At 44.3% G+C, this 72,089-nt stretch overlaps 1 protein-coding gene, 1 long non-coding RNA gene and 1 pseudogene across 2 annotated transcripts; 2 read left to right on the forward strand and 1 right to left on the reverse strand.

The window, feature by feature from the left end:
- Nucleotides 1-14,032: 14,032 nt before the first annotated feature.
- LOC147457994 (uncharacterized) lies at nt 14,033-52,452 on the reverse strand. Its single transcript, XR_015188176.1, has 2 exons — nt 51,670-52,452; nt 14,033-14,492 (listed from the first exon to the last, which is right to left on the reverse strand). It is a non-coding gene; the product is annotated as an uncharacterized LOC147457994 (long non-coding RNA).
- LOC147457995 (uncharacterized) lies at nt 42,226-46,068 on the forward strand (annotated as a pseudogene).
- A 15,026-nt stretch (nt 52,453-67,478) lies between the features above and the next one.
- On the forward strand, nt 67,479-70,721 carry LOC147457996 (uncharacterized). The gene has a single exon (XM_086511741.1). The coding sequence runs from the start codon at nt 68,740-68,742 to the stop codon at nt 70,501-70,503; it is 1,764 nt and encodes a 587-aa protein (XP_086367867.1). The 5' UTR covers nt 67,479-68,739; the 3' UTR covers nt 70,504-70,721.
- The last annotated feature ends 1,368 nt before the right edge of the window (nt 70,722-72,089 follow it).

A 72,089-nucleotide genomic window follows, 5' to 3' on the forward strand; every position in this document is an offset into this window, starting at 1 on the left:
CTGTGTGTAGATGCGACCGTGTCGTATGTGACACGCCTCCAAGAACTGTGAACCGTCCTTCGATGTGTAGAAGGCCACAAATCAACACTCTAGGAGTGTCGATATCCTCAGCACCTACAGTCGTAGGCCGAAAACCCCAAATTTGCAAAGTCGGATCTGCACCCGCCGAGACCACGTAGTCGAAAAATGGCCTGCGCAGACCTTTGTCGAAGCCGAACGGTGGCCGAGATGACCTCAGAATGAAATTCTGACAACACCTAGTCCTTCGCACTATCCCACGAGATTTGGAGCCATGTCTTCGCCTGTCGAATTTCACTCCAATCTGAGTTGGTGACTCTAGCCTCCTGCAATGCTGCCCCGAGCCTCGATCTGAGCTCTAATACCAGTTGAAGGAGTACGAGCGGAAGTGCGACGCGAGAGAGAGTGCGAGAAGAAGAGCACGATGATATGGTGAACTCGCTCTACTGTAATGTGTAGAGCATAGTGAGTTCTTATTAGGTTTTTACAAAAGAATATGTGTACATACCTAGCGGCCCGTCTACTTACCTGGACGACCACATTGGGATTTATACCCCAACAGCTTGCCCCTACTCCACTCCTTCCATGCAGTGATTGGCGGTGCTTCACTCCCACACGCCATGCAGTCCTTCCTCCCCTCGAACCTCAAGTTGGCACTATCTTTTTCTTCTGGAGTTGACGCCGCCATGCAAATCTCCACTCAGCTCGTCAATTAAGTCCAAGTTAATCAACCTTTGAAATCGTTACTATAAAAAAAACACCTCTAAAATTGTAATTAAAAACCTCCACCTTGGGTGCCTTTCCCACCCTCATAATGCTGAGCACCAGTCCATTGAAAAAAAAAAACCTCCTTCTTGTAGCTTCCTTTCTCATCTTTGTTGCTGCGACCCTTTAATGAGCGGTCATTCTTTGACCATGCTTATGAACGTCACCCTTCTTCCTCAATATGCTTTCCAATGGACTATAATTGATATATCCACCAAATTATTACTTAGCATAGAATGTTTCTCTTTTAACCTTCGATTGGCACTTCTGCAATCAAGACATTGAACCCGAGAACACACCTCTTTTGTGTGTAGGATTGGAAGAGAGGATTTTCTATGTAGAGATCTCTTTCGGGGAATTGCTTTTTCGAGAACCGAGTTGTGTTACGAGCGTCGCAACTTTAAAGGTAGAATTTTCATGTTATGATCTCTAAGTATTTGATTGCAGGTGTACTTCCTCTTCGTGAGGGAGTAGAAGCAGAGGAAGGCATGAGCCTCTACAGGAGACAAGCGCTCTGAGGAACTAGAGCCAGATCAGCCCAAGGGTTTTGTACCCAAGTTTGGGAAGCAGATCCGCGGATAAAGAGAGGTAGACTCTCGAGATGTGATCCGGAAGTTGAAATTCCCAAGGGAAGGACTTCGTGTCCAGGACAGCGGAGTTAATCTGCAGGAAGAGGACTTTGGAAACAGAGTTAAAAAAGAGTTGCAGGGATGTCATGCCCTGAGTCTGGAAGGTGAGATCCAGAGGCGAGAACCTTGATTCTCGAGGATTTGGAATAAGGAACGGAAGTTCCTTGATAGGGTTTTGCCCTAGGAATAGGAAACCGAGGCTTCCAGGAACCTTCAAGTCTTATTCTAGAATGAACGTGGTAATACGTTCGGTTCAAGTGCTTGTATAGACTTCTCCTCAGTAATAAAGATACTGACGAGAGCAAAGCGAACCCCGAGCCCCGACGGCCTCTAAAACGCCGGGGACCGATTGGCGCGCCTCGAGCCTGCCACGGGAAAGCGAATAGGGGGCACCACCTAGCTTTGAGCGGCTAGGATGCAAACCACGATGATATGAACACCGCGATCTTACACACCGAGAGAGAGAGAGAGAGAGAGAGAGAGAGAGAGAGAGAGAGAGAGATTTGCAAATGATGAAAAACCCTCGGGGGTGTAAGGGAGAATTATTTCTGCAGTATTTACAAATGGCACGCCGTGGGGGTAGAGAGATAGGGGGGAGGAGGTGGTGCAAACTATGTGGTGCATTCTCTAAGACGACTCAATGATTGTGAAGCTTGCTACCAAGAGCATGTATACATGTGTGCATCGACCATTGGAGTCGAGAGATGGATGTGGTTCCCTTCGCATGGTGCAATTCCCAAGGCAAACCCAACACACAAGCCCCCTCCCCGTGATGGTGATAGTGTCAATTCTTCCCACTATACTCTACCAAATGCTAACTCCTCATGGACTGCGCCCCCCCCCCCCCCCCCCCCGATAGTGACCTCTCAGTGCCAATTTATAGATGTTGGCTGCTTGGATTATGGTAATCCAAGTGTGATTAGGGTAAGCTTAATCGGGGAGACAAAGCAAGTGGTGGGCCCGGTGTGGTTGACCCTTGCTTTGTTTTGGGAGGTTATTTAAAAGATGAGAATCTCTAAGTGGGCCTTTGTGCCTATCACTTAGAGAGAGGAAATTTACAAATTGGGATTTTTTACAACAGTTTGGTGAAAACTGAAGAAATGATGAAAATACCTTATAATTTACTAAAGATGGCATCGTGGTTGCGTGTTGCCGGCAAATGGTGTGTCGTCGGTGCGTCGGTGTAGAGCGTACTTCTTTTCGGGGTCGGCCGGGACATGCCTTCGGCGCATTTCTCTTTTTTGTTGTTGGCGACGCGTGCTTTGGGTTCCTTCCTTCTTTTGTCGATGTAGTCGTAGACTTTTGTTTTCTTTTTGTATTTGTGGTGCGGTGCGTATATGCGTGTGTGTACGTATTTGTATGTGTGCAGAGGTGTGTATATATGTATATGTGTGCGTATTGACGTGCGGTGGGAATGGCTTGTATGCAATATATATTTTTTTTTTTTCTTTTCTTTTTTCGATTTCAGGCACTGCAGACGACGCAGGAAATGGAGGAGGGTGAGGATGGTGAAAAAAGTGTGTGTGTGTGTGTGTGTGTGTGTGTGTGTGTGTGTGTGTGTGTGTGTGGGCGCGTAGGTGCGTAGCGAGTGTGTGTGTGTGTGTGTGTGTGTGTAGGTGCGTGCGGTTGCAGCAGTGGCAGGGGCGCAGCTTGCGGTGCTGTGGAGCCCGACAGGGCGCGGACGAGACAAGGCGCGAGAGGGAGTGAGAGTGGGGGAGAGGAGGGAGATGGTGGGGGGGGGGGGGGGGGGGGGGGGGGGGGGGAATGAGGATAGGGTTGGAGTGTTGCAGAACCGTGCACAGCAGGAGGGGAGGAGCGCAAGGCCCGGGGGGGGTAGCGAACAGCGGGCGCGACAAGGAGGAAAGAGGGGGGGGGGGGTTAGTCAACGAGAGGAGAGAGAGAGTAGGTGGGGGGGGGGGGGGGGGCGAGAGGTGGTTCCCACCAAGGGAGGGAAGGGAGAGAGAGTGAGGGGGTTGGGAGGAGATAGGGTAGAGAGAGAGGATATGATGGGGTTAGAGGGGAGAGAGAAGAGGGGTGAGAGAGATTGAGGGAGGGTGAGGTGATAGTTGCCCTAAGGCCCGCCGTGGTTATTTCCAAGAGAGAGGGGGGGGGAAGAGGGGGGGGCTAAGTGTAGATAAGTGGGGGGGGTGTTTTCGGCTAATGGTCCGCCAAAAGGAGGGGGGGGGGGAAGAAAACAGAGGGGGGAGGGTGTGAGTACGAGCGGAGGTGGGGGGTACGGCCCGCCGTGGTTGGAGGGCGGACACACACAGAGAGAGAGAGAGAGAGAGAGAGAGAGAGAGAGAGAGAGAGAGAGAGAGAGAGAATATTTGGGAGAGAGAGGGAGGATACTATCATTGGCGGCCCGCCAAGCTGAAGTGTGGCAGAGATACCAACAGTGCCTACCGGCCGAATGATGCAGCACGTGTGTAGGAGAGACGGAATATAGGCGGGGCTGGGCAGTGAGAGAGAGATCGTCTTGTGGTGATATTGGAGGGGTGAGGCCAACTTGGCGGCGCCATACTAGTAGTTAACTTTGGGAAAGGGGTATGGTAAGTGGCGAGGGCCTTTTCTTTGTTTTGTTTTTTTTTCTCGATAACAAAACCCCTCCCTTCCTTAGGGTGTGGTTCTCACGGGCATGGTTTCGAAAGCCGGCCATCAATACTATTAGGGGGGGGACCAACCCATCTTCTGGTCCCCATTACTGTGTCGATCTTCTCACTCTATCTCTCTATATATCCTTTGGCTTTAGTATTAAGTGATAAATTCTATTTATCCGAGTATATTTTATATTGTTATGTGCTCCCGTTTGTGACAGTGGTATCAAAGCATGGTCTCCTCTCTTTCTCTGTAAAGGAGGACGACTCAGGGAAGATACGGGAAGAAGCCATGAGAAGCCAAGAGAGAAGTAAGCAGGCGGAAACCTAAGTCCTGCAGGAAAAGCTCGCAGAGTTGGAAAAAAAAATTCTCTCTGTAAGAAGTCGACACAAGACTTGGGATTCTCTGAGAAGGCGACAAGAGCATGATGCTCAAGAAACTAGAGAATCCAGGGAGCGGAATGCTCAAGATCCTTCAGAATCCAAAAAATATCCATGAACGTCAATCTAGAACTATAGCCATGAAATCCCGTCGTTCTGAGAAGGATATGAAGAAGGTCTCTAGATCTCAAAACACTCCGGTCAAGTTCGATAATTTTGACGGAACGGAAGATGCTCCGAAAGCTACCGCTTTCATTCGACAGTTTGAAGTTGCCTTTGCAAACGGAAATTTCTGAGAAGCTTCGAAGGTGAGGGGCATGTGACCAAACACCTCAAGGGGATTGCAAGTACTTGGTGGTATACCAAAGCTCTGCAACGAACTCACAACAACAATTCAAGGCTGAATTTTCCGACAAATTTTTTTCCTCTACGCTTTGAGGAAGGCATTCAAGAAGATTGGGATTGGTTTGCCCAATAGGAACACGAGCGAGTCAAAGCAAGTAGTGGTTCACTCTTGCCAAGGTAGTTGATCCTCTTTGAGGAAGGAAAGACGAACAAATTTACTGAAGGACTTTTGCCCAAAACGCATCTGCAAGATACTTTGCAGCAGATGGTGGAGTCAGCAATAAAAGATGAAAGTGTACACCTTAGTGTACATAGAATACAATCCCCCCAGTGGGACAAGAACCATTGAGTACAGAAACAACGAATTTTTGTTACCTCTCCTCGAAGGATACATTGCTATTCGGAGAAAGTTTGGAGTAAGGGAATTCAATCTAACTCTTGAGTTTTTGAATAGAAGACCCTCAAACTTTAAGTGAGAGGGCAGGTCTTTGATCAAAGTTAAACCTTTGAGGAACTCATCAACTACGTATTGCTTTTATGCACGAGATATGCATGTGTCTAACCAGGACAATCACTCTCAAGTGTTTATGAGAGTAAGGTTGAGTCAGAACATTGTTTTATACAATGAATTGCTTTGCTTAACCATCCAAAAGGTCCATGATTGATCTGGTATCCGGTAGTTCTCCAACAAATTACCTGCTATTGTGGATAGGAAATTATGAAGGACCATTCTGAGCTTTCAAGCAAAGAAAAGCTTTCATGAAGCTTAAGTACTCTTTAAGCCCACACCCCCTACCCGGTAAGGGAAGATATGGTAGTTCTTTTTTCACAAGTGAAGGAATACTCTCTTTACAAGGGAAGGAACAAGCGACGACTACGCCATGTGATCGAGGAATCCAAGGATTAAAATCCTAGTTTATTTTGATGAGCGGGTTTTGCTCTAAGATTGAGCCAAGAGATCGACAGGTCGAGCGTCTTCGCTCTAAGGATCTTACGAAGGGAAGGTAATTTCCCAAGCTCACTAATACTTATGTACACCTTTGGGTACATAGATAACACACGAAGATGCAGACCTATGATAAGGTGGATCATCTACCAATCGAATTTTTTTCTGCTGAACAGAACGAGATAAACCAACTTTCTTTTCAGGATCTCGACGAGAGTTTGTTGGAGCTTCATTGTTATAACCTCCGAGTTATACACTCGGGTCTTCTTAAATAAACAAGAATATGTGATGAATATTATGATTGTGTGTGTGTGTGTGTGTGTGTGTGTGTGTGTGTGTGTGAGAGAGAGAGAGAGAGATGAAATGATTGAGAGGGAGACAAAGAAGAGAGATTGACACAGTACTAGGGATTGATAAATGGGCCAATCCCCCCCCGTTAAAGTTTCGGCATCTCAAGTGAACTGTCCAATGTGATCCCATTATTTAGTTTGGCGTTTAGGTATTTATGTTACTTATTTGTCAAATCTTGGGTAGGACAATTAACTGGGTTTGCTATATAGGCAACCCCTTGCCTCCATTGTATACACATTCAGTTATTCATTGCCAAGGTTGATTGGTTCAGGAGACTCTCTCTCGTGCTCACTCTCCTTGGTCTCTACGCTTTCGCATCGCCGACCTTGACATGGTATCAGAGCATCTCGGTGATCCTTGAAGGCTTTGGTGTGGAGGAGCAAAGAAGAGAAGAGCGGCGTTGACTCCCTTTCCTTGCTCGCGTTCTAAAACGCTAGCCGTTTGCAAGTTCTTCAAGCCGGCGCCGATCTCCCCCATAGTGCTCCTGCAAGCGTTTCTAAATGCTCTGCCATCAACCCCTAGTGTCCCCTCTCCTGCGTCTTCATAAGCGCAACAGCTCGGACGGTTCTCCTCTCCCCTGCGTTTTGAGACGTTGCGCTCAGCAGCGCCGCGCCTCCCCTGTCCCCAACGTATCAAAACACTACCGTAAGCAATGCCTTGCCCCCTGCGACCCTCTGCCGTATTTACTCCCGCGCCTCATGCGAGCGTTTCAAAACGCATAGTCTATAAGCACCCCGACCCACTTGGTGGCAGCGTTTTAAAACGCTAGTGGCCGGTTTGCTTTGAAGAGTAGCTTTGGCCAAGGAGAGAGGGTGTGGAGCGAATTGGAGAGCGACCGGGATGTAGCTTAAGGCGCTAGAAATTGGAGTGCAGTGCAAAGGCGCGAATGCGGCAAGTGCAGAGGAGGTGTGAGGCTTTGAGGTGGCCGTGTTACTGTAAAGAGGGAAGTTGTGGAGCGGCTTGGCAGAGGCGAGGAAATTGGGGATTTTTTCGGCTTTCTTTGTGCGGCCAACTTTGGAGTGCGAGAAGGTTCCCAGAGTTCCAGATCTTGCAACTTCACCATGGCCCCACCTTGCTCAAGCGCCAGCGACAAATTGAACGGGAATAACTACGCTCATTGGAATTTGATTATGTAACTCTAGTTCTCACAGAAAGGTTTATGGGATGTTGTCGACGGCTCGGAGCCTCATCCCACACGGGATTCCCACAAGAAGTACACCCGCCTTCAAGATGACGAATTTCTCAAATCGTGTCGATTGGGATGCGGCTGAATGCGGAGGCAATGTCGGCCATTGCGGAATCTCTTACAAAGGACCTTTCTCCAGCTATTCAGACCTTGAAGACTGCCAACAAAATGTGGTCCAAGCTCGTAAGTATGTTTGATCGAGATTCTACGATGCTAGCAGTCACCCTGCTTGGATAGTTGTTTTCCATCCACTTTCCCTGAGGAAGTTCCATGCAATCATTTCTTATGAAGACTAAAGTTATTCATGATCAACTATAAGCTATGAAGAGTGCACTAACGAGTACCCAGTTAGCTGCTTTGGTTCTCAAGAAGTTGCCTCAAGAGTATGAAACAGTGGCCAGGACACTATCACGTGCACATCTAACCCTATGTGTACGTGGACAAGCTATTTCATGACAAGGGTTCAGATAGCCTAGCCTAAGAATTGTTCTGGCACTTTTGTGAGTCTGTTCCCAAACCGTGCATGACCACGCACTTACAGTAGATGCATATCCTCTGGTTGCACACGGCATGATCATCAGAATTACCATCACATTCCATCAAGAGCATTTTACAATGCAAAAACTTATTTTCCCTATTTTAGTCATTTTTCACTTATTATTTTTACGTGACTTTTGTTGGGAAACTGGGTAGGGCGATTTAGCTAAGCCTGTATATAAGAAACCTAGCGCTAGTGTATTCCGGCAGAAGAAGAAAGGAGTGCACAGGCAACTACTTGCAGCAGGCATCTCTAGCAACCTTCTCAAGCAAGAACCCCTGCAAGCCCTGGCATTTTTCATCACATTAGGGCCAAAAACGACTCAAAAAGGGCTGTTTGTTAATCTAAGGATTAAGAAATAGTCCAATAGTTATTTGACACGTATACAAAAGTATGGCACTCTTGTCTCCTCTATTGTGGGTTTTGGTGGTCCTATTTTGACGGAGAACCGCTAAATGTCTTGATCACAAGGTTGAAACTGCTATATTTAGGTGCTTTAGAGTGATTTGCGGCGAGAATGAAGATCCTATTTAAAAATTTGTCGGCTCAAAGAGCAATGATATATCACCTACTTTTTTCAAACGTATACCTTTCTCGCTCTCTAGTTTGTGAGAGGTTTTAGTTTCTCTAGTTTCCGTCTATACTTTCTTTCTTCTCTAATCTCTGAGTTTCCATGGCATCTTTTGCACGTCGCCCTTCACATAACATAACTTCTTGTGACTTTCATAACGTTAGAGAGGATGTTCTTTGGAAGTCCATATCTTTTCGTGTGAATGACTGGGTAACAATGCTTCCTTCATGCAAAGGTGTACACAGAGTGAAGAGAACTAAACGCGATAAAGTAAAAAACCATTGGAAAGGTCGTGTTCTTGCTTTCAAAGTGACCGACAATGGCTGGCTAGCTAAGGTTCAACATGTGTACATGGCCAAGGATATGGTGTTAGACTGGGAAGAACATCCCACACTGCATTCTTACTGTAAGTACAAAAAAAAAAAAATTGATACAGTGAATTTTTTTCATTATCCCATTGTTTTTCTCATTTTTTTATTCCATTCCAGATATATTTCCTTCAACAGCTGTGGAATGGCAGCCTGTGGAGAGTCTGAGTGGGACGTTCAAAGCAATGCATAAAGGGATTACAGATGCTATGTGTGCTGACAAGCCACCTTCCTTTTACAAAACAATGGATTTGTTTGTCTATTTTGCAGAATACAAAGTTCCATCACGAGAAGGTGCATATGGAGAACTACATCAGTTACCCGTTCCCACCATAAGTTCACTTGATTGGGAAGCTCCTGATGCATGTACTATATCAAGCTTCAAATCCAAGATCAAAGAAGACATCCTTAAAGCTATGTCTCCGAGCAGGATATCAAGAAGGATTAAAGTTCAATGGTTCTTGTCTATACATGTCTTTGTGGCATGTTTCAAAACAATGGATTTGTAGAGGACAAAGACGATGTGGCTTAATAGAAGACTTTCTATGACTGAACTTGATAATGTTCTTGGAGACGGATGGAGCACCAAAGAAACTTTCCATATTGGTGACAATATTAGTTGTAGAGTAAGCCCAAATTCTATGTCTATCTCATATCAACTATGTCGTCAATCATTAGTTCTGGGCTACGACTATAGGAGATGGAGAAGCAAATTAGGTAGCTGGGTTCCTCTCGACTCTGAGGAAAATTGTCCAGAGTTTGAACTAAAGGTCACAGTACATCCACACACCGAGTATAGAAGCCTGATAGTAACAACAAATTGGAGACTAAATGATGTTAGAGAATCTCTTGAGTTTCTTGATGAAACATCTCCCGAGTATAGATTCAAAGTGGATGAAATTGTGGTGAGCACAAGGATAGAGAATTCAAGTCGTCGGCTCGCCGTCGCCATCGTCACCAACCTAGGATCTCACTGCATCATAGCATCAAGAACATTGCATCAGCACCTTTGTACCAAATTTGTGCAATCAATAGTAGACCGCTCTCGCCATAGAGAGTGGGGCCTTCGAAGGAGGGTTTGACAACTCTTCTGGTGTCGTATTCTCTTCTCTCTCTATCTCTCAGTCTCAGCACCTTCATTCACACTGTTTATCCACTTTGTTTGTGACTACTTGCACTCTCTCACTAAAGGAACGGAAGGCTCCCCCTTCCGTAAGTAAAAGGAACCTTGAGCACAGTTCGAAGCACTCATCTTGAGCAAAGTTCAACTCACTTCCGTTGAACCTTACATTGGTATATCAGAGCTTTGGCAATGTTTCTATATCACTCAAGGAAAGAACCACAGAAGGTTTTTTTGCTTGTTGCGGTCGCACGTAACCCAAGTCTCTTGGGCGTGTTGATTCCTTATCGTGTTTTTGAAGAGTGACAGGAAACCCAAGAAAGAAGGGCTTGTCCAGCCTCCCCTTGTTTCTCTTTTCACTCATTGAGAGCGGACCGTGCACTTAGCGGCCGGTCAATCGACGTGAGGTGGAAAAAAGTAACCTTGGTGTGAGCAGGTAAGAGAAGATCCTTCTCTAACACAGATTGCAAGCTAAAGAAGACCCTCACGAACCTCAAGAACCTCAAGAAACCAAGACCCACAAGAATCCAAGTTCCTCGTGAACTTAAGAACCCAAGACTTCACTGTATGGTAATCACCCGAAGTGGAATGGATACTTTGCACGAAGGTGATGAGCATGAGGGTGGTGAAGAAGAATTTTCCCCACCAGGAGGTTTTTCCGACCCTCCCCCTTCCCCATCTACGCCACGGTTTGCACCAAATCTTATGGAGGCTTTGGTCAAGTCGATGATGGAGATGATGTCACAACCAGAAGCGAATCGCGTTGCCTTGGAGCACGAGCGCAAAGCGCGCAAAGAAAGAAAGACAATCTTGAATCGCAAGCGCGAAGAAAAGAGCAACCTTGGAGTTAGACCGTGATGTGCTAAGAGACCAACGCATGCAACAGTTGGTCCAACAGGTACTTACCTCGAAGTCCAAGCCGGTCAAAGAAGTTGATAGTTCTTTAAGTAGCACAAGCAGAGATTCGGACTCCAACAACCCCGTCACAGAGAAGCTGACATTCAGTAAGTATGATGGTAAGATGGATGCTACTATTATTCATTCTTGGTTGCATCAATTTAGTACTTACTTTGCGACAACTAAGAAGACAGGAATTTAATACTTACTTTGGGATCACATTTTTGGCATGCACTTGTTGAAAGGATTGACACTTCATCCTATTTTTCATCTGCATTCCATCCACATTCATTTAGCAAGCATTGTCCTTTTCAAGTGACCCGAAAACTAAAAGATGTGTCTATGAAATCGTGGTTGAAGTTGTTTCAGGGAGATTCCCCAAAGGAGATTCTTGAAGAGGATGAACCCAAGATCATAGACAAAGTTGAAGACATGGAGCTGTAGAAGATTTCCTACATCGCTTTCGACGCAATCTAAAGAAGCAAGATTTGCAGTCCTTTTTGAAGTTCAAGTATCCCGGCACCCAGGCAGCAGAGTAGGCCAACAAAGATTTCTTCGCAGATTCCCCGGAGTTGTTGGTGGACTACATGGAGCCATGCAGCTCGGTACCAGTACCTCACCTTGAAAAGGGGGGGGATGTCACGTGCACATCTAGCCCTATGTGCGTGTGGACAAGCTGTAACTGCCATTAATAGGGTTTAGGACAGCCTAGAAAGTATTCTGGCACCCTTGTGAGCATGTACGTAGAACCAACATGTCCACGCACTTTAGATTAGTTGCATACCTTCTGATTGCACATGAGCATAGCCAGTGTTTGTTATGAGTAGGATTGGATACAATTGCATTAGTACCCAACCTAGGTATTTATCTGCATGTGAATCACCTCTTATTAGTAGTTTATCAACTTATTAATAAGTAACATTTTTGCATCGTTTTAGAATCGTGGGGATTTTTAAGTGGCATTGTCCGACCCATCTTTTATCCCATATACAAGTGACCCTAGGGGTCCCTTCTCAACAATAAGTCAGTACTTGTAGTACAAGTACCAGTACCCGCAGTACCTCAGCCATAGTCACAGAGGACGCCCATTTTTGGGCTTCCTGTCCCCACTTGCTGTCCCACCCTCTTTTTTACATTAAAAATCCATTTGAGCTCCGTGCCTCGTTCCCCGTCCCCTGACGCGTCCCTTGTGACTATGACCTCAGCACCTCCCTCGCATTTTTGCACCAAATCAGCTAGAGCTTCTAGAATTCAGCCCATCGTACCAGATCAACCAGCGTTTTCATATTTCTGCATTAGATCAGCCAGCATTTTCATAATTCAGCCCATCGTACCAGATCAGCCATCATCGACATCGGCGATAGCAAATCAACCCATAGCCTTGTCGCAATTGCGGATCCCAGCCAAAATCCTTAGCATTTTTGCATTCCAACCTTTAGCCTCGCAGATCCAAGCATTTACCGCAAATCTAGGACCATTGTATCAACATTTGTGCAATCTAAAGAAAATACCTCTCTACCGATAGAGAGGGAGGCCCTTGGAGGGGGGTTTGGGACTCCATCTGGTGTTAGTCCTCTCTCTCTCTCTCTCTCTCTCTCTCTCTCTCAACCTTCACTCATAGTATCATTCTCTCTTTTCTCTCTAGTCTTTGCACATCTCTCATGAAGTAAAAGGAACTCTCTCATTCAATAAAAGGAACCTTGACTACGCACTGAGCACTCGTCTTGAGCATAGACCATCAATCACTTCCACTGCACATTACAAGTATATCTTTGTAGAGCTTTTCAAAGATGAGTGCAAAGCACATGTGCAAAATATACACTTCCGGCACTTCCCTCTTGGATCACTCTTTGTATATGAGATGTATGTCATATTTATGCACCATTTTGACCATGCACGAGTAATGTATGTCAATATATATGCTAATGCATGAGCACCTATTATGAGAGGGCTAGACACTGTTGTCATTATGACTGTAAGACCTTCCTCATGGGCCAAACCATTGTGCACATGTGATATGTATGCTATGCCTACACAAGAATTACTCATGTTACACAACGCACTAATGATTAGGCAAATACACACATCAACAAACAAACAACATCTAGCAATCAAAGAACCACAAGAATAACATCAAAAACCTCAATCAACAACATGGCAAGAACAACAACAAAATACAACCATCAATTGTAGATTTATGTGGGGAAAAAAGTCCTCCAAACGAACAGCAAAACTAAAGCCATATGTATATGTGTAGCATCAATTTGTGTCTCCATACCGTCTTTTGAGTTAGGGAAGCTTGTGTGCCTCACCTTGTGTTTGGGAGACGTGTGCTTATCCGTGTGTGTGTGTGTGTGTGTGTGTGTGTGTGTGTGTGTGTGTGTGTGTGTGTGTGTGTGTGTGTGTGTGTGTGTAGGGGAGAATTGTATGTGTCATCACCTACTTGTGTGGAGGAGTTTGTATTCCTACATCCTATGTGTCAAGGGGAGAAACATTTGTATATCTTCATCCTCGTCTGTGTTTGAGGGGAGGCAGTTTGTGTGATTGCTATATCCATTACGTGTTATGTGCAACAATACCCACAAGGCGAGGATTGTCGGGGTGCGGGCATTGTAGCACCTCAAGAATGTGAAACCCCTCTCCATGTAAGCATCCTACGTGTCAAGCCATGCGTGCTATCGTATGTGAATATGATGTGGACAATCCTAATCAGCGGCCTATGTGGAGGATAGGGCATCTAGTAATGTCACCCATGGTGTGTGTGTGTGTGTGTGTTTGGGGGGGGATTTACCTCTCTAGCTCTTCTTAAGAGCACACAATGTACACACTCATCATCATGCATTAACCCGAGTCTGCTTTGCATCAACTCACTCTCTCTCTCTCTCTCTCTCTCTCTCTCTCTCTCTCTCTCTCTCTCTCTCACACACACACACACACACACACAATCAATCAATCAATTGCTAATTCGATTACTGTTGCTAATTACATGTATTAGCCATGAATAGCTCTCTAGCTAATCCACCCTAAATCTACAGCAGTCAGAATAAGATAGTGTACGGTCTTGGACTTATTAAAGTCTCTCAGATAGACAGAGTGAGTGGAAAAATTATCTTCCACTAGCAAAGTTTTCATACAACAACAATATTCACTCTACTACAACAAAGCAACTTTTGAAATTATCTATGGTAACCACATCTTCCACCCATTCTCCTTACCAAAGACAAGATTTTTGCAGCAGATGAATTCGTTAGAGATATTGATACAGCTTACAGATAAGTTAGAGCTATTATTCAAAGGTCTCAAGCAAAACAGAAACGTGAAACTGAGAAGCATCATCGTAAGATTGATTTATAGTTGGGACAATATGTTCTTCTTAAGTTTGAAAGGGCCCAATTGAAGAAACAAAGGGGACAAATATGGAAAGTAGTTAAGCAATCCAACAGATATTATGTTCCTTTCAAGATAACAGGTATAATTAATGACATCACTTTTTGACTGGATCTTAATCTAATTGGAACATTCACAATGCTTTTTCCATATAAGCTTACTTAGACCATAAACCGGAACCCCTTCAACAGAGCCCATAAAAGAAGACCTTCCTGATGTAGAAGAGACAGAAGAATTCCTTATACCTGAACAAATTTTGTAGCATGAAGAAATGACTTTATGCTCAGGCAAAGCAAACCAAAAGTATTTGGTACACTGTAAGAATTACTCTTATTCAGATGCCCAATGGATGTCCAAACAAGAACTTCAATGTTATCCAGACTTCTTGAAAACACCCTACAATTGAGGTCAATTGTTTAGAAGTCGGAGGGATATTGCTAAATTGACTACTTTTACCTTTATTTAAATTCATTAAAAATGTGTTTGTTAAGTAATAGTACAAGTGTAAATTGTTGGCTAGACCATTAATGAACAAGTGTGTCTGATGCTTCACTAGAATCGGGTATTGGGGCATTGTGACCGGAACACTATAAGTGGCAGTACAAGATAAGTTAGACTGCTTTTGCACACCAAGTCAGCTTGCTGGAATCAGCAATGATGAGTTAGACTGCTTTCCATAGCTCAAGTTAGTCTGCCGGGAACAAGATAAGTGAAATACCAAGCACATGATTGAAGATGGGCTCTAAGTACGGGAAACCGATGTCGCTCTAAGTGCATAAGTGCATGTCATTTATGATTGTTTGAATTCCGAGGATGCCTGGGTTAATGATTCGCATGTGTCATGTAGTGTGGATAGTCTTGTTCTCCTAGGAAGGCTAAATTAATTAGGAAACCACATTCTCTCTCCAAGAATGTCAGTAAGTAGGTCTCTCTCTAAGTAAATATGCTAGGGGGACCCTACAAGGGTGTTAGTGTATGCGGAGTGGAGTATATTTCTTGTAAATGATGATACCGGATTTGGAATCTCCACCGGAGCTTGTTTGTGCGGTCGGTGTAGCACCAACTAGCATTCTTGGTAATTCTGCCTGACCAACAACTGTTGGTGGTGACCCCTACCTATTCCCGACATGGACCTCTCATCATCCAACTCCACCTACCACAATGCAGAATCACGGGTTTAAGTACAACAAATATTATGAGAAGTCTAGTGAGGATCCTGACTCGCATGACTGATCTTAGGGATCGATTAGAAAATAAAGCATAGGAAGGGGGGCATTATCCCCCCATCCGCCTATGCAGAGTACCCAAGTACCAGGGTACAACCTCACCAAGGAACTTCGCCACAGACACATGCCCTGCGGTTCCATCCCTCGAGTGCGGATCACGACGTACCCAGAAGGGCAGCCGCTTCCCGCGAGCCTCCCCACCAAGGAGAAAAACAGTCCTTACTTCAAGGTCCAGCGGCGGGTCGATGTCGTTAAAGGTGGAGTTGAATCGGTTTAGCCAGTGCCCCCTAGAATCACCAATCGCTGAACAAGACACCAGCAAATGCGAAAGCGAACAACCCTCTAACTAGGAGCACAGCGAGCAAATACTGTGTCCGCGCCTCCAACTATCAGCCAGATTGAGTCCGCCTACCCTCGCAAGAGCCAGCACTCTCTCTTCTTTCCTATTCACGATAGTGCTCCTATTGAGCTGCAGCACGTATCCATGTGTTTGTTCAAAGCCGGTCATCTTATAGGGCTCCAACGCCAGGCACGAATGCATCTCGTCCCACTTGTCCCGACTCCCATGCGTGGTAGCGAACTGAGCTATAGTCAGCCGCTAGGATATACTTATTCATCCAATTTTGGGTTCATGTAGTCCAAGTCCACTTCTTGAACGGCTGGTTCTTAGGCTTCTTGTTTACCAAGGAGCCTATCCAGGTGGATGAAACCGAGCGGTACTTGTCAAAAGCCCTTACTCCTTGTCCCCCACAAAAGGCAGGTACGGGTGGATGTTAAACTCGTGGTGGAGAGTTGCCGTCCCCATAGAGGTCGACCTTGCTCCCTTCCCGAGTAACATTCGCATCCCGGTGGCGACGAGGCGCTGCAAAGAGTGAAGGAACGCTAATCGTGGGCCCCCGTAATTTCCGCGCCATAACAAATCACTGGATACCCGCACGCCTTAAAAACAATCAATCAAGACTAGATTGGGATGGCTCGGTTTGCCAGCAGGTGCTGACATGCGAATAGGATTTTCCTACCCTTGTCCGCTCGTTCCTTGACGATACGTTCAATGGAAAAAGGTCGAGTCTACATCGATGCCAAGGTACTTGTACGTTTCACCTACTGCAACCATCTCACCACCCAGAAGAAAGGTCCTCATAGAGAGATCCTGAATCAACTCTATTGTGATATATGCCAAATGATGAACCATACTACAGCCCAGTGTAGATTCAATGCCCACAACCTGCAAAATTGGTCTCAGCCAACTTATCACCACAGATAATCTTTGAATACAACTCCTGCTGCACATTCAACTTGGGCAAGTCAAGGCTTGGCAATCATAGTCACAAGGGACGTGTACCGAGGAGTGGGGACAGGGGATGGGAGACGGGGCTCAAATGGATTTTTAGTGTAAAAAAGAGGGTGGGACGGCAAGTGGGGACGGGAAGCCCAAAAATGGGCGTCCCCTGTGACTATGCTGGCAATGCGTCCAGTGAGCCCTCCGCAATCGGCCACTCAACAATATCAACAAACTTCTGAGTCGCAACAGCAGCAGTATCAGAAACCACAGTACTTGCAACCTTAGTATCCGCAACAACAGTATGGTCCACCACAATATCCAAACCCGCACTATCCAAACCCCCATCCACCAGTCGCAAAAAAGTCCTAGAATGACTCCGGCAAAGTGAATGTGGATGGCACTATGGTGGAAGAGGATAGTACATAATACATAAGCAATTCGAAGGAATTGCTACTGCAACACGTGTCACAAACTGGTGACGTGGCTGCCCAGTACACACACACACACTCCCCCGTAGCAATGGACCCCTGGAAAATGCGTTGAATGCTGACGTGTCACTGCCGTACGGACCTGGCGTAGCTTTTGACTTTCCTTTATTTGACACAATGTAGAAAGAGAGAGGGCTTGAGTTAACTTGCTTTATTTTGTGAAAATTGCAAGAGAATGAGAGAGAGAGAGAGAGCTTTTAAAAGCCCTAGCTTTTTAATGGACAGCTTTTGCGGCTCTGCTTTGGGCATCCCTTGTATTTAAATAAGTGGGCAGGCCTCCCACTTCTCAGAGAATCTGGATTTAGAGTCTAAGAGTGAGAGCCTCCCACTCGCTTGTACTTTGAGTTGTAGATTAATACAAAAAGAAATACCGAAAGGGGCGCCAGTCTTTGGGGCCAACATCTCACGGAACTCCACCGGGCCAGTGTCGAATCAATTGTGAACTGTGAACTGTTTGAAGTGATTTCTTGTGGTGTCGTGGTAGATTCTCGACTTAAGAGTGTCCAAGTCAGTTACAGTGGTATCAAAGCGTGGCCGATTTCTCTGCTACCAAGATTCCGATCCTTTTTACGCGGCACTTATGGCTTCAGACAAAGACCATTTGACTCGCTCTGCATCTGGAGATGCGGGAGGAGATCACAAAGAAGATTCACGCGAGTACGGCCCGCCTCGGCCTACTCCGGCGGAGCTTGTAGAGATGGAGCGTCGACGACTGATCGACGACGTAGGAAAGATGATGCTAAATTTTGCGAAGGACCCAAAATTTGCAAAATTTATGACTCAGACCTCCTTCGACCAGGTGTATGCATAGTGGCAGCAGACCACAGAACCACCCCCCGAACCAGTACTCAAGAAACCTCCTCCTACCCCAAGGATGTTTACTGAGCAGGAATTAGAAGAGGTGGTTGATGCACGGATTTCTTAACTTTTTGATGCGCAGAACAAAGCAGAAAAGCACGACAAAAAGCAGAAGAAAGTAGCTGACTTCTAGGGTTATTTGGGTCGTCGGACTACTTTTGCCTCTACCAAAAAGCAGAAGAAGCGTGTGCGGTTTGAAGGATTACCTAGTTCTTCTTCTTCTTCTTCTTCTTCGAGTTCTTCTAGCTCTTCCGATTCGAGCGAAGAAGACAAAAAAGGTAAAAAGCGAAGCAAAAAGAAAAAGGGCAAGAAAAAGGCAAAGAAGTCTAAATCTCGCCCAGTTTCGGACAGTTCTATAGAAGACTCGTCTTCAGATAGTTCGGACTTCGACGGCCGCAGATTCTATGCAAAGAAGAAGAAGTTTTACAAAAGCCAACCAGTATGACTTTCTGGAAGATAAAAGCAAGAAACTCTGAGAGTTCAAAGAAGGTGGACAGTCAGTTAAATTTAACACGTTTTCTGGTTTTCAAGATGCTTCAAAGGCTTTGGCCTTCATACAACAATTTGACATAGCTTTCTCTGGAGGGCGTTACTCAGAGCACTCCAAGATTCGGAGGTACGCTACTTCTTGTCACAGAAGCAGTTTTCGGAAAACCAGATGCGGTGGGCGAACATCTTGTCACAGTTTCCCTTCCAGATTGTCCATGTGCAGGGACAGAAGAATTTGGTGGCAGATGCTTTTTCTCGGAAGCCGTCGGCTCTGCCTATTTCCGCGATACATCATAGGAGCTTCGAGGATATGCTCGATTAGTATGCCACGGATACAGATTTTGCAGACATTTTCACACGAATACGGGATGGGAGACAGTAGCTGGATATTCCATTCGAGATGGCTACTTGATGAAGAAAACCATGTTGTGCGTTACACAACAGTTGAGGGAAAAGGTTATGACCCAATGCCACAGTCCACCTTTTACGGGTCACCGCGGCATTGCTACCACCTTGAAAGGGGTAGAGAGATACTTCTTTTAGCCGACACTCAAGAAGGATGTGGACGAGTTTGTGCGCAGTTGCTTGGTATGCTAGAAGGTCAAGTTTGATAGGCATAAAGCACAGGGATTGTTACAGCCTTTGCCCATACCCACCCGCCCTTGGGAAAGTATTGCAATGTTTCATTTTTTATCTCCCGAGAACACAAAGTGGTCACTATGGTATCTGGACGGTTATTGACAGATTTAGCAAGCAAGCTCATTTCATTCCAGTGAAGAAAACAGTCAAGCCGGATTACTTAGCGAGACTATTTGTGGCCCATATCTTCAAATTACCTGGCATGCCCGAGACGATTGTCTCCGACAGGGACCCCAGATTTACGAGTTTGTTTTGGAAGGCAATTTGGGAGAACATTGGCACGCGGTTGCAGTTCTCGTCATCTTTCCACCCGCAGACTGACAGGCAATCTAAGTGTCACATGACGGGCACAACGTGCCAATAGAAAAGAATAGACTGAACAGGCTTTTAGCACTTCAATAATAGCTGAACTAAAAGAGAGAGACGACACGTGACACGGAGTGGCGGAATTCCACCCCAGAGAGTATTGGCCCCAAACCTTGGCGCCCCTTTCGGTATTTCTTTATATTGCATCAACACAGTACAAGCTGGTACTCCAGACTCTGCACCTTCTTCAAGAAGCATGTCAGAGAATGAGCCCTAACCTCATATTTAAAGGCCCTTGGCCTAAAAAGCAATTACAGTGAAAAGCCTTCTAACTTAAAAGCATCTCGTCCAAAAGCAAAGCCAAAAAGCTATCAACGTAAATCACGGAAATTTGTACAGCTGCCACGTCATCAACCAGCGCAAAACGCGAAAATCCATACAGCCTGCCACGTCATCATGCCAGCGCAATTTTCAGAAATCTACCACGTCATCAGTTTTTGCGTGTGTGTCCATAAGTTGGGAGGACTTCTTCTGCTACTTGTTCTTCTTAGGGTTTAGGCCCCTCGGCCGGCATCTGTAAGTTGGCTCCATTCTTTAGGCTTTGACACGTCAGCAGTTTGTTACACCTCCCCTTCTTGAAAGAGAGTAATCGTCTGCGATTACAGCATATCTGCAAAACAACTCAAGTTAGCTCTAAAATTTCCGAGGGACATTCTGAGAAACAATCAGTTTGCTCTTTTTATTAAGGAGTTAGCTTCTCCTTTCTGCTCTTTTGATCAAGGAGTTAGCTTCTCCTTTCGGCTGTTTTGATCAAGGAGTTAGCTTCTCCTTCTGTCCAGATCGGAACTCTTGATATTCCGGCGTAGTAAAATTAGCCATCACACCCAGACCGTACTAATCTTCCACAGGTGTCTTGATGCATTAAAATTACATACCCAGGCAATCTCATCCAATTAAGAATATTCAATAGTTGGCACATCACAATGCAACACAAATGCTTACATATGCATGTTACAAGACATAGAAACATAAAGTCGCCGATGAACACTCCTCCCGCATAACCTAACAAGGTCCGGGCCGGGAGATATTCAACGACTCCCTCATCACTCCTCCCGCATAACCTAAAAAGGTCCGGGCCGGGAGATATAGAGGCCTTTTACAACCAAACGCCCCCCAGACCACAGCCTGCATCGTTTGGAGGTGCTAAGAGTAACCATTGCTCAGACTTCTTAATACTCCTCCTGCATAACCATCTAGGTCCGGGCCGGGAGTCAAAAACAACAATACTCCCCCCGTAAATAACCACAAAGGGTCCGGGCCATGAGTAAAACCAACACTTTTCAATCATTCAATACTCCCCCCGCAAATAACCACAAGGGTCCAAGCCATGAGTAAAAACAACACTTTTCAATCATTCAATACTCCCCCCGCAAATAACCACAAGGGTCCGGGCCATGAGTATGAACAAGCATTCTCAAACATCATTTCTCACTACTCCACCCGGGAGTAAAATCACCAATCAATGAAACCAGTATTAAAACCAGAGTCAAATATTTCAAATCGGCACCAAAACGGGTTCAAAACAGATACCATCCATTTCAAACAAATTTCAAACAGGATCACCAAACAAGTTCTCAAACAGATTTCAAACTTAAAAAGCAATCTCAACATCAGTCGAGCTCGAAAAGTCGACTGACTTTCCATCCTGAAACCTGCACCAAAAATTAGGGTTAGGTTCATTCCATAAGGTCGTAGCCGAGCACAGCATGGTCCATCAGCTCTTGGACAGACAGTGTTTCTTTGGCGGCGATGGTAGTCCCAAGAGATAGCAATCACACCGAACCTCCAAGGTTATCAACTCGAGAAGAGACATCTACTGAGAGACGTCCAAGATATAATCTGCTAGGGTTTCCATGGCAAGCATTTCAGGATACCCCATTCTGCCAGAAGTTACATTCCAAAGGAAGATGTCAAAAACCATATAACTTCGGGCAAAATTTTTTCTTGAAAGCTTGCCAAGTCCTTGGAAGTGTACGGCTTGGTAGCTATAGACATCTGCATGGTACTGTGTCTGAGAAAAACAGTAGCTCGAAACAAACCTTGGATCCTTCTCTTGCAAGTGATCTTAATGGCTTAGGCCCTATAAGACATGAGCGGTGAAGACGGGAGCGCGCCCGATGAGCGATGAAGTAAGGGTGGGAGTGGCTAATAAGTCCGGGTTGGAGAGCGAAGATACCTCAAATAAAGCTCTGTCTGCTCTTTTGTGGGACCGGTATGCTTTCAAAAAAGCATACGCCTGATGCACTGATACCACTGTCACAAGACGAGCACAACGTGCCGATAGAAAAGAACAGACTAAACAAACTTTTAGCACTTCAATAACAGCTGAATTGAAAGAGAGAGACGACACGCGACACGGTCTGGCGGAATTCCACCCCAGAGAGTATTGGCCCCAAACCTTGGCGCCCCTTTCAGTATTTCTTTATATTGCATCAACACAGTACAAGCTCGTACTCCAAACTCTGCACCTTCTCCAAGAAGCATGTCAGAGAATGAGCCCTAACCTCATATTTAAAGGCCCTTGGCCTAAAAAGCAATTACAGTGAAAAGCCTTCGAACTCAAAAGCATCTGGTCCAAAAGCAAAGCCAAAAAGCTGTCAACGTAAATCACGGAAATTTGTACAGCTGCCACGTCATCAACAGTACAAAACGCGGAAATCCGTATAGCTTGCCACGTCATCATGCCAGCGCAAGTTTCAGAAATCTACCACGTCATCAGTTTTTGCGTGTGTGCGGGTCCTGCTTTATTTAATCCTTTATGTCACTAGGGGCCCCATCGGACGGGGCCCCCATAAGTTGGGAAGAATTCTTCTGTTACTTGTTCTTCTTAGGGTTTAGGCCCCTCGGCCAGCATCTGTAAGTTGGCTCCATTCTTTAGTCTTTGACACGTCAGCAGTTTGTTACACTAAGATTGCCAATTCAGTGGTCTAAGATTTATCGAAGTCTTATATCTCGAATCAAAAGACTCAATGGGAAAAGTATTTACCTTTGGTGGAATTTGCCTACAATAACACGATACACTCTTCGATGGGGAAGGCGCCATTTGAGATTATTGAAGGTGCTGCGAAGGATCCACCCTTCCTAAGCACGAAAGATAATATTTTTGAAGTCAATGAGTACACGCGAGACTTGGACACGGCTTTTGCCAAGGTCCGCAAGGCTTTGCAGAAATCTCAAGACAGAAAAAGGCAGCAGATCGCCATCGTCGCGATGAAATTGAAGGAAAACGATTGGGTGCTCTTACGTTTTGAGAAGGCACGCTTGAGAAAGAAAAAGGGAAAGGAGAGGCTTTTTCCAAAGCTTAGTATGCGATACTACAGACCTTTCCAGATCTATGTCTCCTTCCGACTGAAGCTGCCCGAAACTTAGAGGATTTACAATGCTTTTCATGTGAGTTCCTTGAGGCCTTTTAAAGGCGATGTGCCCGAAGATGGGAAGCCTTATCAACAACCCGAAGTGGAAGAAAACGAGGAGATCCTTGTTCCAGAACAGATATTGGCACATAAAGACAGAAAGATTAAGGGTAAAGTGATAAGGCGGTTCTTGGTTAAATTCAAGAACTATCTTGCATTGGATACGAAGTGGATGGAGGAGGAGGACCTAGCAGAAACTCCTCAAATTGTGAAACTTTACCTTGAAACTTTTGGTTTAGCATGTCTATTCCAATTGGAACCCTGAATTCCGCTTGGCCGGAAATCTGGTGCAGTGGGTATACACAAGAGTGGAGTTACTCCGCTCCTTTGTCAACAGATGCCTCGATTTTTTATACTAGAGTCACTGATGTCTCTTTGAGATTCAGGGATACTAAGAGCTGACACTGGAGAGTATTCTGTTGTATGACTTTATGAAATGGAATTCCGGATAATATGAAACTGATTTGTTCTTGACTTGTTTAAGTGCAGGAACTGATAGACGAAATGACTGCAGCATTTTGGTCTGAATGATCTCGATAGACATGGTTGCAATAGGGGTTAGTCAATCAGGCATCTTTGGGGTCTTGAGTGGATCTAGATGCGATTGCTAATTGCATTGCCGATAAATCATGGTCTAAGATCCGAATGAATGTTCACTGTGATTTGTCATGTGATGTCCAGTGATGTCGTGTGATGTGACTGTCGATTGGTAATTGTGCTAGATGTTTGTTCCTAGTGCGTCGGTACTGACAGTCATTTGTCATGTGATGTCGTGTGATGTGACTGTCAATTGGTACTTGTGCTAGATGTTTGTTCCTAGTGCATCGGTACTAACAGTCAGTGTCTGCTAAGACAGTTTATGGCTTCTGTTTTGTTTTGCAGGCGTTATCGAGGGCGATTACAATGCTTTCAAGAGGGGGGTATGTCACAAACTGGTGACGTGGCTGCCCAGTTGGTGGCGTGGCTGCCCAGTATACACACACACACACCCGTAGCAATGGACCCCCGGAAAATGCGTTGAATGCTGACGTGTCACTGCCGACGGACCTCCGTGATTTCCGACGCGTTTTGCGGCGCTGTTTACGGTAGCCTGGCGTAGCTTTTGACTTTGCTTTATTTTACGCAATGTAGAAAGAGAGAGAGGGCTTGAGTTGACTTGCTTATTTTGTGAAAATTGCAAGAGAATGAGAGAGAGAGAGGGAGAGAGCTTTTAAAGCCCTAGCTTTTTATGGACAGCTTTTGGGGCTCTGCTTTTGGCATCCCTTGTAAACCTTTAAATAAGTGGGCAGGCCTCCCACTTCTCAAAGCATCTGGACGTAGAGTCTAAGAGTGAGAGCCTCCCACTCGCTTGTACTTTGAGTTGCAGATTAATACAAAAAGAAATACCGAAAGGCGCCAATCTTTGGGGCCAACATCTCTAGGCATGGAACTCCGCCGAGCGAGTGTCGAATCAATTGTGAACTGTGAATTGTTTGAAGTGATTTCTTGTGGTGTCGTGGTAGTTCTCGACTTGGAGTGTCCAAGTCTGTTACAACACGAGTAGGAATTTGAAAAGCAAATGAGTTAGGTTATCAGAGTACAAGAAGATGCAAGGCAAACTATCAACCTAGGGGATGTGGAGAAGCCATAGTTACCCGGAACGGGAACGGGAACGGGAAACAAGAACGGGAGGGGTCCGGAATGGGACGGGAACGAAGAGGAGGAAGGGGGGGCAGAACGGGAACAGGGCCCCCAAATCTGCCCCCAAACCTACCCCAAACAGCCCCAAACCCCAAATGCCTACTTTTTTGCCGCCAAATGCCTACTATTGCCCATTCCCCCCGTTCCAAAACAATGTTTCGTTCCCGACTCCGTTTCGGGAACGGGACTCGTCCAGAACGCCGTTTCGGAATGTTTGGGCTGCGCTCCGTGTCACCAGGAGGTGTATTTTTCCTGTTGCCTTCCGTAAATAAGTATTAGATATATTTATTTTATTTTTACTTGTTTGTCCCGGAACCCTTGAAAAGGTGCAAGTGGACATTGCATGGCCAGTGTGAAACGGCTGCAGCCAAATGGGTTTCTCACATCGGGGATCTAGGTGGGTCAGACAGGGACTGCCCGGGCCAGTTAGCACTGAATTCTGATGAGTATGGAAGCTCGTGTGCGCCAAACTGGAATTTGGGCCACTCATCAAGTCACTGCAACTTTATAAGTTGAAAGGGGCCAGTAAATTAACCCACATTGTAGATGTTGGTCAAATGGTAGTCTTCAATGATGGTCAGGAGACCGATAGGGACGCCATGGAAGCATCTCCTAAAATTTAGGGAACTGCTATTTTTGACCGGAAAATGTGTTCGCGTCATTAGCTCTGGAATGACAAGGGGAACATTTTATTGCTCTGCTGCCAAGTCAACTGACGCACCAGTTGAGATATTTTTAGCAGGGAAAGCCCAAACTCGGAAACTGGGCGACGTGTCAGCCTGTGAGCGATTCTGCCACTCTGGGAGGCAAAAACGAGCTGCATATAAACAAAGGGGGCGCCATTTTCAGCCTCAGGTGGATTGTAGCAGGTACAGAAGCTATGGAATGCTTACCTTGCCCTCTATGCACAGTATGGTGACGAGAGTGATGCCCCGCACGCTACATACTGCTCTCTTTCTCCCCTACGTACAGTATGTTATGCCCCACTAGTGGGCTTCTCATTTGACCTATGTACAGCTGTGGGGAAATATGCTTTCGTGCCGAGGCAAGAGTCTCTTTGCACAGGAACCAGTGTAGCTGGCTACTGCACCAAAGCAGGTATACAAGAGGGTGATAACTTCTCGATTGCGCAGTAAATTCAGCATTGTACGCTTGCTGTTTTTACTCTATTTTGGGGCTGTTTTGAGCCCAAAATGTTTCCAGAATCAAGGGGCACTTAGCCCAAGGTGCAGGGAACACTGCAGGGACAGTCATGTGCCCAAATCAGGTCAAAAACAGGGCTGAACCAGAAATTACAGCAACCTGCAATTTACTGTTTTGTGCTCCCGACTGAGGGAATATGTCCATGGAACAAAGGGCCTACCTTAGAAACTGATTCGGATTGATTTCGGTACCGTTATGCTGCCGAAATTTTGCCGAATCTGGAGCGTACTAGCTGGATGCAGGTGTTGTCTTACAGGGGCTCTTTTTGTAATTCTCTCTCTCTAAATTAAAGAAATACCGAAAGGGGCGCCAGTCTTTGGGGCCTACAGGGTGTCGGTCTCGTGTGCGCAGTGACATTCTAGTCGCTGGACGCAACTGTGTTCTCTTCCCTTCTCAGTGCTTTGTGTAAAGTTTACAGGTAATTGAAATAGTACCGCCCTCTACGTTGTACGGGCCGGTTATATGGTTCCATCGACGGGATAGTCACTTTTTCTTCAAAAAGTGCAGCGTGGATTGTTATGGGTGAAAGCAACACAGAGCTTGTCGATATGGCAGAGAAGAGAGACCAAGTACCTGAAGAGGGATCTTCCTCACATGGTACAGAGAAAATTCCTTCAACTCTTCAAGAAGAGGATAGGTTGTTTAGAACTCAGCTGCGTTGTTGCATGGACATGTTTCAGCAGTTGGCTAACAACCCAAGGATGCAGGAATTCTTACAGGCTCCGACACAGGGTTTTCAGCCTCCTACACAGGGCATGACTGAGCCGTTGCAGGAAAAGGAGATTTCCAATGCGCAGAGGACTCATGATGCTCGAGGGAAAGCCCATGTGGTTGAGCAACTAGCGGTGTCCAATGATCCAAAGCAACTTGCTTTAGCTGGACAGGAACCGTTTGTGAATGGTCAAGGAAGCAATGAACAGGCTATGCGTCGGACCCTTCCATTACCTAATACTTATCCTGGTTATTTTGGAGGTGGTTCAGTGTTTCAAGCTATGGCTGGACCTTCCACAGGTTATATGCCAGGGAATGTGTTCGGGACAATGCAAACAGGCATGGGTAACCCTATGTACGCGAACATGGGTGTCCAACCAGGTTTTCAAGGTGCCTATGGCCAGTTTCGAGTGCCTGGAACACAATTTGGTATGGCTGGTTTTTCGCAGCCATACGTACAAAATGCAGATATGACAGGGAAAACAGTTGATGCGAGTGCTGGAATGAACACTCATGAAGCACCACTGTTACAGGCACCTGTTTATGATAATGTGGCTCCTTTGAGTCAGCCTAAGGATTACAAGGAAGGTGGGTAGGGAGTGAAGTTTGAAACTTTCAGAGGAACTGAGGACCAATTAAAGGCTTTGACCTTCATACAGCAGTTCGATGCAGCTTATGTAGGAGGCAACTTCACGGAATCTTCAAAGATACGCAAGGCTGCCACTTTCTTGAAAGGGAATGCACTTCAATGGTGGACCGCATTGTTGAACCAAGGTCAAGCCCCAACAACGTGGGTCCAATTCAAACAGCTTTTTGCGCCTGCATGGTTGACAAACACTTTTGAAGTGGATGTGATGACAGAATGGCACGAGTTGAATGCTAAACAGTGTGCGAACTTGGAAGAGTACAATAAACAGTTTTGGGCCGCACTGTTGCCAGTCACCTCTTACACGTTTGTGCCGTTGTCAGAACAGATTGAGAAGTACTGTTGCGGATTGCCCAAGAAAATCAGGGACTACTGCACAAAGACTACTGTCATGAATATGTTTCAGTTGATAGAGAATGCAAGAGTGGCCAGCAATCTGTCGAAGGGAGATTCCAATGGATTTAATAGCCACAAGAAAGGGTCCCAGGGCAAACAGTTTTCAGCCAAGGGCAATGTTGCAGCAAAGCCTTCTGAGCCTCCTTCAAAGAAGCCCTCCACTGAAGAAGGTGATACGTCCAAGAAGCAGTCTAAGTCTTCTTCGAGACGAGGACAAGGACAAAAGAGGCATTTTTCTGGCAAAACTTTTCAAGAAAGGAAAGCTCTTAGGGAGGCCAAGAAATGCTACATTTGTGAACAGGAAGGACACTTTGCAAATGACTGCCCACAGAAGAAGTCACAGGATAAGGATGACAAGTCGGACCATAAAGGGAAGAAGCCAAAGCCGAGTGCAGGACTTGTTCCAAATTTGGTTGGAGATCAGCCAAACACAGATGCCACGGAGCTGTGCAGAGCTTGGGGCAAAGTTAGAGACCAAACAGTGCTGGTTTTCTTTGATCCAGGAGCCCGTGCAAATTTCATATCACCAGAATTGGCATCAAAGTTGGGCATTCATGCAGAGGAGATGGGTATGACAGGCGAAGCAGGTTTGGCATGCCCAAGACATTCAGAGCCTGTTACTCCCATTCTGGGAAAGCTTCGTCTGCACATTCAGAGCTATGTGGATGCGGAAGAATTTCATATTATGCCGCTTGAGGGCTGTGATGTGTTATTGGGTATCCCATGGTGTTACAGGTTGCATGCTATGGTGGATACTTACAACAAAAAGATTACCCTTGTACATAGAGGAAAGACTCATGTCCTTGATGTAAAGCTTAAAGGCGAGTCTGTTCCAGTTGTTTCTGTTTCTGCTATTTCATCTGTAATAAAGAATCATCTTTCTGCGTACTTGATCTTTGCAAAAGAAGTACCTCAAGTTGTATCTAATTTGTCTACCTTAGATAAAGACAGGTCAACTTTTTTGAGTGGTTTCAGTGATTGTTTTTCGGACTCTTTGCCAGGGGAGTTACCCCCTGAGAGACCTGAGGATCATACTATAGATCTTGTGTCAGGTTCTAGTCCACCGAATAGACCACCATACAGGGTTAGTGCAGCCCAGCAGAAAGAGATTATGGGTCAGGTCAACGAGCTTTTAGAGAAGGGGCTGATTCAGCCCAGTTCATCCCCTTTTTGTTCGCCTGTACTCTTAGTGCAGAAGAAGGATGGTTCATGGCGCATGTGCATTGACTATCGCGCCTTGAATAAGAATACCATCAAGAACAGGTTCCCCATACCGAGGATAGATGACATTCTTGATCGGCTTGAGGGAGCGTCATTGTTTACAAGAATAGACCTAAAGAGCGGGTATCATCAGATACGCATTAGACCAGAAGATGTCCATAAGACTACGTTCAGGACCAAGGTGGAAAGGTACGTAAGGTACGGTACGTGTTCGGTACGTACTGTACGTAGTACCGAATGGATTGAGTGGTAAAGTACGTAAAATTCGTAAGGTTTTTTTCGAAAACGTCAAAAACCTACAATACGGTCCGTACTTGATAATAAATTCATAAGTATCACTTCTAGGATATTAGCTCACTGTTCTACTATCCAAGGCTGTCATAAATAGACAATCCAAGGCGAGTCATGACCACTTTCTCGACATTCAATATTCACAAACAAATACAATTCAAAGCTTCAGTTCTCTCTCAAATATACTTCAACAAACTTCAAACTTCAAACTACAGAGAACTTCATATTCATCATGATTTGCACACTGTATAGTATTCGACAAACGAGACTTGAAACTTGAGAGGCAATACAAGTCATAAAGTAGTGAAATGACACAGAATCATAGATGGTAGACCGTAATCTCATCAAAATACCAAGATGAATCATGATAGAATCCATACAAAAAAAATGACATCTAATAAACCATAATCCACAAAGAAAGCCACAAGTCCCGACTCAACAAAACTACGAAGCATGCTAGCAGTTGCACTGCTGCAAAGTACATACTACTAACTGAATGAGAATCAAAAATCCACATCAGACTCTGAAGATGAGGAGTCCATGTTTCCATATGTCAAGACATTGCCCTCCTCATCAAACTCTGGCTCAGTAGTGGTGGGATCTCCTGAAGCACCCGGCTCCAGCTCAAGTGGGTCGTCCTCCTCTGAAGTCTGAATGAGACGCACTGCCTCATTTGCTCGAACACGGCTACTACGCACAGGCAGCCTCCCACGCGTGTCTCTTGATCTGTATCCTCATCTACATCTTGAGAACAACGAGCCCTTTTCCTGCTAGTGTCCTTTTCTTGCTGTGTCCCTGTATCTGACAAATCTGTAAACAATGCATCCTGCAAGGCATCCTGTGTTGCCTAATTTGCTTTCTTACCCTTGGACGAGGGAAGACCCCCTCTCGGGAAGTGCTCCAACCTCAAAGCATCCTTTATCGCTGGCGGAATAAGCTTGCACCCTCCGCACTGGCCAGTAGTGCCAATGCCAGTAAGGTGCCTCAACACACGCGTCATCGGACTTGTCTTCTGTTTTCCACAATATTTGCAGGCCCAAGTACGTGTTCCTGATCCTGCTTGCCCTCCTACATTTACAACCGCAATGACAGTGGTGTGTGCGCTTCAGACTGGGTTGGGTTTGCGAGGCATGGTGTACCTACAGATTGGTGAACAAAAACATTGATGCTATCGCGAGAAACACACAAGGTATGCGCGAGGGAGACGGGAGAGACTCACGAGGACGAGCACTTACCTTTACCGCGCACAAGGTTGCTCTGCAGGTGGGTTTGTAGAGCTCTGTCTGCAATAAACAGGCGCCCAAACTCTCTCTGTAGTACTCTGCAGTCAATAGTTTGCAATAAACAGGCGCCCAAACTCACTCTGTCTCAATAACCAGGCGGCCAAACCCCCAAAACAGAGGCAAAATTAAATCCGAAAACACGAAGGGGAAATTCGTTTTTTTTTTTTTTTTTTTTTTTTTGGGTACAATACGGACCTGTACGTACATATGGATCCTGCCTTGTTCAGGACAACATTTGGTCTCTATGAGTTTCTTGTCATGCCATTTGGTCTCACAAATACTCCTGCCACATTCAATAGAATGATGGACAGAATTTTTAGACCACATAGAAACTTCGTGGGTACCTTCTTTGATGGCATGATTGTCTACTCAAAGTCTGAAGAGGAGCATAGGGATCACTTGACCGCAGTTTTCAATGAGCTCGTAATTGGGATTTGCCCAAAACTGCATATGATGTGTATTCTTTTCTTGGTTTATGTCAAGCATATAGTTCGCACATAGAGAATTTTGCACGCAGTGCCGCACCCATGATTGATTGTCACGTGACACATCCAACCCTATGTGTCCGTGGACAAGCTACAGCACGACAAGGGTTCAGTCAGTCCAATCACTTTAGATTTAGAAGTGATATGGCACTTTTGTGAGTTTGTTTGCAGACCGTGCATGTCCAGACACTTAGTGTAGATGCATATCCTCTGGTTGCACACAGCATGATCATAAGCATTCCATCAGAATCCTTCAGGGGAATTTTCCAGTGCATTTAGCCTATTTTCCCTATTTTTGACATTTTTCACTTATTATTTTTAAGTGACTTTTGTTGGAAAGTAGGTAGGGCAAACTGAGTAAGTTTGTATATAAGCAAATGTCACAAGGCGGGCACCACGTGCCAATAGAAAAGAACAGACTGAACAAACTCTTCGCACTTCAATAACAACTGAACCGAGAGAGAGAGAGAGAGAGAGAGACGACACGCGACACAGAGTGGCGGAATTCCACCCCAGAGAGTATTGGCCCCAAACCTTGGCGCCCCTTTCGGTATTTCTTTATATTGCATCATCAAAGGACAAGCCGGTACTCCAGACTCTGCACCTTCTCCAGGAAGCATGCCAGAGAATGAGCCCTAGCCTCATATTTAAAGGCCCTTGGCCTGAAAAGCAGTTTATATGAAAAGCTTTCAACTCAAAAGCTTCTCGTCCAAAAAACATAAAAAGTTTTCAAAAACTTTTGGTCCAAAAAGCAATGCCAAAAGCTGCCGGCGCAATTTACGGAAATCCGTACAGCTTGCCACGTCATCATGTCAGCGCAATTTTTGGAATTTGTCTGCTGCCTTAGGGTTAGGGTTAGGGTTTTTGGCAGAAATTAGGGTTGCACGTTTTAGGGTTAGGGTTTTCAGAATTAGGGTTTGCAGCAATTAGGGTTTCTTGCAGAAATTAGGGTTTGCAGGTTTTAGGGTTAGGGTTTTCAGAATTAGGGTTTCAACAGTTAGGGTTTTTGGCAAAAATTAGGGTTAGGGTTTTTACCCTCGGGCAACCACATCATCACTTCTTCTGTTACTTGTTCTTCTTAGGGTTTAGGCCCCTCGGCCGACATCTGCAAGTTGGCTCCCTTCTTCAGGGCTTTGACACGTCAACAATTTGTTACATCTCCCCTTCTTGAAAGAGAGTAATCGTCCGCGATTATAGCATATCTGCAAAACAACTCAAGTTAGCTCAAAAATTTCCGAGGGTCATTCCGAGGGACAATCAATTTGCTCTTTTTATTAAGGAGTTAGCTTCTCCTTTCTGCTCTTTTGATCAAGGAGTTAGCTGCTCCTATTGGCTGTTTTGATCAAGGAGTTAGCTTCTCCTTTCGTCCAGATCGGAACTCTTGATATTCCGGCGTAGTAAAATTAGCCATCACACCCAGACCGTACTGATCTTCCACGGGTGTCTTGATGCACTAAAATTACTTACCCAGGCAATCTCATCCAATTAGGAATATTCAGTGGTTGGCACATCACAATGCACCACAAATGCTCACATATGCATGTTACAAGACATAGAAACATAAAGCCGCCGATGAACACTCCTCCCGCATAACCTAACAAGGTCCGGGCCGGGAGATATTCAACGACTCCCGCATAACCTAAAAAGGTCCGGGCCGGGAGATATAGAGGCCTTTTACAACCAAACGCCCCCCAGACCGCAGCCTGCGTCGTTTGGAAGTGCTGAGAGTAACCACTGCTCAGACTTCTTAATACTCCTCCCGCATAACCATCCAGGTCCGGGCCGGGAGTCACAACAATAATTATTTTACAAGCGTACAACCAAATGCTTCCCAGGCATCGGCCTGCGTCGTTCGGAGGTTTTCAAACATACAGCGAAACGCTCCCCAGGCATCAGCCTGCGTCGTTCCGAGGTTCAAACAATACCAAAACAGTATTTACCACTTCTCCACCCGGGAGTAAAATCACCAATCATTGAAACGAGTATCAAACCAGAGTCAATCAATTCAAATCGGCACCAAAACAGGTTCAAAACAGATACCATCCATTTCAAACAAATTCCAAACAGGATCACCAAACAAGCTCAAACAGAACTCAAACTTAAAAAGCAATCTCGACATCAGTCAAGCTCGAAAAGTCGACTGACTTTCCATCTTGAAACCTACACCAAAAATTAGGGTTAGGTTTCTTCCATAAGGTCGTAGCCGAGCACAGCATGGTCCATCGCTCTTGGACAAACAGTGTTTCTTTGGCGGCGATGGTAGTCCCAAGATAGCAATCGCACTTGGTCTCCAAGTTCATCTGCTCGTGAAGAGACATCTACTAGGAGATGTCGAGAAACTTCAAGTTATAATTTGCTAGGGTTTCCATGGCAAGCACCCACTCTGCCAGAAGTTGCACTCCGAAGGAAGATGTCAAAAACCATATAACTTCGGGCAAAAAAATTCTTGAAAGCTTGCCAAGTACTTGGAGTATGTTGCTTGGTAGCTGTAGACATCAACGTCTGCATGGCACTATGTCTGAGAAAAACAGTGACTTGAAACAAATCTGGATCCTTCTCTTGCAAGTGATCTTAATTGGCTTATGCCCTGTAAGACACTGCGGTGAAGACGAGAGCGCACTCGATGCGCGATGAAGTAAGGGTGGGAGTGGCTTATATCTCAAATATAATTCAATTCCAATAGCTCTGTTTGCTCTTTTGTAGGACCGGTATGCTTTCAGGAAAGCACACGGCTGATGCTCTGACACCACTGTCACAAGGCGGGCACCACGTGCCAATAGAAAAGAACAGACTGAACAAACTCTTCGCACTTCAATAACAACTGAATCGAGAGAGAGAGAGAGAGAGACGACACGCGACACAAAGTGGCGGAATTCCACCCCAGAGAGTATTGGCCCCAAACCTTGGCGCCCCTTTCGGTATTTCTTTATATTGCATCATCAAAGTACAAGCCGGTACTCCAGACTCTGCACCTTCTCCAGGAAGCATGCCAGAGAATGAGCCCTAGCCTCATATTTAAAGGCCCTTGGCCTGAAAAGCAGTTTATATGAAAAGCTTTCAAACTCAAAAGCTTCTCGTCCAAAAAACATAAAAAGTTTTCAAAAACTTCTGGTCCAAAAAGCAATGCCAAAAGCTGCCAGCGCAATTTACGGAAATCCGTACAGCTTGCCACGTCATCATGTCAGCGCAATTTTTGGAATTTGTCTCTTGCCTTAGGGTTAGGGTTAGGGTTTTTGGCAGAAATTAGGGTTGCACGTTTTAGGGTTAGGGTTTTCAGAATTAGGGTTTGCAGCAATTAGGGTTTCTTGCAAAAATTAGGGTTTGCAGGTTTTAGGGTTAGGGTTTTTAGAATTAGGGTTTCAGCAGTTAGGGTTTTTGGTAAAAATTAGGGTTAGGGTTTCTGCTCTCGGGCAACCACATCATCACTTCTTCTATTACTTGTTCATCTTAGGGTTTAGGCCCCTCGGCCGACATCTGCAAGTTGGCTCCCTTCTTCAGGGCTTTGACACGTCAACAATTTGTTACAGCAAACCTAGGCTAGCACTAATTGGCAGAAGAGGCAGCAGGAGCACAAGCTCAACAGGCAACTTCTCAGCAGAACCCAAGAGGCCTAGCGTTTTTGCATCACTGCAGCAAAGCTAGCGTGTTTTGGACAAGAACCAGAATCAGCCAACGTTTTTGCATCTGCACAAAGATCAGCCCTAGCGTTTTTGGATCTGCCAGACAAGCCAGCGTTTTTGCAGATCTTCGCGACGGAACCTCTTTAAGTACCAGCATTTTCAGTTTTCAGCCCTTAGAAATTGCAGAAGAACCCCCGAACCTTGCAGATCTCACCTTCCCGGAGTAAATCCTCGCCGCACGGTCAGATCCCACAAGGTTTACAGTTTCAGCCCAGAAAACGCAGATTTCAGCATCTGCGTTTTCAACGCGTCGTCGTCGCGTCGTCGTCATCGACATCGTCACCGACATAAGAGTCAAAATTCAGCAGATAAAGATTTGCAGATTTCAGCCCTTAGAGATTTCAGATTTCAGCCTATCTCGTCTTTGTCCTCATCGTCGGCAAGTCCAAGCATTGTAGAAATTTGTGCAATCAATAGTAGACCACTCTAGCCAACGAAAGTGCGGCCTTCGGAGGAGGGTTTTACAACGTCTCTTGTGTCGTATTTTTCTTCTCTTCTCTATCTCTCAGTCTCATGCACTTCCATTCACAGTGTCCATTCACTTTGTTTGTATCCATTCCACTCTCTCACTAAAGGAACGGAAGGCTCTCCCTTCCGTAAGTAAAAGGAACCTTGAGCACAATTTGGAGCACACATCTTGAGCAAAGTTCAAACATTCATTATGCTGCACCTTACACTGATGTTTTGACAAGGGTAAAGACTCACCGACAACACGTGGATTTACCCAAGGTAGCCATTGAGGCTTTCGCAGTTCTCAAGGTTGCGGCGACAGAAGCGTCGTGTCTTATCCTTGCCTCTTGGGATGACCCCTTTGAGGTATGGACGGATGCGAGCAATGTCGCCATAGGCGCTGTGCTTCAGCAGCATGGTCGTCCAGTAGCTTTCCTTAGTCGAAAGCTCAATAGTGCAGAAAAGAGCTATTTAGTTTATGATAAAGAACTTTTGTCTGTCATTCACTCTCTTAAGCATTGGAATTATTTTCTTTATGGTAGAGAGTTTACAATTCGCACAGATAACCAAGCCCTCAAGTGGCTCCAGTCTATGCCTAGTGCACATTGGAGTGATCGCCAAGTATGGTGGTCACGATTTTTTGAGCAATTTGGAGGTTTGATTGAGTATGTGCCTGGAAAAGCTAACCCTGTTGTTGCAGATGCATTGAGTCGCAAAGAACAGATTTTGGCTCTTGAGTCTTGCAAGATCTTCAGTTTCTCTTCAGGTTGTGTCTTTCGACAGCATGAAGAACCAGTATGCAGATTCCAAGTTTGGTAAGCATTGGTTGTAGGCTCTTGCTTCCCAAGGGCCAAGCAACTATCTCATTCATGATGGTTTGTTGTATTTTCGTCAACGTCTATGTGTGTTGCCCTCTCTCAAGCCAACCATATTGCATGATGCACATGACTCTCTCACAGGTGGACATAAGGGAATGAACACTACTCTGGAAAAAATAAAAGGATTCTTTTATTGGCCTAAAATGCAAAAAGATGTGTTTCATTATGTCACACAGTGCACTATTTGTCAAAAGGTAAAAGCTCCTCGGGATAAGCAGCAAGGCCTCTTGCTTCCACTGCCTATTCTCGATGGACCTTTTCAAGATATTTCCATGGATTTTGTGACTAACCTTCCACCTAGTTTGCATTCAAGAAACACTCAATGTTTGACAATTGTTGATCGTTTCAACAAGTTTTGCATGTTGATTCCTTGTAAGGCCACGGTCACCGCACAAGATGTGGCACGGCTGTTCATAAAGCATTGGTACCCCCTCTGTGGTTTGCCAAAATCGATTGTTTCAGATAGGGATGTTAAGTTCACATCCAATTTTTGGCATGCACTCTTTGAAAATTTTGGCACTAAGTTGAATTTTTCATCGGCTTTTCATCCACAGTCAGATGGTCAGACAGAGATTTACAATCAGTTCGCTTTTGATGTTTTAAAGTCATATGTGCATGATCAGCAATCTCATTGGGAGCTCTATCTTCCATTGGTTCAAGCTATTTTGAATGACTCTTTTTCCTCTGCCATTGGTCGAACTCCGTATGAGGCAGCTTTTATCCGTCTGTTCCAGTCACTTTTGACTCGCTCGTTCAGTCAAATGCCTGATGCCAATGCTGAAAGTCAGTCGTTGGATGAGATTTCTGAGAGAGTGAAGATTCGGCTAAGCAAGGCTCAGGAATCTTATTCACGGCAGGCTAATAAGCATCGTCAGGATGTTTCGATCAAGGAAGGGGATTGGGTGTATTTAAGAATCATGAAGCAACGTCTTAAGCAAGTTGGAAAGAAGTGTCCAAAGTTGTCTTTTCTAACGTATGGTCCATTTCCTGTCATTAAAAAGATAAATGAGGTTTCGATGAAATTGCAATTGCCTAACTCATGGTCAATGCACAACGTTTTCCATGTTTTTTGGTTAAAAGTGTTTCAAGGAACACCTCCAAAGGGCATTTGTGAAGAAGAAGAGCTGGAGATCATCGATGAAGCTGAAGTCATGGAGCTGGATCAAGTGTTGTTGCATCGGTTTCGCCATGGTTCCAAGAACCAAGTGAGACAGTACTTTTTGAAGTTCAAGGATCGAGGAACCCACGAAGCAGTGTGGGTTGATGAAGAATTTTTCAAAGATTATCCCGAATTGTTGGCAGCCTACATGAAAGCCATGCAGATCGGTACTAGTACCTCACTTTAAAAAGGAGGAGATGTCACGTGCACATCTAACCCTATGTGTACGTGGACAAGCTACTTCATGACAAGGGTTCAGTTAGCCTAGCTTAGGAAGTGTTATGGCACTTTTGTGAGTCTGTTCGCAGACCGTGCATGACCAGGCACTTAGAGTAGATGCATATCCTCTGGTTGCACACGGCATGATCATCAGAATTACCATCAGATTCCATCAGGAGCATTTTACAGTGCAGAAAACCTGTTTTCCCTATTTTAGCCATTTTTCACTTATTATTTTTAAGTGACTTTTGTTGGGAAACTGGGTAGGGCAATTTAGCCAAGCCTGTATATAAGAAACCTAGCGCCACTGTATTCCGGCAGAAGAAGAAAGGAGTGCACAGGCAACTACTTGCAGCAGGCATCTCTAGCAACCTTCTCAAGCAAGAACCCTCTACAAGCCCTGGCGTAAGCCCAGCGTTTTCCGCAGCCATTCCCGCGTCGCAGTTCAGCCTTTGGTCTAACGTTTCCACAAGCATCAACAGCAGACAAATCAGCGGTTTTGCAGCAGACAAATCAGCGTTTCCAGCCCTGATCTACTGGCGTTTTTCAGCATGCTGTCCACAGATAAAACCAGCCAAGAGTAGGAGCGTTTTTGGCACAGCTACATCAGCGTTTTCATAGATCTGCATCAGCGTTTTCAGCAAGGTCAAACCAGCGTTTTTCAGCCATAAAGGATAGTGTTGTCGCCGCCTTGCCCTCGCCATCATCACCGACCTAGGACCCAACTGCATCATAGCATCAAGATCATTGCATCAGCACCCCTATACCAGATTTGTGCAATCAATAGTAGACCGCTCTCGCCATAGAGAGTGGGGCCTTCAGAGGAGGGTTTGACAACTTTTCTGGTGTCGTATTCTCTTCTCTCTCTATCTCTCAGTCTCAGCAACTTCATTCACACTGTTTATCCACTTTGTTTGTGACCACTTGCACTCTCTCATTATAGGAACGGAAGGCTCTCCCTTCCGTAAGTAAAAGGAACCTTGAGCACAGTTTGGAGCACTCATCTTGAGCAAAGTTCAACTTTCACTTCCGTTGTACCTTACAGACACTACGGCTACAAGTCACGAAGGAAAGGCTGGAATTTGATGATCTTAGCTCTTTTCTCATTGAGGAGGAAGCTATGTTGGTGACTAAAGGAAAAATTCAGATTTCTAAGAGAGTGGAAGCACATGATGAAGCCCTCGCTGCTTCGGATTCCAGAAAGAGGACAAAGTACCGTTGTTATAAATGTGGAAAGCGAGGCCATTTGGCCAAGGATTGCAAATCCAAAGGCAAAGACAAAGACTCTACAAAGGACAAAGGTAAAAGCAAGCAACAAGAGGAAAGCAGTGATAGTGACTCAGGGAAGGACAGCAAGGAGGCTGTTGGTGCAATGGTGACTACACTGGCATGGACTCCCGCCTTCTAGTCACATGAAAATCAGTGTCACCACTAGCTTCAGCCAGAGAGAGGCTTGTGAGTGGCAGAGAGGGGCAATCACATGCTCCGTATAATTAATTTGGACCCTTGTGATGGAGTTGTTTGGACCCGTAGGTCGGAGTTCAATGCACATGCATCTAACAAGGAACCAATCAGACGTCTAAAACACTATGGATGGGCTAGCCAATTCATTGTTGTTGGTCAGATTATGGACAGGATGTGTTCCAACACTTCATTATCTTGGAGTTTTATATTATGGATCTGATGTGTTCACAGTTCACGAATGGGGATTATTGGACGTAGATGGTCTATAGTTCAAAGTTTCCACAAAGGCAACCGATGCTCAAGATGGCATTACTTTCACATACAAAGTTGAGGAGAGCAACACAGAGGTGTATCCAATACCCCGGCCGGTGTTGGGGTGTCCATGGTAGCTTCTTCATCGACTTGGTCTCACTATTGATGTCCACTATGAGCTGCAAAGAGGGTGTTAAAGTTTAGGCATCTCAAGTGAACTGCCCAATGTGATCCCATTATTTAGTTTGGCTCTTGAAATTTATTTTACTTATTTGTCAAAGTCTTGGGTAGGGCAGTTTACTGGGCTTGCTATATAAGCAACCCCTTGCCTCTATTGTATACACATTCAGTTATTCATTGTCAAGGTTGATTGGTTCAGGACACTCTCTCTCTTGTGCTCACTCCCTTGGTCTCTACGCTTCCCCATCGCCGACCCCCCCCCGTGGAGTGTTGATTAATAGCTAGGAGTAGAGCCCCTCTGTTACACATAAAGTGAGTTTTGACTTGTAGATCTTGATCTAAGATCACATAATCTTCCTGCATGGCAAGCAAGCATCTTCTTGCACAGCTCTAAATTTGGCGGTCTTCGTCTTTTGAGTGTTGGTTTCCATCAATGTCTTTACTGTGAGAAAATTGCACTACTAACTTGAGCACTAAGGCTCCTTATATAGTTGCCTTAACGCTAGGTTAGGCATGTTGCTAAAAATAGCTTTGCCTTGAAACTCAAGGCATGAGAGCCCCACTCGACAAATTTGGCTCCTCCCTCGATTTCTCCGGCCATAGTTAGCTTGTCTCAGAGATTTGTTCACCAAAACTGGCTCCCCCTTCTTGTGCTAGCGTAGAAATTTGGTCCATCTTCTTTATTTGTCTGAGCCAAAAGGCTTTAGATGCCAAAATTAGTTGCTTCCTTTGTGGGAATTGAGTTCTCATGCTTCTTCAAGCTAGAGAGATGAAGTTTGCATGCCAAAAAAAAGGGCCCACAATCTTGCAATCGAATTTTAAGAGAGTCCCACGCTCCCCCTAGTTCTAGAGAGAGAAACCCTCTCCCATCAATTCTAGAGAGAAAAAACTCAAATTGAAATAGAAACCCACTCCCTCGATTCTAGAGAGAGAAACACCTCCCCTCAGTTCTAGATAGAGAAAAGTTAAAACACCTCTCCTCAGTTGAATCACCTCTCCTCAGTTTTTGAAAAGACCTTACACCTTAAACTTTTAGGGAGAGGATCACCCACTAATGAAATGCAACGCTCATTAACACTGACACACATTCCTAGGCGTCCTCGGATGCATACAAGAACATATAATCATGCTATGCAAGTGCACTTTCTCTACTAAACCCATCTCTATCTTCATTTACGTGTAACCTTCATTCTTGGTGCACACTCTTAGACCTGGCAGACATCTTATTCCCCTGTCACTCCCTTTACCAGATGTTCTTGTCAAAGTGCTCTGATCATCCATTAAGTGATGCACTAAAAATACCAGCACCTAAATGGCCATAGTTGATCATGAACACGCTTAAAAAGTGAGCATTAAATAACTTTAAAAAAATTTAAACAAATTGATAAATCAGAAATGCTTAGTAAGCAATCAATTTGGCAACATCCCTTTGGCTTTTAAACAATTGACCTCAACTATAGAGTGGGTACATAAGCATTAAGAAGTTTTGGATAAGCTTGAAGTTCTCACTCAATCCTAAACTAAGCATTTAATGTGGAATGGTTCTTAAACTTAACCACATACTTCCATTATACCTTACCTAACCTTATAGGATTATCCCAATGATGTAAAATCTTCCAGGGACAAGATAGATCCTCTTGAATTGGTTTCGTTGGTGAGTCTCCAACATAGGGATGAAGCAAACTTATATGGAAGGCATTATGAATGTTCCCATGACTCGGTAGATCTAAAAAAAAAGTAACATAGTTTATCATATTTGTGATCTTAAAAGGTCCATAATAGCAGTTAGAAGGCTTAATCGCTTTGCCTTTCTGACATTTCTATTTCTTCAAGAGAGCCTTCTCTAACTTAAGAAGAACAAATTGTCCAATCTTGAGATCTAACTTACGACGATGCTTACAGCCTCACATTTATACTTTCAACTTGATTGAAAGTTGTATCAATGTCTCTTAACATACTCATCTACAGCAAAAGTTTTGTCCTTCGTAAGAACAATAGGTGGTAAATGAGGCTTACCTTAGATGATTTCAAAGGGTGCCTTACCAATAGTAGAGTGCATTATGTTATTATACACAAACTCTAATAAAGGAAAATACTTCTCCCATTCTCTTTTTTTATCAGAGACATAGGATTTCAAAAGGTCCAAAACAGTAGAATTGGCAATTTCACGCTACCCATCCATTTGAGGATGATAAGAGGATGAAAACTTTAGCTGAGTCCCAAGGTTCTCAAAAAGAGCTTGCCAAAAGAGGCTTTTCATACGGGGATCTTGATCACTTATAATGGCCTTAGGTATTCCATGATGCTTAAAAAATGAGCAAGGAATAGCTTAGCCATACCGGTCTTCTGCACAGGTATAAAATGTGCTTGCTTGTGCACCCATCTCATCCTTCCGCAACTCTTGATGCACTCACAACAGTATCCAGTCATCTCATCCACAAAGACATCTTGATACGCTAGTATCTTATTCAATTCACTTTCAGTTCTCATGTACTTAGCCATCACATCTAGATCTTGTTGGTCTCTAACAAATGTCTAGATACACTAAGTTCAAATCATTCATTACACAAAATGTTGCAAACTTTTCATCTTTTTGTACTCTAATCTACCAGCTGATTCCCTTTTACTTTCTTTCATTGTGCACTGGGACCTGTGAGTAGCCTCGCTGGCCTCCCCTGTCCGCTGGCACGTCAGTCTCAATCATTGGAACCCTGAGATGCATTGTCGTCTGATCCCCTTTCTTTTCCTGAATCCTCTAATGAACTTGCATCTCGTTCTCTTAGTTTGTAGGAACCCTTGATGCGCTACCATCTAATTCCCTTACTGCTCCAATATCTTGTGATGAGCTGTCATGCGGTTCCCCTGATTCACTCTCTACATTGGAAGACTCGTGCCCTGTTGAGGTGGATACTATCCTGTTCGTAGGATAAGTCAATGAGCCGGCATGCATTCCAAATCCTTGCTTAGCATGTCCCATATGTATCTAAATAGAGTCAAACTTCTATTCCAGACAATACTGTCAAATCTCTTTTGGCAAACTACAGCAAAACCGCTCAATCTAGTCCCTCAAAGTAACCTCTTGGAGCAAGGACACTAGCAAATAAGTATCCCAAAACCTCTAGCACTAGTCATCCAACGTGTCTCTCTTAGTCATCCTCAGATGATGTGACATGCTCATCAGAATGAATGATAGGATGAGAAAATTGCGGCTACAAGATCTTAAAAACTTGGATATGCATTATTGGAGGTTTCACAGTCTGAAGCAAGAAATGGAAGTGCTCGAGAATGTTGTCCTTGATGCGGAAACTGAAATGTTTTTGTTCATCGGCACCTTGCCTGGTCTTTTAGGTGTGGAAGCTGCATGCATGGAATTCTCATATTTAAAGAGTATGCTTGTTTTTCTCAAGCAGGAGAGGAAGATGAGTGATGCAAGGCAATCAAATGTACATGTGAGAGATGCGCATGATAGATCCACTCTGGGAGAGTTGGGTTGCTGTATGGATGATGAGGTACCGTCTTCCTTGAACAGGGATGCTGGTCCAATTTCAGATGATGAAGCTGATAATAATCAGCCCATGTACAGTGTTTTTAATGAGGATACATCGTCAGAAGAAAATGCTCTTGCTGTGGGTTGTGAAATTGAATGCTGTACAAAGTTTTCTGTCGAGAAATTATCTAAAAACTTGATGCAGAATGAGAGGTATGCTGATGAGAATGACAATCCTGAATGGGGTTTTCTGGGTGCTGAAGCAGACATGGATAACGACATAGATGTTTGTGTCGATGAAGCTATGATGCATCTGGATTCTGGAATGCACACTAAGGCTGACAGTTTTGCACATCTTGCTGATTTTGTTGATGAGGAAACGACAATAGGAGAGTTTCTGGCTGCTTTGGAAGATCAGGATGATGGGTTAGAAGGTGCATGCGTCCAAAGTGAGGCTTTACAGGTGTCCAATGCAAGCATTGTTTCGGTTTATACTGAGCCAAAAGTGGCCAACTCCGATGCATGCAAGCAGTTTTGTTTTGGTGTTGATGGTGGTGACTGTAGCTTTGATACCGAATGGGGTTTTGACGAGCCCACAATTGAAATGGACGCATCTATGACCCTCAAAGTTCAAAGGGCCGAAGCAAGGATAGAGTTCTTGAAGCTTCAGCAACGATATAGTAAGGAAATGTATGAAACCTTGCAAACATGTGCCTTGTTGATGTTTTCTTACATTCTCAGCTCAGTTTTTGCGAGTTACAAGGAGTAAAATGCGCATCAAGTGCACGAAATGGGCAGTATGAATGCATGGAAACATATCATGCAGAAGCCGTTCGCTACAAATTCTGAAAGCTTGACATGAAGTGGTTGTTCTATTGTGGTTTATGGAGAGATGAATATCTTGAGCAGCCAGTTTTGGCAGTGGCTACACAGTATGGCATGCAATTGTTGCAACTAGTATTCATCCGTGACATGCGTACAGACGGAGGCAAGAGGGGTAGATGCCTATGCCAAAGAAAAATGGCTGCTGGATCAGAGTGTTCTGGCAGTTTGTGTGACAAACGCACGAAGTAGTCTCTAGCTTGTCGATACGTAATGTACATAATGAACAGAAATACGAGTACTGTCTGGTTTTAGTCCGAGAGTTGAGTCATTTGTTTCTGCTGAGCATGAATGCTCTAGCAGGCTAGGGGGGTTGGCAAACTAGAGCGGGGCACCTCTATAGCTTGGCCTCTCTGCCAGTTCAGAACCACAAACCTACCTACTTAAAAGTTAAAACTCCTGCACACGACTTTAAAGACACCCTCCAAACCCGCTACTACTTTAAATGGATTGAGGGTCTGCATGTTCCTAGCCAATGATCAGCACTTCACTGCAAGCCAAAACCCCAGTAACATGGGATTTGTCGATGAAGTTTGAACAGTCCCGGAACTCAGCATTACACACACTCACACACGAACACCCCCCCATCCCATGTGATTGTCGGCTGAGGTTGTTCTATGAAATTATTTGACTAGACCTTCCTCAAGCCCCCTAGCTTGCTCTGCAATAAGGCTCAACCAATTTGCTTCATACACCAGTCTCGCAGGTGAACTCTTGGGTTCATGGCTATACCACCATACAAAATTGTCCTGTGAAAATTTGCTACAAGAAGTAAGTAGGTATATCTAGCTGATACTTCTTCGAATTCTGGCCCTTGCCTCGGGATTCACAAGCTGTTGTACATTATCCAGGAGCTCTGCGATATCATCAGCACTGCCCAGAAACAGAGGAAGCCCTTTATGTAATTGCACTCGTTGTATATCAAGAATGTGCCGCTTGCCATCAGAACCCCTTACCCCCAGCTACGAGCTTTTCAATGCCTGCACACCTTTTGATTGCAAGCTCTTGCTGTGCAATTACACACACATAGGTCCTGCAAGCAGGCTTCCAGCATGGCGATACCTCCTGCCCTTTTGAAGGGGCACCACAGTATATCCCTTTCTGCTAGCTCCAAGGCGAGGGCTCAACCTGATCCCCTGCTGACACCAGTGATCACCACAGCTGAACCTCCCCCTGCCTGGCTGGCTATCCGAGGAGGGCACACACACCGCGAATTACTACTGGCTTTTGTTGCGCAATTACACACACACAGCCCCTGCGAATAGGTTTTCAGCATGGTGATACCTGCTTGAATGCACAGCACAGTATTCCCCCTTGCTCGTCTCCTGCTCACGCGCGCCCTTATTTTCTCAGTATATCCCCCTTCTCGTCTGGCTCGTAAGTTTCCTCCCTCGCGACAGTTGGCAGCACACACACAATTACTAAAAAAGCTCTCCTTTGCTAGGTCGTCACAGCTCGCCCATTTCTTCAAAAAAAACCAGAAAAATCTTATATCATCCCTTTAACTGTACCTACCCAAAGGATATACACATTGAGACCGACCCAATTCACACTAAAGCAACTGTTAATGGGAGTTTTCAGAATTCGCAACTTGCCAAATTCCGACATTACGGTTCAACTCGTGCCAAGTAACCTCTCACAAAAACTTCGCATGGCAATTTTCTACTGATAGACAGAGCTGAAAGGCAGTACGATGCTTTCTCCAGCAAGGTATAAGTAAGCGAGCAGTAGTTTAATGGAAGCTTCACTAAAACTGGCGTTATGTTGCCAAGAAAAGGTTTAGGATTGATGGCCGAACTAGCATAAAACTACTAAAAAAAAGGCATCAAAGATTGAATTCTGGCACGAACCCGCATGTGAGAAACCATATCACTAGTAATGCGAACTTGGAACAACACTCAAGACAGGGTCACTTTTTGAGATGCTTTGGTGGCACATCTTCCAGCACGTATCAAAGACTAGCATTGCCGAGCACTGTATAGGCAACCTTAGCACACTCAAAAATGGGAAAATCAAGCACGCCATATATACATGGGCTGGCAAACATCAAACCAAAAAACTCCTGACAGCGTGAGCGCAAGGCCGCCAAAGGGTGCACATGTAGGAAGGAGTTGAGCTTGGGTAAGAGAAAAGCCTTCTTAAACACAGATTACAAACCAAGAACCCGGAGTACTCAAGAACCCCAAGAACCCCGAGTACTCAAGACCCTCAAGAACCCAAGTACTCAAGAACCTCAAGAACCTCAAGAACCCAAGTACCCAAGAACTCAATGCATGGTCATCACCCAAAGCAAAATGGATACTTTGTGTGAAGGTGATGAGAGTGGAGTTGGAGAAGATGAAGTTTCTACACCAGGAGGATTGTTCCCCGATCCTCCCCCATCCCCATCTACGCCACGGATTGCACCAAACCCTATGGAAGCTTTGGTCAAGTAGATGATGGAGATGATGCTACAACAAGAGGCGCAACGTGTCACCATGGACCGCAATCGTGAAGAAAGAAAAGCAGCTATGGAGCTTGAGCGTGAGCAAGCACGCGAAGCTCAACGGTCAGCGGCCGAGGAAATAAGGGCAGCTATGGAGCTCGAGTGTGAGCAAGCACGCAAGACTCAATGCATAGCATGCCGAAGAGAAGCGAGCGGCTATGGAGTTAGAGCGAGAGACGCAGAGAGACCAACGCATGAAGGAGTTGGTCCTACAGTTACTCTCCTCAAAGACCGAGCCACTCAAGGAGGTCCGCGAGTCATTGGGTAGCACAGGCAGAGACGAAGATTCCAACAATCGAGTCACTGAGAAGTTGACGTTTAGTAAGTATGATGGTAAGATGAATGCTTCTGTGAATCAGTCGTGGTTGCATCAATTAATGCTTACTTTGCGACTAACAAGAGAACAAGCAACAATAAAGTGTTAACTGCTGCCATGTATCTAGTTGGTGATGTCATTAATTGGTATCAAGCTTGGCAGGAGTCAAAGTTGGTTGAGCATCTTGAGCAAGCCGAGGAAGGCGTATCCCTCTCTTTCAGTTGGGTCGACTTCCAAGACAAGCTAAAGGCTCGCTTCATGCCACCACAGTACCTTGATTGGTTAAAAGAAGATTGGCATGGTCTTAAGCAAAATGGATTCCCTGTTATGTCTTTCATTAACCGTATTTTGCAGATTGGCGTTCAATTCCGCAAGTTGGATGAGGATCACAAGGAGGCTTTTCTCTTTGGGTTAAACGAGTACATCAAGTTTGATTTGCAAGTTTTCAGCCCTAAGGACTATAATGACGCCATCAATATTACATTAGCAAAAGAAATGAAGCACAACAAAGACAAGCCAAAGGAGAACAAGTCGAGTACTTCTCAAGGCCAACCGAATGGTACGCACGGTAAGACCAATGGTAAACATGACGGTAATTCTTTTTCTCAATCTTCTTCTACACCTCAAGCACAAAATTCTCTCAATGACGATAAAGGAAAGGTTAAAACTCAGGAAACCCCTAAGTTGACACCTGATGAAAAATCTGCTCAAGGAATTTTAGGAGGTAGGTTAACTCTTTAAGAACGAGCCGAATATGCACGAGACGAAAAAGATGTTTTAAGTGTCACACTTAAGGTCACATTAAACGAGATTTTCCTAAGGAAGCATCTAAAGAACCCACACAAGGCCCCACAGAATCCACATCATCTGTGAATGCACTTACTGAGAACACTAATGTGTCTAGACTCTGAAGTTTCTCATGATCATGTAGATGAGTCTCTCATGCAGTGTTATGGTCATGTGAATAGTACACGCATTGTGATCTTGTTTGATTCGGATAGTATGCATGATGTGCTTAGCGACTCTCGTGAAGAGCACACGTTTAGAAGCTCTTTTCATATATCCAATTGTGATCTCTGGATTTGCTATTGGCATGCACTCTTCTTTCACCCATGAATGTCCTGATGTGACAGTGTTAGTTCAAAATGTCGGTTTTCGTCGTAGATTTGTGGTTTCTTCTCTCAAAGGATGTGATTTGATATTTAGTATTAAGTGGTTTAAAGGTTACAATCCACGCATTGATTAGAAACAAAACACTCTCACATAGTTGAAGGAGCACCTCTTGTGGTCCTTCGCTTTGACAAGAACATTCCGTCTTTGCCACTAGTCTCTCACTCACATGTTTTGAAAGAGGATAAAACACGTAGTATGATTGTTCTCTCAATACACAGTTCCACATCTAGAAAAGCATGAGTCATTGCATGAAAAGAACTCTCATGTTGTCATGTCTTCTCCAAAGCACGACACACATTTTTTGCATGATAGAGATGTGATTGTTTGTCGGGATCACCAAGCCTTCACGTTGCTCCAATCTCTACCAAGTACACCTTGGGATGACCGTCTAGCTAGATGGTTCCGTGGTTTGGATGATCCTGTGACTAGTAAAGCTAACCTCATTGCAGATACGATCAGTCACACGAGACCGATCTTGGCTCTCACGTCAAGGTCCAAAGAATCAGGAAGTATTTTTTCTTCACATGATTAGTCAGTATGCATTGTTTGATTTTCTCATTCATGACAGTCTCTAGTATTTTCGTCACCGTCTTTATGTGTTCCCTTTTCACAGGCATGCTGTATTGCACGATGCACATGATTCACTCACCGATGAGCACGGATGTATGTAGATGACTCTAAAAAAGATACAGATTTTGCATTCAAGAAATTCACAATGTCTCACGATTGTCTGTTTTGTCAGTCGCTTTTGCATGTTCATTCCTTGGCATGACATAGTCACAGAAAAAGCACGAGCACGATTGTCCATCAAGGAAGAATAGTCTTTTTCCACTCACTCTACATGGAACAGATATGTTTATGGTTTTGTGTTTCAAGTGGTTTCAAGCATATTCCTCAACGGAGATTCTTGAAGACGATGAACCCGAGATCATAGACGCAGTTAGAGCATTAAAGCCGCAATTCTGTCACTTTCGGCGCGGCCCAAAGAAGCAAGCATTGCATACCTTCATGAAGTTCAAGTATCACGCAACCCACGCAGCAGAGTGGGCCGGCGAGGAGCACTTCATAGGACCCCAGGAGGAGTTGGTGGACTCCACGGATGCCATACAGCTTGGTACCAGTACCTCACCTTGAAAAGGGAGGGATGTCACGTGTTCATCTAACCCTATGTGCATGTAGACGAGTTGTTCCTACTTCTAGGGTTTAGGTAGCCTAGGAAGTGTTCTAGCAACCTTGTGAGCCTGTACGCGGGCCGTGCATGTCCAAGCACTTAGAGTAGCTGCATATCCTCTAATTGCATAACCCAGGATCATTAGTATCACGAGCATTTTCCACCACATGACCTAGTTTGCAGTTGCATATGAACACCTCTTATAAAGTCATTTATTTATAAGTGACTTTATTATTTTGCCAAATCGTGGAGCCTTATGGATGGCTGCTGCTCGACCCATAATTTAACATCTATATAAGGAGGCATGGGACACTCAGTAGAGGCAGAAGAGATAGAGACACAAGGAGGCAGGCACCCAACAGACAGGCAGCACCTCAGGCTTCTCTAGCATTTTTCTCCAGAATCAGCCCAATGTTTTTTCATCAAGAAGACCAGCATTTTCAGTATTGAAGACCCGTGTTTTCAGTTTTCAGCCCTTAGCCTCTCAAGAACCCGCAACACCTGTTGCAGATCCTCGCCGTCACGACCCCAACACCCAAATCAGCCTAACGTTTTCAGTTTCCAGCACAAACCAGCCAGCGTTTTGGAGATTCAACCCAGATCAGTCAGCGTTTTCTGTTTTCAACATTAAGCAGTCAGCGTTTTTGCAGTCCTCAACCTGGCAGGCCTCAACAGTAGCAAATCGGCCCTTGCCTCGCAGCAGTGGTAGATCCACAGCAGTAGATCTCAGCATTTTTAGATTTCAACCATTGACATCGTCGTCGTCGTCGTCGTCGTCGTCAAGTACCACAGCATCTAGAAGCATTGTACCAGACTTTATGCAATCTAAAGCAAATACCTCTCTAGCAATAGAGAGGGGGGCCCTTGGAGGGGGTTTGGGACCCCATCTGGTGTCGTCTCTCTCTCTCTCTCTCTCTCTCTCTCTCTCTCTCTCTCTCTCTCTCTCAGTTTGCATTCCACTCTCATTGTTTTGGTCATTGCACATTCTCTCATCAAGTCAAGGAAGGCTCTCCCTTCCCGTGAGAAACCTTGAGCACCCACTGATCACTCATCCTAAGCCATACACCATCATTCACTTCCGTTGCACATTACAAGAGAAGACAAAAACTTGTCCACATAACTTGTGACTTTTTCATGTTTCTTCTTGCCTAGCCAATCCCACTCTTTCCTGGCATCGTTCTCGAAGTCAAGAGGCAAGAACTGAGCATAAAACTTCTTCTTAACCCTTTCCCAAGTCATAGGTTTCCTTCTCTTCAAGATGAGATTCGACTACCAATTGCTGGCAGTGTCCTTCAGGTGCATGCCAACATGCATGAGCTTGGACTTTTCTGAGAAGTTACCATAAGAACAAGCGTACATGAGTAGAGGCCCTCTCTGAAATGCATTGGGTGCCCCCTATAAAATAGAGAAAAACGCATCATGGGTGTGCTCAAGCTTCTGGGCCTGTAGATCATGGAGCCTATAAGAAGCAAATATAGAGTTATATCCCACATGAATCAGCTTGTGTAACTTCACGTCAAACTTGGACCGATCCTTCTTTGGTATGTGAGCATCATGCAGGCCATTTCCACAATCATCTGGTTCTTCCATTTGGCAACAAAGCACCAAGATTGGCTAACTCTCGATGAATACCATAATTGCATATTATCCAATCAAATCATTTGAAGTCAACTCTGAGGAGATCAGAACGAGCAGCTTTTAACACATGTTCTGATTCTCTCTCCACATGTGATTTCCAACACACAAAAACAAAACAAAAAGTGCTTTAAACTTGCAAGCAAGAAAATAGACCCTTCTACAATCTCTGACAAACAACATAGAATACTTGGAGCCACCAAGTAAATTCACATTCATCCGACCACAAAAGTCAATATGGACCAAATGCAGCCAGTGAGAAGCTTGTTTGGAAGCCTTTTTGGGGAAGTCCTCCCTATGCTGCTTCCCTTTGATACAAGAGATACACAAGCCCTATGGGGCCTGAAATTGGGCAAGCCAACAGCCATCTCCTTGGTTAAGTCTTGCCGAAAGACATCATCATGCAAGTGTTCATAGCGGTAGCACCAAAGGGAACCTATGGCACCAAAAAAGGAAGCAACAGCATGGAGCTTATACAAACCATAAGAAGAGTAGCCCCCTCTCACCTCATGACCAGTCTCCTTATCTCGAATAAAGATGCAGTTTACGCTTCCTAAGCTTGAAAATCTCTGACACAAAGAGGAGAAATCAAGCCGGGGACAATAGAGGACTTGGGAAGAGTGCACACCTCGTTTCATGATCCCCTCACCGTGGTAGGGATCTCAAACTTGCTTCAACACACACAAAAGCCTCTAGAGGAGATATGTCATTAATGTCGTCTAGGGATGCAGTCATGTGTTGGGCTACACCACTATCAATAATCCACTCCCACTGGGACGGAATAGGATCGCTCATTGTAACTCCATGGCCAATAGGTGTCAGAATGACCTCTTCAATGAAGATGAGATTTGCTTTGTGGATTTGTCGTAACAGCAACAATCAATGATGAACCTAGGAAACTGCTCAGTTGAAGAGGGTACCTCCTCCAATAGTGGCCTTTCTTGCACAACCTTACAGTGTCTCGGCTGGCTAAGAATGCTGCGGTTGGAAAGAGGCTACTGCTAGAGGAGGTGGGGCTCGAGGAGTAGATGTTGCCTGGTCGAGGATTGTGGAGTCTAACTCAAGGTCGAGGTTGAGCTGCTCCTACAGGAAGCACCACTAGGGCATCCGTCATCTTAGAGGCCACCCGGCCATGCAATCCACCATCACGTTCAGAGTCATGTCAATCCTGATCAAGCACTTAGCTGATCCCAAGTAATAACAGTTTACCTCCCATGTCATCCTTTGTAAGGTGACCTCCAAACTCATTGATCCGAACATCTCCATCTTGACAATGCGTTCCTGCATACTGGATGATTTGGAGGGGTCCAATGGTCAAAGTTGTACCTCCCAAGACACCCTCTTCATGGGCGTAGCACGATCATGATTTACAACTAACAAGTTCCACATCTTCTTGGCATTTCTAATTGATATGACAAGAAAAATTAAGGTCATCTTTGCAATTCGTGATAGTGAAAGAGCTTACTTTTTTGTTTATGCCGATCATAGTCTTCAGTTGCAAACGTCAACAAGCTGGGATCTTCTGTTCAGTCTTCTCCTCGAACCGTTCCAACCACTTATCACTAACATGAGGATATTGTGGGTGGGTAGATGATGTAGATAATGTAGCCATCGCATATGGATCATTCAATGATGCAGATAGGTCAAAGAATTCAAATCAGCTCGAACAACCCTCCAAGCACAAAACAGTCCACTTATTCCGATGCTCCAAAGATGCTCACAAGTTCAACCAAAAAATGGAGCTAAGGGTAATCCTTCACCAAGGCTTTGATACCATGTTAGAAGTGGCAGTGGCAGATGCGAGAACTGACAAGATTGCAAGCTAAACAAAGTCTGATCTAAGATCTACACCGCTCTCTCCCTCTTCTCATCGCACTCTATCTCTACCCTTATGCTTGTGTTTTCACTGCATGACACTCCCTATGTGCAATGTGCACTGCTCCTCCATTCCTGGCCCCTACTTGGTGTTTTACCAACATGTGTGTGTGTGTGTGTGTGTGTGTGTGTGTGTGTGTGTGTGTGTCATGATCACCTAGATGGAGTAACGCTTAGCACATAGACTCCATAGAGAGAGTGAAGAGAGAGATATTGGCGCACACACTTGGATTAACACGCCAGAAAGCCTCAATCTATACGTATTCTATAACGGCACTGAGAGTGCCCTTTACACGTGTCGAGAGCTGCGAGCTGAAGGCTACAGTCCAAAAGTCTTCTGCGCACGACAAAGAGAGAGAGAGAGAGAGAGAGAGGCCGCCGAAGGCGGCTGGCCGTACTAGTTGAATATATGTTGGTACAACTAAAATTTGAAGTCCCCAAAGAGTTGGTCTAACTGTAAGGCTTTGGCCTCTCTACCTGCGGGTTGTTGTTCAAATCCCACGTTCGGTCACACTCTAGAGGGACACCTTGTGTTCATGTTGCTAGGGTTCTTTCCCTTGGACACACGAGTGCATCTTCCTCCTGGGGTGGGTCACTCAAGGAGGAGGTTCCTAGCTCGTTGGTACCAATTCTCTCCGCCGTTCCCAACACATGGTGCATCAATTAGGTGGCCATGGTGATGCCTACGTGTGGCTCTGGCCCAATGGTATGCGGCCCTTGCCCAACCATGTAACATGGCTAATGTTTGAATGGGATCTCGGAAGGGATAAGCACCTCCCATGCAGGCCTCTGATGTGTCAAAAAAAATGGAATTTGAAAGATGCCGCTAGGTATCGAACTTGGGTCCTTACACACCCACACTCAATTGCATGTTTATTAATACACGTATGTGCGCACGTGCGTGCGTGCGCGTGTGCAAGCGCGCTTTGACCTCCATATTGGACACAACATGGTTGAACATACCTCACATAAGGCTAGGCACAACCACAAAACAGCTCTCACTCACTCCCAACCTAGGAGATACCAAAAATGACCACGCACACACGTGGCAGGTGCCATGTCATGGTTTGATAACACAAGGGGCTCGAGCCTTAGTGTGATCCCTGAAAGTCCAATCGCAAGGGAAAGAGAGCTGGTGTCAACAATGGGATATAAAGAGAAATGTTCCTTGACATATATTGTGTAATTGATGCAAATTACCTATCGAGGTAAACTCTCAACACAGATAAATTGTCAAAGGTACATGGACAATGGTCCTGCACACATTTTAGAGTAGTTTGAGTGCCTTTACAGAGTCTTTCATAAGACAAGATGCTAGCAATAAGCCTCTCTTAAGACTTGGTTGGAGATACTTTCTTCAAGTTACACTAAGGTTGTCTTGACTAGCAATATGGCCTCTTGGTTTGGTCTTCCCTCATCTTATGCCTTTTAAGATTGTTTTATATGAGTTAGGAGTCAAGTGTGAGTGTGACGATGTTCTTTCCGTAATTGTGTAGGTGATGCCTACGTGTGGCTCTGGCCCAATGGTATGTGGCCCTTGCCCAACCATGTAACATGGCTAATGTTTGAAAAGGGATCTCGAAAGGGATAAGCACCTCCCATGCAGGCCTCTGATGTGTCAAAAAAAATGGAATTTGAAAGATGCCGCTAGGTATCGAACTTGGGTCCTTACACACCCACACTCAATTGCATGTTTATTAATACACGTATGTGCGCGCGTGTGTGCGTGCGCGTGTGCAAGCGCGCTTTGACCTCCATATTGGACACAACATGGTTGAACATACCTCACATAAGGCTAGGCACAACCACAAAACAGCTCTCACTCACTCCCAACCTAGGAGATACCAAAAATGACCACGCACACACGTGGCAGGTGCCATGTCATGGTTTGATAACACAAGGGGCTCGAGCCTTAGTGCGATCCCTGAAAGTCCAATCGCAAGGGAAAGAGAGCTGGTGTCAACAATGGGATCTAAAGAGAAATGTTCCTTGACATATATTGTGTAATTGATGCAAATTACCTATCGAGGTAAACTCTCAACACAGAGAAATTGTCAAAGGTACATGGACAATGGTCCTGCACACATTTTAGAGTAGTTTGAGTGCCTTTACAGAGTCTTTCATAAGACAAGATGCTAGCAATAAGCCTCTCTTAAGACTTGGTTGGAGATACTTTCTTCAAGTTACACTAAGGTTGTCTTGACTAGCAATATGGCCTCTTGGTTTGGTCTTCCCTCATCTTATGCCTTTTAAGATTGTTTTATATGAGTTAGGAGTCAAGTGTGAGTGTGACGATGTTCTTTCCGTAATTGTGTAGATAATGCTCCCACAGAATGGCGAAAGTTGTATCCTTTGAGTGCTCTTCTCAACAAATGGACATAGCTTTTTTGTTTGTAAAAAGCCCATGTTCGACTCTTATCATCTCTATTTATGTTGGCAAGATGATGGTTCATGCACACTCACCTGTCTAGAGTGGTTCATAGGGTTGATAGGCTTTATTGATTGTCAAACCCCCCCAACCCAAAACTATAGGCTCATCCCATCTTGGTAGATAGTTCTCTCCTCATTCGACAAAGAAAACAAAAGGTTGATGAAAGAAGTAATTAATCCAATTGGGCATTTTTTCTTCCCCTAATGTAGAAAGTTTTATGGTGTGGATTGATGATATGGATTGAGTCACAAAGGGTCTATCTCCTTTCCTTTTCAATTTCTTGCATGTTATTTCAAGGCATTTATGATAATGTAGTCACTTACTAAAAAATTCCTTGCTCCTCATATAGCTTGAGTCACAAAGGGTCCATTTCCTTGCCTTTTTAATTTATTAGCATGTTGATTCAAGGCATTTATGACAATGTAGTCACCTACTAAAACTCCTTCCTCCTCATATGTTGGTCATGAAATTATTTCATGCGTTGTTTTTGTGTATAAATGTCTGCAATTGCTCAAAGTCTAATTTCGTCAAGCCTTTCTAGCCAATCTATTCCAACAACTCATAGCCTGTCTACTAAAATTCTTTAACTATTTATAGGGTTGGACTTGAAAAGTTCAAGGGAAATATGGCATTAAGTCCAATTACCATGTTAAATGGTGTTGTACATTTTGATGTTTTGTAAGCCACTCTATAGATGCATAAAGTTGAATCGAGCTTTTTCGATCTCAATTTGTTTTGTGCTTTTGACTTGTTCATTGGCTTGAGGATGGTAGGGTGCAAAATTTTGGTGAATTATCATGAATTTATCCATATTGTTAATCCATATTTCATAAAGACGTTCTTGTATAAGATTGATGTGCGGGGTTTGTTGTGCCGCAAGAACTCACCCTCTCCATGTAGACTACCATGTAGATGCCATGTATGTAGCATCATGTGATAGCCCATGTGTTGGCATGTGATGTCATAAGAGTCATGTGCAGAGCCAAATAGAAATGTCAAGGGTCAAGAGACATATTGTCCTTTCATGAAGAGTCAAGTGATCTTTGGATAGGTGTAAGCACTAGGTGCTATGCCTATATAATAAGCTTTGTAATCATTTTCTCGAGCTAAATAATCAAGTGTGTGTGTGTGTCTACATTCTAATCTCTTATGCATTGCTTTAACCTTTAACCAATCTCTCTCTCTCTCTCTCTCTCTCTCTCTCTCTCTCTCCATTATGATCACATAATGAATGCCACATTACTCTACCCATCATAACCCATCAAGTGGTATTAGAGCTAATGGTCGTAGTTCTCTAGGCTTTTCAACTTTACTATGTTAGATTGTTCGACACCCTCCCTTTTCCATACAATCATCATTCATACTTCTAATAAACACTCTTAATTTTAGCTCACAATTATCCCATTGAGGGTACGTCCATGGACACCAACAAGAGCAAGCCGAGAGGGTGAGGGCCCACGTCCCCATCACCAAGAAGGCCTTTGGAGCGCCACCATATCAAGGCTGCTACCACCGCCCAACCATATGCCCAAAAGAACCTCCCAATAAAGCCGCAAGAGAAAGAAAACCACCATCGACTGTTGAACCAAGGAACTCGCAGTCAATTAAAGAAACCAGAAGCCAATCGCCACCCCACAGGATCTTTGGGGGAGCCCACCCCATCAAAGGGAGCCCTTTCGTGGCATGGAAGGAGTCCCTTCTGCCACTAGAAGCGCCATGCGAAAGGCCACAACCTGCAAGTGCTAAGCCATCAAGTATCCTCCTAGAGGAGAAGGGGGGAAGGCCCTCCCCCTGCATCCAAACAAAAGGGATGAGGCCGAGCTAGGGAGTGCACCAAAGCACAGGGAGGGCAGCCGAGATCCCTCATGAGATGATTGTGGCTAATGAAGAGTTAGGTTAATTTTTTTGTTAATTAGATTGTGTGTGCTTTTTTTCATTATAATTAGCTCGATCAATTTTTGCATTAGCTTGTGTGGATTTTTCTTGAATTTATTTCAATAATAGAGCCCTTAATCTCTAGGAATAGAGGAGCCCAAGATATCCTAATTATTTTCCAAGTTTGGTTGTGTGTGTAAGGGAGAGGCGTTTTTCAAGGATCTATTATTAGGGATGTTGGACGCTCAATCTTTGGTATACATGTGGGTGGAGAGAGAGAGAGGTGTGGAGCCAAGTTTAACTTTTGCAAAAAGTTTAAAGCTCTCAACTACCAAAATCGACAAGTGGCTCTTGTGCAAGTGGCCCTTCATTGCCATTGCTCACGATGCTTATTCCACTACCCTAACTGCATCCTCTACAACTTGCCTGTGCGGGCATCTCAAAACGTTTCCATCATCGACCTCCCCAAGCTATGGCCACAACTTCTCACCTTCGCAAGCATCTCAAGATGCTCATGCAACCACATGGTGTCTTAAGAGGTCAATTCTCCACCGGCACTTGTAGTAGGTGTTTTGAGATGCCACAAGGCCTTGCTCACTAGTCTGGCCCCCCCTTTGTGCTACATTTTTGACAAGCTTCCCAAGACGCATCCAACGAACACCTTCAACCCTACCCATCTTCACTGCAATGTTGACCAAGCATCTCCTAATGCCTTGAATCTCGCCTCTCTGTGCTGCCATTTCACCAGGCATTTCAAAACATCGTGATGATGTGGCAGTTTGGATTTAGGCCTCCACAATTTTCAATGTGGTTGATGCCAAACAGGGGTGCAATGGCCTACGCAACCTTTTCTTCTACACCTGAGCTCATTGGAGCTACGCTTGGCCTGCCACCAACTCTTCTGCTCCTTCCCTTTCTCTACTCACTGCTTGCCCTCCCTTTTCCTCTTCCATTCACACTACGATCCTCAAGTTTCAATTCTTTTGGGCGTCCACCTTACTTTGGGGCGGCCATCATGCATAGTGGACGGTCTTGTTGGGGTGAGCGGCCTTGAGTTACATATCGACTAGAGCATTGCCTGCCACAACATGTTTGCGCCTTGCCCTAATATTTCTATCAAATCACTCACAAGCACCTATAGCCTTCAGCATTCCCCGACCATATCCTCAATCAATGCAATTTAACATGTTTGCGCCTTACCAACATAATATTTATATCAAAGCACTCACAAGCACCATATCTGCCTTCAGCATTCCCCGACCATATCCTCAATCAATGCAATCCAAGCAGTGTCCTCCCACAGAGAATGCCAACCAAGAACTTTTTATGCCTTCATGAGGGCATCACATTTGGCATACTTTTTTACTAAAGCACTATTGGGCATTTCACCAAAAACGCCCCAAAACCCAGCCATGTTGGACATATACCTCAATTATTGGAGCCAAGTGATATCATTTTGGATATTGAGAGCCGCTTGTGCTTTCGTAAAAGCATCACATATGGCATACATATCAGCCCAAATACCACCAAGCATAGCAGTTAACTTTCATATCAGCCAAAACATTACCAAGCACCCATAAGTATTGACCAAAGCAATGCCGAGCACAACCTTAACGACATCCAATTCAATTTTCCTTGCTCATAGGTGATTGAGACCATGGAGAATACTAAACGGTCATAAATTGAGGAGTTAACGCGTGATTTGAGCCCTATAAAGCACATACTCTAGCCTGTGTGGCAGGTGCTATCATCGAGAACCTTGTGAAGTTGAAGCAGATCAATTGTTCTTCATCTAAATCTTCACTAGATCCTGATGGAAGTAGCTACCATGCAAGCATTCTTTGAAAAATTTCCATCAATTTCTATTTTAGCATCAAATAATTTATTTACCTATATTAGATTGCTTGAAATATAGTCCTCTAGGATTAAATCTGCTACTTCCAAAGCTGCATCAGCTTTAGCTTTGCTTCTTGTATAAATTTGTTCCCAAAATTGATTATAGTTAAGGAACTACATCTAATCCCCATCACATATAATGAAGATACTCTAGTTTTGCTCAATAAATTTGTTCCCAAAATTGATTATAGTTAAGGAACTGCATCTAATCCCCATCACATATAATGAAGATACTCTAGTTTTGCTCAATAATCTGCTTCATTTCTAAGTCCATAACCCTTGAGCTTTCATGAATAAATCCATTTGCAAAATAGTCCCACTCTGTGAGATATAATCTGCTAGCTCTCGAACTTGATTTGAACTCAAAGCTTACAACTTCTTCCAAAGCTGCAACCATTCGATCTTTTGGACCCCTTGACTCTTCATCTTGGCTTCATAGCATGCAAGGAAACCCTCTAGATCATGCCCTTGAAAAATACAACACGGGTCCCATCTCAAGGGGTTTACTATCTATATTATGTATATCGCCTGCATTTAACGACTAATTTTGAAACTCCTTATTTGTGAATTTTTGACCTATTCAATCTGTAAATTTTTTTCCCCAATTTCATTTCATGGTACCCCTTTGTATTTGAAAATGCGAGAAAAAATAAAAATAGATAACTCCTTTTGCTGCACTCACATGATAGTCACATAATTATTAAAGTGACCCCCTGAGGGCCACATACAACATCAAGTGCATCTCCATTGCATCATCATTTTGATTTTCGTCTTCATGGATTCCACTTCGAGTAGACAACCCTGAACCAATTGGAGTATCTTTGAAAATTTTGGAACTGCTAAGCTTCCATCAAACCTTTTGAAATTTAATTCTTCATTAAAATTCATTAGCTATTTTGGCTTCTCCATCTACAACTCTCACCCCGGTTAGGTTCACATTGAGTTCACCAAAGATGTTGAGAGATATGTATTTGCAAGGTGGACTGAGAAGGCACGGGGCTGTTGGCTGTGAGAGATGGTAGAGAAAGGAGAGCACAAACACAAGCAAATTTTGCAATACACACTGTTGTCATAAAAGTAACAAAAATTGTACAAGAAATGATTGAGATCAATCCTCGTAGTCACCAAATAACATTTAACTCGTACACCTTCATCACCCTTAAGAGAGAAAAGTGATTGATTTCCTCTATGCTTCATGGTTCAACAAGTAGTATTCTTCGAATACATTCCCTGAAGTTATGAGAGCCAGAGGGATAGAGCAACGGAGAAAAGAACCCAACCAAAAAATCCAAATTATTTTTTGCTTTCTCTTCTCCTCTGACCTCGTTCACCTTCCCAAATGAGATCTCAAAATCTCGATTCAGCTGACCATGAGTGATGAGGTACATCAACCCTTAGCTTTCCCTTGGTTTTTGAATTCACATTCCAAATCCGAGGAGTTCATCCCAAGAATGGCTCCTCGTAGCCTTCATAAGCTTTTCTTCTTCTTCTTCAATCCTACTATATCTCTATTCCTGAACCTATTTTCTTGATCCCCTTCTTATTACCTTGAATAATGTCCTTCTTTATGTCCCTCCGAGAATAAGAGCGAGGTTTAGCCCTTTTGCCGTCTTCCTTCTTGCTTAAAAATCCTCCTTGATGTCCTTAATGCCTCTTACACCCTACTTACTGCTTCCCTTTTTTCTCTGCTTAATGTCAAGAGTTAAAATTATGGGCTCAGGCTTGTGAAGGTATGTTTGAGACTTAATCCCTTGAGCATGACGGGGAGAGCGCTAGCTTATATCGCTTAAGCATGTGCTAAAGTTATTGGGCCTTCAGGGCGAGATAGATAGAACTTAACGATTATGGTTATGAGGGATTAAGGCTAAGGGAGATTGATTATGACGGTGAGAGAAAGATATGAGAGCATAGTGGTATAAAATAGGACTTAGCTAAGTAGATATTAGAGTAGTTTACTTAATGAAGAGAGATAATTTTCACACATGAGAGATTATAAAGTAGAGAGAGAGAGAGAGAGACCTTACATGATATACGTGGTTCACCCAATGTGGGCTACATCCACGAGAAAGCAGCCACTCAATGGCTTTAGTACTTCAAACAAGAAGTATGTTACAAAGGGATTACACCCTTAATAGAGATCCCGCCTTGCTTCACTCTCACCACCTCACATCAACTTCCTCTCAACTTCACAATGCACCACAATGCCTTTTGTGTGTAGAAAAGGCCTCCTTTTATAGGCCAAAAGGGTTGCCCTCTCTCATGAGAGGCAGCCATTTGTAGCCGCCCTTGCATAGACAAGTCCAAGTTGGACTCTCCAATGCGCCCATGTGCGGCCGCCCTTGAGAAGACAAGTCCCGCCTTGAAGTGGCCACTGTCCATTTGCTTCCGACCTCCGGCCACTAACCATTGACTATCGGCGGCCAATTGACCGGCCGTTTTCTGACCACTTTTTGGCCGCCCCCCCAGCCATAATATTCCGGCGAAAAAGCTTGAGACTTGCCATGACCTTCTGGTTTTCCGACAAGTGATTTTTCTTCACACACGATGGCTTCTCCTCATAACGGGGTCCTTACAAATGTGCATTTTTAACTCAAAAATTTACAAGAGTTAAATCAGGCTCCATACTTAACAATCTCCCACTTGGAGACTGATCTCCACACCAAACCTATGACTGCTTTCCATCGTGGCTTCTTATCCTTGAATGCCGATTGAAGATGTCAACTTGTCTTTGCTGACTACCTTTGTAAACAGGTCTGTAGGATTTTCACTTGTGTGCACCTTTCCTAGCTTTAGTTGTCCCTCTTCCAAAAGAGTACGTATGAAGTGATATATCACCTCAATGTGATTTGTCCTTGAGTGAAAGGCTGAATTCTTTGCAAGATGAATGGTGCTTTGACTGTCATTATACAAGACACAATTATCTTGCTTGTATCCAAGCTCCTCCAAGAATCTTTGAATTAGCCGTATAATCTCTTTGCTTGCCTCTGTCATTGCTACAAATTCTACTTCCATGGTAGAAAGCGAGACCACTTTCTGCATCTTTGAAGCCTAGCTTACTGTTGTGCCTCCAACTATGAAGACATAGCCAGTAGTACTCCTTCAAGTGTCTAATTTGTCACTTGCCATATCTCCATCAACATAACCTTACAAGAAAATAGTAGTGCCTCCAAAATACAAAGCTTTTGTTGTTGTCACTTTTAGATACCTAAGTATCCACTTCACAACTTGCTAGTGCTCTTTACATGGGTTGTCCATGGACCTACTTACAACTCCCACAGCATGTGCAATGTCTAGCCTTATCTAGACAATAGCATACATAAGAGAACCTACCGCTGCAACATATGGAACTTTAGACATATAGACTATCTTCTCTTGTGTCGTTGGAGACATATCCTTAGTTAGTTTAAAGTGACCAGACAAAGGTGTAGGAATCGATTTTGCATCTTGCATTGCAAACCTTTCTAGTACCTTCTTGATGTAATCCTCTTGAGATAGCTTTATTGTCTTCTTCGTCTTGTCTCTTGATATCTTCATACTAGGTATCCTCTTTGTAGGACCTAATTCTTTCATCAAAAAAGATTTAGACAACTCCTCTTTTACGTCTTTGATGTCCTGCATGTTAACACTTGTAATCAACATGTCATCAACATACAACATTAAGATGATGAACTTCCCATCTCCCAAATTCTTTGTGTAGACGCAGTGATCTGAGTTGCATCTTGTGAATCCATGATCCAACATCCATGGATCGAACTTCAAGTACCACTGTCTTGATGCTCGATTGAAAGCATACAAGCTTTTCTTTAATCTACAAACCATTTTCTCCTTACCTTTTACTTCATACCCCTTTGGTTGAAGCATGTAAATTTCCTCCTCTAAGTCACCGCGAGGGAATGTCGTATTTACATTCATTTGCTCAACATTTAAATCATTAGTAGCCAGAAGGCTTAAGACAAGCCTAATTGAGTTCATTTTTACAACATGAGAAAATATTTTATTGGAGTCAATACCTTTCTTTTGAGAAAACCCTTAAGTTTTACCACAAGCTTGGATTTGTACCTTTTCTTCCCACCTTCTTTCTCCTTCAGCTTATACACCCATTTGTTTTGCGGTGCCCGCTTACCTTTAGGCAATTACCTTTAGGCAACTCAAACAACTCCCATGTTTGGTTGCAATGTAATGAGTCCATCTCCACTTGCATGCTCTTCATCCATTCTTATTTGGATTTATGTTGCATAGCTTCTTTATATGATTCCGGCTCTCTAGAATTTGAGACCAAGAGATGGTTAAAGGAAGGAACAAACCTTTTGGGAGGTCTACTTGCTCTTATGGATCTTCAGAGAATAGGTTGAGACTCCTCGTTTGGTTGACGTTGTTGCACGTTGTCTTTGTTTGCACTCCTCGAGTCTTCACCGTCCTCAAGCTCCATGTACTCATCACATGTTTCTTTTGTTTGTTTTCTTTCCAAGTAATATTTGTAAATATTTTGTTCATTTAAAATTACATCCCTTCTTCTAAAGATTTTACCATCTTCAAGATTCCATAGGCAAAACCCAAAGTCGGCTTCTCCATAGCCAATGAAGAAACACTTTTTGGACTTTGCATCTAGCTTTGACCTTAAGCTTTTATCTATGTGCATGAAAGCCTCACACCCAAACACTTTGAAAAATGCATAATTCAGCGGTTTACTTGTCCATGCCTCTTCTAGAACTCTCGCATCCGATGTCGTTGAGGGTGACCGGTTGATCAAGTACAGAGATGTACTTATTGCTTCTGTCCAAAGCTCAAGCGGTAGGCCTGCATATGTAGCCATAATATGCTTTGTACTCGCTCCATGATTGTTCTATTCATCCTTTCGGAAATGCCATTTTGTTGATGTGTCCATGGGGTTTTCCTTTTCCTCTGAAATGCCATTGCTATCACAAGCTTAGTTGCAATATTCGCCTCCATTGTCAAATGTGAGGCATTTAACCTTGGTACCTGCTTCATTCTCCACAAAGGCTTTCGACCTTTGAAATATAGAAAACACATCAGATTTATTCTTCATTACATAAACCTATATTTTCCTAGTCGCATCGTCTATAAGTGTTACATAGTACAATGAGCCACCAAGTGATGGTGTACTTGCAGGACCCCAAACATCAAAATGAACCAACTCATTTTTTTATTTTTTCTTTCATTTCTTGATTTTTGAAATTTTACCCTCTTTTGTTTACCATAAACACAATCTTCACAGAAATCTAAGTCCATTTCTTTCAAACCTGGTAGAAGCTTCTTTGATTGAAGGATTTGCATTCCTTTGGAACTCATATGTACAAGCCGGTAGTGCCACACCGTACTGTCAACTTTTGTAGCTATTGCACAAGTTGAGGATTGTATGCTGACGGTACACAAGTAAAGTGTACCAGTCTTTTGTCGTTTGGCAACCACCAAAGATCCCTTGAAAATCTTCCAACGTTTGTTTTCGAATGCAATGTTGTGACCTTCATCATCCAATTGTCCTGTAGAGATCAATTTTTTGCAAGAGAAGGAACATGCCTAGCATCTTTAAGCTTCCATTTATTTCCATCAGTAGTTTTGACACAAACTATACCTTTGCCGACAATTTCACAAGCTTCATCATCTCCCAAGTATACATACCCAAAATTACCTTTGGTGTAATCTTGAAAATGCTGCTTGTGCGGTGTCACATGGAATGAAGCCCCGGAATCCACTATTCAGGAATTAGACACATTGTCTAATAAGAGAATTAGAGCATCTTGCTCTACTTTACTTGCCACATTGGCCTCTGATGTTGGCTTGTTTTCTTGAGACTTTGATTCCTTCTTCTTCTTGAACCAACAATCCTTCTTAAGTTGAATTGTCTTGCCGCAGTTCCAACATTCAAGAACTGACTTTGTGCGTGACTTGCTCCACCTTGAGCGATCAAGACCCTTTTGGTTTTTGAACCTCTCCTTAGGCCTCCCTCTTGTTTCCATTGACAGTGAATCACTTGATGATTCACCCGTGCTTCTCCTTCGCATTTCCTCGCTTAGGAGAACACACCCAACATCATCAAACTTAAGAGTTTTTGTGTCAGAAATAGAGTTACTTACAACCATCACAAGGTTGTCCCATCTATTTGGTAGAGATGATAGTATAAGGAGGGCTCACACTTCGTCGCGTTGAAATTGACCTTCACCGATTGAAGTTGACTTATATTGGTGTTAAAGTCGTTTAGGTGTTCTATAACTGAACCATTCTCTACCATCTTTAGATTGAACAAGCACTTCAAGAGAAATACCGTATAGGATGCCAATGGTTCCTCGTAGAGGCCGTCAAGTGACTTCATCAAGTCCTCCATGATCTTCATCTCTGAAATGTTGAAGGCCACTGTTGATGCCAAGCTTAGGTGGATTGTTCCTAATGCCTTTCGGTCAAGGATAATCCATGCTTCATCATTTGTCATTGTTGCGGGCTTCTTTGCAAGACTTCCTCGTGGCAAATAAAGGTCCTTTTGGTAGAGATAGTCTTCAATCTGCATCTTCTAGTGTTGGTAGTTCTTGCCGTTGAACTTCTTGATCTTGAGCTTCCCTTCCTCCACCTTTACTCCCACTCAATCCAAGGAATCCTTTCCTTGAGATACTTTAGCTACGAGTAAATTTTGATTCATGCACGATGGCTTCTCCTCATAACGGGGCCTTACAAATGTGCAATTTTTAATACAAAAAATTACAAGGGGTAAATCAAACTCCATACTTAACACATAGCACTATGGGAGTTTCACAGCTCTATGTTATGGCTTCAAATTGATAATACCCGAGAGAGAGTCCACTATGGGAGTTTGATAAAGGAGGCTCGGCTCTAGAGAGAGAGCTCTCAAGGTTTAGATATGGCAATAGAGAGAGCTCTCAAGCTTTGGATTTGGCTTCACACCCATAATCTTTGTGAGAGTTTTTCAAAAAAAAACTTCGCCTTCTTTTTTAGAACCTTCCCTCTCCCCCTCTTTTTGTATGGTAACTTCCCTTTCCAATTACAGCCAACCACTATGATGGGACTCACTATGATGATGTGGCAATCTAGATCTAGGCCTACACGATTTGCAATGTGGTTGATGCCAAACACGGTTGCCATGGCCTACGCAACCTTTTCTCCTTCACACTTAAGCTCATCCGAGCTATTCTTGGCCTGCCACAAGCTCCTCTTCTCCTTCCCTTCTCTACTCGCTATAGTTCCACTTTTCCCTCCTTTTTCTTCTGCCATTCACACTACAATCCTCAAGTTAAAATTCTTTTAGACGGCTATCTTACTTTTCGGTGGCCATCATGCAGTGGGCGGCCTTGTTAGGTTGAGCAGCCTTGAGTTACATATCGAATGGAGCATTGCCTAGCACAACATGTTTGTGCCTTGCCAGCATGAAATTTAGACCAAAGAACTCACAAGCACCATATCCGCCTTCAACTTTCCCCGACCATACCCTCAATCAATGCAATCCAAGCGATGCCATCCCAAAGAGAATGCCAACCAAGAACTTTTTATACCTTCATGAGAGCATCACATTTGGCATACTTTTTGACTAAAGCAATGTTGGGCACAACATGTTTCACCAACAACGCCCCAAACCTTAGCCATGTTGGACATATACTGCAATTAATGCAGCCAAGTGATGTCATTTTGGATATTGAGAGCCGCTTGTGCTTTTGTAAAAGCATCACATCTGGCATTCATATCATCAAAATACCACCAAGAATAGCATTTTTTCATATTGACCAAAACATTACCAAGCACCCATAAGTATTGACCAAAAGCAATGCCAAGCACAACCTTTATTACATCCACTTCAATATTCCGTGCTCATAGTTGTCCGAGATCATGGAGAAAATTGAATCGATTATAAATTGAGCAGTTAACGCCTGATTTGAGCCCTATAAAGCACATACTCTAGCATGTGTCAGGTGCTATCACCACCGGGAACCCTGTGAAGTTGAAGTAGATCACTCGAGCATGTCTCTCAAGTTCGGTCTAGAGATAGAAAATCCGGCCCCTAAGAAATACCAAACTACCCATAACTTCCCCAACCGGACTGCAATCACTGAGCCGTAAAGATAGGCTTGTACAGCATTCTGACTACTACATTTTTAGCCCACAAACTGTCATTTTGACAACTTTGAGCATTCTCACTTACAACACCAAAAACACAGTTATTGGCTTTAAAAACCTCATTTGGCATACATTTAGCCATACATTAGCGAGTTATTATGCCCTGATCACCACTTAATTAACCCATACACCTCAATCTGTTTCAAAAATCATCTTTCATTCGTATTTCCCATTGTGGAAGTGGAGGGACATGACAACGGCCCTTACTAGAGGGATCAGGCGACACCCCCCCCCCCCCCCCCCCCCCCCCAAACATCATCTTTAACCTCTGATATAACCCCATCGGGGTCCATGCTAGCGATGAGCACCCCCTAGAGTGGGGCTCGGTAAGCAGTTGACCGTTAAGGCCAAGGGAAAAAAACTCTTCCTAAAGGAAACAGAGGCTCTAAGCTTCAAGTAGAAATGCATGCAAAAAAGTGTGCATGAACCCACTCTTAGGATCGAGACAATAAGCACGCTAATGTTGCTAAATCACCCAACTAAAGCATGCTAAGAGTAGCACCCAAAAAGAAAAAACGCTAAGGGTATGGTCACATGATGCTTAGTTATTTGTAGGCGTGCAAAGCTCTGACTACAACACGTGTGGCAATGCAGAACATCACAGGGAGGAGAAAGTAGTGAGAGGATTCGAGGAAGATCGAGGCGCAAAGAGAGAGAGAGAGAGAGAGAGAGAGAGAGAGAGAGAGAGAGAGAGAGAGAGAGAGAGAGAGAGAGAGAGAGAGAGAGAGCTGATCGGCACGAAAATCGCTTAGTTTGAAAACTATTCCAAAAAAGGCATACTAGCAACACTACGTCGGTGAAAAATTGCACGCTGCCAGGCTTGGTCGGCTCTTGTAACAGACAACGTTTTGTGACAATACCATGCCCATAGGGGGTGGGCTTATAGGAAACACATAACAAGGTTTATGTTTTCCTGCCCTTTGTTAGAACTTGCACATGAATCTCTCTCTCTCTCTCTCTCTCTCTCTCTCTCTCTCTCTCTCTCTACAATGATGCAAAAACCACGACTCTAACATAATTGGCATCTCATAATGAAACAATGTTGACAATGTCCGAGATCGCAATAGATTAAGACTAATGTATACCGAAACCAATCAAATGCGACAAACTTGGACAATGAGAGTATACATAAAACAAGTAGAGAAAGCTAAGCTTAGCATCAATGAACATTGTGATGCACCTCATCCATGTACATAGCAACAATGTCCCCATTGATTGCATTTAGCTCATTGACAACCCTAGGAGCTACCTCATCGTAGTCATTGAGAGCTCGATTCTCATGGTCGTCATCCACCTCAATGCCATGTAGAATGGCCATGTTGTGTAATACACAACACACTGTAGTCATTTTCGGGACCAATGACAATATCAAGCTATCATAATCTACTATCCAAATCCACCATGTTTCCTTCAGGCATCCAAAAACTCGCTCACCATTGTACGTGTTGACAATAACCTCTCATTGAAGCATGCTTTGGCTGGGGCGCTGAGAGGGCTGCAAATGAACATAGTAGCCACGGTAGTCGATAGTATCCACCGTCTCCAATAATGTATTCCCAAATGTTGTATATAACCAACTCTATGAATGATGGACCATTCAAAATTTCATTTGCCTTTGCAAGCCTAAAGAAATTACAGTTTTGAAGAACTCATGATCTATCATTGGCATGACCTGGGAAGCCAATGGAGACATCTAAGAAGTGCAAGTTGTGGTCCACAATGGCTTGCAAAGTCATGGAGTACCTGCCTTTCCTAGCGTACCAATTGGCCCTAAACTCATGTACTAGGGCCTCCATGACGATGCGTGTAGAGTTGATGGCTGCACAAAAATTTGGCATTTGTTGTTGTCTAGTCATGCCTCTCTTTATTGCTACCATATGCGATGGTGTCCGAGGCCAAAAAAGGAGAAGCAAAACAAAGCGACGGCCGCATCTGCTGCTTATGGTGAAGAATGCCAATTGGTGTGGGTCAGGATCATGCGAACGCTCGTTTAAAACTGGCGATGGTAGGGACTAGGGCCTTTTGCTTGTAACTGCACCCCCCTCCCGCCTCTATGTTATGTGTTAAAAAGGAAGTTTTCCAGAAGACGGGCGTTTGGAAAAAAACGGCCAAGGCAAAAAGTTTAGGCCGAGTCAGCAAAATGAACCTTTATAAATAGATATTGGTCTTAGCGGCATCGACCATATCTGTGTTTGTGAGAGCAGCAGCAGCAGCAGCAGCAGCAGCAGCAGCAGGTTGGGAAAACAGGGGAAGGCAAACTACTTTATAAGCAGCTATAATTAATCTCCCGCAAAACATCTGCACGAATTTTACTACATAATGCTCGGCAATGTAGATCCAATGTCGCCAGTAATTAGAGCTGTCGAGAATGCCATTAATGCTAGCTGTAGCTCTAGTGTTGTACTGCCCAGCGAGCCGCCGGCCAGCAATATCCGCTCTAATTTGCAGGGCGACGACAATCTGATCTGCAGTAGTAGTAATGTTTCTGTACTGGAGAAAGAATCTTCACAACAAATTATACCAATTTCTGTGGAGAAACAACTTCAGCTGCACAGGATCATTGATTATGGACTTGCCAGTACTAGCCTACAGGAAACCAGCAATTCTGCCCAAAATTTGCAGGAGCATTATCTGCAGCGTCTTGGCAAAGCCAGCGCAGAGTTAACCTTCGTCGTGGCCGCGCTGGTTCTAGGAAGCTTCGGATCCTTCATGTCTGGCTGGACCTTGTGGATGTGTTGGGCAATCCTGCTCCTCAAGTTGCTCACAGACTTCTCCATTCGTCCTAGCTGGATGTGGATCACCTCTTACTCGACGAGCAGCTCATCATCAGGGCTGGTCCTATCCACATCTGATCGCGCTAGAGGCGAGTCCTCCGCCGCCGTCATAAAAGTCGTGCTTGCCACAATTCTTCTGGTTAAGGTGAAAAATCTAGGGATGTCAGCCGGATGCTCCCAACCCCCTTGCTCTGACAGGGCCAAAAAGAGCATACGGGGCTTGGCTGTGATGGTGATGGTGCTAGAAGGGATTCCCTTGGTGCTCTTGGGTGCAGTGCAGGCAAGATCAAGTAGTGCTGGCATTGGCTTCAAAAGAGTGAAGAGGTCTGACCACCTCTTGCAACATGCGGTTCATGAGTTTAGATGCGACCGCACCCTGTCTTGGCCGCAGTTTGCTCTTATCCTACAGTCTTTTCATGCCTCGGCCTCCAGTGCTGTGCTTGTCAGCACGGCGGGCCTTCTCGTGGGAGGCAACTTTGGAAACTTCATGACACGCGACTGCTTCTGGTTATGCTTTCTTGTTGTCATAGTAGAGCTTCTTGCAGAAGGAGCTTGTCCCATCGCTATTGAAATTTTCAGATACTGGAGGCCGCCCCATGATGCGCCATCACTAGCTGCATACACAGAGCAACATTTTGATCAGAAGCTCACTCTTGCAAAAGGCTTAATGGAGCGAGAAAACAAAAAGCTAAAGGAGGAAGCCATAGCAAAGCTCCTACTTCGTGTTCCAGTTCAGGCCATTTTATGTGGCCTCCTCATCAAGATCGTAAGAGACCAAACTTACTATCCTCCCAGCATAGAGTACAATAATTTCTGTGACGCTACTTGTAGGGCTAACACCAGGGCCCTTCTAAAGGTGGTATGCGTCTTTACATGCAGCCAAGTGTTGAGCATTTTCCCATTATGGGCTCCTCTTCAGATTCTAGCTGCTCTACTCCCTGGATTTTTTGCGTATGGACTTATCTTCGTCCTCATTGCCATAGTACCTGTGTTGATGATGGGATATCTTGTAGCAGCGATAGTTGTTCGTCTAACTGGTGCCAACAGTTACCCTGCCATACTAGCGATCGCCGGTTTATCCATTCTTCTATATGGTGTCATGTATATGACTGCAAGCTGGAAGAGGCGATGGCTAAGTCCTAAGTTGCACTATACATTGTTAGCACCTATGGTCACTCTGGGTTCTCTTCTAACCATCTTCATATACTCAGCTTTACCTGGCATAATCACGGTCGGCTTGCTCGTCATTGTGTATGTTTTGCTTCTAGCTCGAGGAATCATATCAAACAAGGCTAGCTTAGGTAGCTAGAACCAATTATCTTCTAACAATTTTGTTGTCAAGGCCAATTTATCCCTTTAGTGCAGATCTAGTTTTCGTCGTGCATAAGCCATGGTGTCACAAGGCCCTAGAGTTATAATGATTTGAGAGGTGCGAATATAATCTTTACACCAATATGGGATCCTTGTACCATTCGACTAGGCCCACTTAAGTCCATAGTGCACACAAGGTGATTGAGTTTTGGTTGATTTGATGATTAATATATCTATGCACCATTTGATCCTTGTACAATTTGATTGTGGTTCAGCATGCTTTGTGATGAGTCACAAACAATCATACACCTCTCTCTCTCTCTCTCTCTCTCTCTCACTCATACACACACTCAACAATTGACCTTGTGCAAGCCATTTTTCACCTTCTTGCAGGTAGTGATATAGGCGTGGTGCCTACCAATTGTGTACACATTTTTTAGGCATTCTTTTAAGATTTTTATGCTAGTTTTTAGGTTTACTAATAAAAATATTTTATCTTTCTCTCTCTATCTCTCTCTCATGTGCAAGGCCAAAGTAGTCAAGATCGATCTCTCTCTCTCTCTCTCTCTCTCTCTCTCTCTCTCTCAGGGTATAGTTTCTTCTTCTTCTCTGTGTGTGTGTGTGTGTGTGTGTGTGTGTGTGTGTGTGTGTGTGTGTGTGTGTGTGTGTGTTTTGATCAAAGTAGTCAAGAGCAGCGTTCTCCAAGTTGAAGCTGTAGCCTCTCTCTCTCTCTCTCTCTCTCTCTCTCTCTCTCTCTCTCTCCGCAGGCAGTGCCGCCGTCTGCGCGTTAGTGTCGACTTGTTTTAACTTCTTATTATAAGTTTCTCCTCATATGTAAAGTACAAACTCTAAGAACTTGTGCAACACAAACTCCTTCAATGCATTCTCAACACTTTCTTGCAAAGTGATTTGCATGTTATACCTGTAATTTACACTAGTTTCTACAAGTTTATCCTATCTCCTTTCCACTCACAAATCAGATCACTTTCTACTTTTTGGCATGCATGCCCTCAACACTATCTCACACGGGCATGGGCAGGAGGGGATCAATGGCCTATGCCTAATTCTCGGAGCGCGGGAATCGTGGACCATCGATCTTGCAATGCACCCCGAATTTACAAAGTTTCCCAAATTTACACAACCGGCCCGAATTTACAAAGCGGTGGGTTCATCATAGAAGGAACCCTTCTCCCTATGCTTTCAACAAGCACTCGTAGGTGAGGTGGTTAAGGTGGTAGCTTTACAAAGGGGATGTCCTCGGTTCGAATCCAAGGGAAGAAGGGGCGGAGGAGGGCGGGGGGGGGGGGGGGGGGGGGGGGGGGGGTGATTTACAATTTTTGATGCACCCGAGTTTACCTATTTTTCCGAATATATACAATGCGCATCGGACGGCCAAGATCACACACGATCCCCGAAATGGACTTGGGCCATTGATCCCCTCTTGCCCAGGCCCGTGTGAGATAGTGAGAAGGCATGCCAACCCTATGAAATCCGTCATGAAAGGTAGGTCTTTCTCTCTCTCTCTCTCTCTCTCTCTCACACACACACACACACACACACACACACACACACACACACACACAC

The sequence above is a fragment of the Adiantum capillus-veneris genome, chromosome 5, assembly GCF_014529385.1.
Source record: "Adiantum capillus-veneris isolate H3 chromosome 5, ASM1452938v2, whole genome shotgun sequence".
NCBI classification, from domain to species: domain Eukaryota; kingdom Viridiplantae; phylum Streptophyta; class Polypodiopsida; order Polypodiales; family Pteridaceae; genus Adiantum; species Adiantum capillus-veneris.

Bases quoted from the DNA above. Each gene is read 5' to 3' on its own strand.
- LOC147457996 (XM_086511741.1), top strand. From the start codon at position 68,740: ATGCTCGGCAATGTAGATCCAATGTCGCCAGTAATTAGAGCTGTCGAG.